The following is a 69,605-nucleotide window of genomic DNA, read 5'->3' as shown; positions in this document are numbered from 1 at the left end:
TTCAAGCCTCACTGCCATATGGCCCACCCTGACCCCTCATATCACATCAAAGTGGTCCTGCCTCTGCCTTTGCTTGGTGGTCAAGCCTCAGCATCTGAGAATGCCCTGGAAAAGACTTCGACCCCGGAGGGAGGCATCAGGCTGACCACACTGGCTTCTGGCTGCCCGTTGGCCATTGAGGAGCTCTGTGCGCCTGGGGAAGCAGGATGATTATTAATTAATTCAACATGCAATTAATGAGATTATACCGAGCGCCTGGCACGATGCATTTCTCATCCCCAGGCCAGGGTGTGTGAGACCTCCTTAGACAAATCGAGATGAATTAGCAGCTTGATAAATATGAATGATCTCAGTTGATGAAAAATGAACCAAATGACTGTTTTCCTTAATGTAATTACTCGGGTGGTCAGTTTGCCTATAGAGCCCTGAGGGTATTAAATCAGCAGTTTTCTGGAGGCTTCAGAACGGGGAAGGTGCCTGCTTTGGTGGCTCCCCTCCCCTTTTCCCCTTTACTGCAGACAAAAAGTTAAAAACAGTGTCCCTGCTTTAAACCACATCTACTCGCAGTGCAGAGTCCCCATCGTTCTGACAGCTGTAGACACTCAGGAAGCTGCCATCACGATTAGGATCCAGAACATTTCCATCACTCCCAAAAGTTTCCTTGTTCTCCGAAAGGCGCTGTCTCTCCTGGATCGTGCCCTGTGTCCTGGCGACCACTGAATCGCCTTCTGACCCTGAATATGAGTTTGCTTTTTCTGGAGCTTCAGATACACGGACCACATATGCTTTTGTCTGGCTTCTTTCCCTGGGCATAATAATTCTGAGATTCTCCCGTTGCCATGTGTCTCACTGGCGTGTCTGTCTTCGTGGCTGAACGGCATTCCACTGTTTGGACATACTACAATTTGTTTCTACACTTGCCTGTTGACGGATACTTGGTCATTTCCAGTTTTGAGCTCCTGTGGATAAAGCTGCTATGAACACGTATGGGCAAGTCTTCATGTTCGTGGGCTTTGTTATTCTTGGTGCCAAGAAATGGCTGGGTCATATGGACAGTGTGTGCTGAGCTCTGCAAGAAACTGTCCAGCCCTTTCCCGCAGGGCTGATAGCGCTGTGCGTTTCCACCAGCCGGGGGGATTTCCAGTTCTGTCCCGTCCTCACCAACTTGGTGTGTTCAGTCTTTTTAATTTTAGCCCCCATCATGGATATGTACTGGCCTTTCATCGGGATTTATTTATTTACTTTTATTTATTTATTTTTCCAAGAGAGAGCAAGAGCATGAGCTGGGCGAGGGGCAGAGAGGGAGGGAGAGAGAGAATCTTAAGCAGATTCCACGCTCAGTGCAGAGCCTGGTGCAGAACTCGATCTCACGACCCTGAGATCATGACCTGAGCCGAAACCAAGAGCTGGATGCTTAACTGATTGAGCCACCCAGGCGCCCCGCTCATTGGGATTTAAATGTGCATTTCCCGTGACCAGTGTGTTGAGTATCTTTTCATGTATTTAGTGGCCATTCATATATTTTGCTTTAAGAGGTGTCTGACCAAATCTTTTACCCGTGTTTAACTAAGTGGTTTGCAGGCTTCTTACTGGGTTATACAAGGTCTGTGTACACTCTGGATGTGGGCAGTTTGTCCGATACATGTATTGTGCATATTTTCTCTCAACCTGTGGCTTGCCTTTTTGTTTTTATAATGGTTTCTTTCAAAAAGCAAAATTTAAAATCTCGATAAAGGACAACTTACCCATTTTTTTCTTTCACCATTCATGCTTTTTAGCTCTTGCCTAAGAAATCAAAGGTGCAAAGACTTCCTCCTGTATTTTCGTTCAGCTGTTTTGTAATTTAGCGTTTATGTTTAGGTCTGTGACTATTCCGATATAATTTTTACATGGCATAAAGTAAGGGTTGATGTTAACTTTTCTCCCCATACGTTTATTTGTGGATTGGGAGGACCATCCCTCCTTCATCGAATTGCCTGGGCATCTGACCATGGATTTGTGGCTCTATTTCTGACCTCTCCGTTCTGTTGTTCTGCAGGTGTGTCCTCGTAGCGATACCACAGGCTGATTACAACTCTATAGTGAGTCTTGAAGTCAGGCTGTAGGGCCTCCAGCTTTGCTCTTTTGCTGTAGAATTGTTTTGGCTGTTCGAGGTCCTGATCTAACATGAACATGTGCTCCCTCATTTAATCCTTACGGCCCCCGAGGCGGGTTTGAATGTTTAGCCCGTTGCATAGCGTGCTGGGGTCTGGCCATCCTCCGCGAGCACCCTGGTCCTGGCATCCATGATGCCGGGCCATGCCGGGTGGGGGCTTGGAAGCTGTGGCGAGGGTCCTGCTGACTGAGACGTGGGGCTTCCAGGCCCCTCCGAGGGCCGTGATGGGGCTGTGTGGGAGGAGTCTCACTTGGAGGCCGAAGGCTGGGACTGAGGCCGGGTTCAGGACCCGTGCAGGCATGGACATGGCGGACTCTGCCCAGGGGCGTGCCAGAGCTGTCTTGTGTCAGGAGTTTGGTGCCCCAGCCCCGGTTGTTACGTTTTTAGGGATTTTGCAGGCCCATTGTTAAACTGTGAGTGGCTTGAAGTCTCAGGCTCAACAGACACACAAGTCAGGGTGTCCACTCTGGTTCCCCCTTACCCCCAAAGAGCCGGAGGTCAGCTGTTTACCAGCACAGCACAGACCCCACCCTTAGGGAGCCTCCGTTTCCCCATCTGTGAGTGGGGGAGAGTCATGCCACCCCAGAAGGCCATCACAGCCATTAGGTAAGGTCATAGGTGCGAAATGCTTACAGTGATCTTGATGCCAAGTTTAAGGGGTAGTCACCACGCTGGCCCCACAGTTGGCACCCACAGAGCAGTTGCTGACTGCAGTGTGCTTGGGCCTGGGTTTACCCGCGTGCAAATGGCAGAATGGCCTGAAGTCCCAGAGCTGGGGTGGGATTAATGTGCCATGTGGGTAAGGCTCCTGGCCCGTGCCCAGCCCATGGTGGCTCTCAGTGAGTGAGCTCCCTGAGGACCCAGGTTCCACCACGGTGTCCGGCGAAACCATGATGGGGACATCTCCTTGCCCACGGCCTTGGTATTCCAAGCAGCACAGCCCAGTCATCCTCGAGGCCGGGAGAGAGGAGCTCCAGGGAAACCGGGACTCCTTCCCACCGGGTAGCAAGGCAGGGAGCCTAGTGGCCCGAGGATGCTCCTTGCCAGTGAACGAGGCCCCATGGAGGACCAGCAGCAGCGGCAAAATCAAGTGGGCTCCACACTAACCTTTGCCTGCAGCACCCCATTTCGTAGGCACAATCGTGCCCATTTTACAGATGAGGAAACCGAGCCTCTGGGTGTTGAGCTGCCAGCGGTCCTCAGCCAGTGCCCAGCTAGAGGGACCCTGCCCTTTCTGCTGCCAAGGCCTTGCCCTCACCCTCGGCCAGCTGCAGGGCACCCCCAGTGACAGGGCTGGAACAGCAGTTGGGGGTGTCTAGGCACTGTCTACACCCCAGGCTACCACTTAGCGGGGATGCACTGTTACCCCACACTGGGCTGTCACCGAGTCTCGGCCACAGGGCCTTCCCAGGAGGAAGGGGAAGGAGAGTGTGTACAATGTGCAGTTTCCTGTGGGCACCGTCCCTGCCGACAGACGCTGGACAGTTGGGAGGGCCTGCTTAGTGCCCATTTGGTGCACTGCTGAGTTCCCGTGGCCTAGCGTGAGGTCTGGCACTTAGTCAGTGCTTACTAAATATTCATTGAATAATTAAATGGTCCCACCTGGGGAGACACAAAGAAGTCCAGGCTGGCTCAGGGGCTGGGGTTGTGTTGGGAGGGAGAGAGAGGTAGGCGAGGGCAGTGGGGAGCCACAGAAGGTTTTAGGGAGGGTCATGATGTAATGGGGTTTCAGCTTCATAAAAGGCCCTCTGGCCTGTGTGGACCGGGCCAGACAAAGGCAGGAAACCCCAATCTTCCAGGAGAGAAGTAGTGATGGCCGGGACCAGGGCAGAGGCAGGAGAGGTGGGCAGAGGGGACGGCTGGCTGTGCCAGCCATGACCTCAGCACCCAGCTCAGTGCCCAGCCCTGGGCCCCAGCCCCGGAGCAGGGCAGACGCAGGCCTGGCAAAGGAACCAGTGGACACACTGATGTGATGAGGCCCGAAGCGTATCCTTGTCATCGGGCCATTTGGCCCTGGTTGCCCATCTGCCAGCAGGGGTCTGAGGGCCTGGCTGCATCCTGAGCCGAGAGGCCGGGGCCTACAGGACCCAGGGGCTGGGAGGGCCCTGGCCAGCTGGCCCAGCCGGACACTGGTGGTCAGTCTGGGGTAGCATCAGGCCTCCATCCTCCCCTCCACAGCAGGCTCATCGACCTGGCCTGTGAAAGCATGTTGTCATTTCCAGAACCCTCCAGCACAGGCAGCTCTTGCCATGACCATTACACAGAGGAGGAAACTGAGACTCAGTGGGGTTCATAGCTGGTCCCCCAACAGCAAATTCACCACATCTCAAACCACCCCCTGCTGTGTATTAATTCTTCCTCTCTGCCCTTTCTCTCAGTATCCAGATGGTTCTGTTGGTTTGTGTGCATAATAACAGCATACTACTGATTACAGCTCTATGTTAAAAAATATTTTATTTATTTACTTGACATAGAGAGAGAGAAAGGGAGAACAAGCAGGGGGAGCAGAGGGAGAGGGAGAAGCAGGCTCTCGGCTGTGCTGGGAGCCCGACGCGGGGCTCAATCCCAGAACCCCGGGACCATGACCTGAGCTGAAGGCAGATGCTTAAGCGACTGAGCCGCCCAGGCGCCCCTGCTTCTCAATTTTTGAGCAGTGTCTTGTTATCAGACACTTTTGTATATGTCTCCTCAAGTCCTCACAACCAACCCTGAGAGATGATAGCGTTGTACCCACTGTAGAGATCAGGAAACTGAGGCTCAGGCAGCCCCAGTGAAGTGAGACTCTCTCACTCCCAAACCTGCCCGCACTTCACCAGCGGCTCGCAAATCTTGGCACCGCACAGAAGAACCTGTCGAAATGCAGATTCCAGGTGCCGGCAAGCAATTCTGATCCACTGGGTCTGGGCAGGGCCCTGGGAATCTTCCTCTTTAGGAGAGAAGCCCACGTGACGGTGCTGTGGGCTTTCCCTGGAGCTTGTGCTGTGAGGAAGCAGGCAGGGAGCAGGTGGTCTTCTCTGGGTCCCTTTCACCTCGCCCTGTCCCCAGACCGGCTGCTGGGCCCAGGCCTCCTGGCCACCTTCCGGGCGCACAGGGGTCTGATTGAGGGGTGATGCCTGGGGGCTCTGCTGGACTCAGATCTGGGGAGTGGCCCCTGCTCTGAGCACAATCTGACCTGGCCCGAATTCAAACGCAGCGGCCTGACCAGGTCCTGCTGACCACAGGCAAATCCACCGCTGTCCCCACACCCCTCTTCGCCAAGCCCATCTGCCTCTGTACTGGCCGGGCCAACGGCTACCCAGCAGGCGCCCATCTGGCCTGGCAGGGAGGAGCTGGCAGCCACAGCCCCTGCCCTGCCTGGATCCCGCCCCTCGGGGAGCAGCCATGGAAGGGGCAGCACTATCCCACCCTCGCTCTGGCTCCCGCAGCAGCCCCCCAGCTGGCAGGGCTGGGTGCACCGTGGGTTGGGGGTCCAAGGGTGCAGGGCCACTCACAAGCTTAGCCACCACTCAAGCTTCTGGGGCCTGAGTTTCTGCTTAAAGGGAATGGGGCCTGTCCTAAAGAGCATCTTGACCACAATGGAGTAATACTCAGCCGAGAAAGGACTGAGCAGCGGCAAACACTGCACGTGGATAAACCTTGAGAACATGCCAGGGCAAAGAAGCCAGACGCAGAAGGCCCCCAACTGTATGACCCCAGTGATAGCAAGTGTCCCGAAGACGCAAAGCCACAGAGACAGAAGGCAGGTGAGTGGCTGGCAGGGAATGAGGAGCGACTGCTAACAGGTATGGGGGCTCTCTTTGGGAGTGAATGGAATGTTCTGGAATTAGGTAGTGGCGATGGTTGCACAACACAGTGAATACACTAAAAACCGCTGAAGTATGCCGTTTGAAATGTGAGTTTTATGTTACATGAATTATACCTCCATTTTTAAAATGTTAAAACCAGCAACAACAAAAACATCGTGATGCCAACACCTGTCCTAACAGCTGAGGAACCAGAGGGAGACACAGAGAACCTACGTAAGGCACGTGGGCAGCGGGGATGGGGCAGGCTCCTGCCATTCCCCGCTACGTAACCCTTTCCTGAGAGCCGCTCAGGTACCTGCGCCGGGGAAGGGAAGGGGCTCTGCCCCCCACCTGAAAGAGCTCATCTCCCTCAGTGAGAGACACGCACGAGGGTAGCAGCAGCCATTCATCCTTGTCAGAGCGGGGAGCCCCAGCCCAAAACGCTCTGCGCTTTCTCCTGTCACTTGGAATCAAATTCCCAGTCCCGCCTTGGCCTGCCCTGCCCAGGGACCTCACCCGCCCACCACTCTGAGCTCAGTCCTGCCCGTCACCTTCACGCACACGCTGCCCTCCTTGCTGACCTGCAGCAGACCAAGCTGACTCCTACGTCTCAGGGCCTTTGCACCTGCTACTCCTCCTGCTATCTGTGTGGCTCCCTCCTTTGCTTCCTCAGGCCTCTGCTGAAATGCCCCTCCTCCAAGAAGTCTTCCCTGACTTCCCCAACTAAAACAGCACCTCCCACCCCCTCCATCCCCTTTACCTTTATTTTTCATCTTTGCTCTTACCCCTCCCCAGAAAAATGATCATATTTATGCAAAAATTTCCTTATTGGTTGTGCCCTTCAGTAGAGAGCGAGCTTCCTGCGGGGAGTGTATACGCAGAGCTCCCCGTGTGTGCAACGGTGCTTGGATACAGTAGGTGCTCAATTACCATTTTTTTAAATTAATTGGCCCCTGGATGGGCCCAAATAAATTAAACTTCTTATTGTAAAATATGCGCAAGATAAACTGTGCCATTTTAACCGTTTTCAAGCGGACATTTCAGTGGCATTAAGTACATGTACAGTGCTGTGCAACCAGCCCCACTGCCCGTTTCTAGACCTTTTTCCTCATCCCAAATAGAAAATCTGTACTTGTTTTTGAGTCTTTTATCCAACAGACTACATTAAAACATCAAACTCTAGCCAGCATTTTCCCTTAACACAATAACTAACTCCTCATTAACTAACATTCTTTTGAGAGGATAAAATGAATGGTGAACGGGTTTACCCAGTGCCTGTCACGTGCCAGGTGATGGCAGGTCAAACTTTCAGCCACCTTGGAAGGTGTGCATGGCCATCTTTGTTTCACAGATGGTCAGGTGGACTCAGAGAGGTGAAGTGCTTTGTCCAAGGTCACACAGCTCGTAAGACTGGGCTGTAACCCACTTGGGGAGGGAACGGGTTGATGGGGACCCTCCCCTCAGCACCTGCTTTCTCCCAGGAAGTGTTTTTACCCACCCCCACTCCCATCTCTGACCCCTTTAAATGTCTGGAGAAGCACCAGGCTGGGGGTCAGGTTCAAGGACCGTGGAGCCAGCTTGCCTAGGAGTAAGTCCCAGCCCCGTACACACCAGGCAGGCAGCTTTCGGCAAGTTACTAATCCTCTCTCTGCCTCGGTTTCTTCATCTGTACACTGGGGACTACGGTATCACTCCAACTTTTGCGAGCTAGGAGGATTTAGTGCTGTCTGTCAAGTGCTAGAACAGCTCCCAGAAAGTACCAGGAGGTTAACTATTACTATGACCTGTCCTGGTCCGATGGGCCAGTGTCCTGGGGCCACACGCAGTCCAGGTTCTCAGAACTCCCACTCTCGCCGTCCTGATCCCTGTCATATCAGGCCCCTTGTGAGTCCAGTGACATTACCCCTGTTTTCCAGGGGAGGGAACTGAGTCTCAGGGGATGGGACTTACTTCAGGTCACACATCAGTGAGCGGGGAAGGCTTGAGCCCAAGTCTGGTTTTGCCTCCCACCCCCAGGGCCGTCACTGTCCACCGTGACCCGAAAGAACCAGGTGTCAGCATGGAGGGCTTGGTGGCTTCTCCAGAGATGGGACATTTGGGCTGAGACCTGGAGAACAGTTGGAGTTGTCCAGGTGAACCGGGAAGGGACAGCACCGTGGTCAGAGCGCAGTGTAGATGAGGCCCCTGGGTGGGGGAAGGAGTGTGCACCTGCCCGAAAACCTAGGCGGTAGTTGAGAGCTTGTTCTCAAGGGGAAGGTCTCCCCTTTTCAATGACTGTCCTACTTCCGAAAACAGGTCATCTCCGGAGCAGAGCTGGATGGGTGGCCACTCTTTGTTTTAAAGACGCTGTGATGGGGGCGGCTGGGTGGCTCAGTTGGTTAAGTGTCTGCCTTCGGCTCGGGTCATGATCCCAGAGTCCTGGGATCAAGCCCCGCATCGGGCTCCTTGCTCAGCGGGGAGCCTGCTTCTCCCTCTGCCTGCCGCTCCCCCTGCTTGTGCGTGCTCTCTCCTCACTCCTCTCTCTGTGTCAAATAAATAAATAAAATCTTACCAAAAAAAGTAAAGACATGGTGATGTGGCTCTGCTGGGCACCCTTCTGTCCCGGTCAGCGCCTGCCCCGTAACAAACCTCCCCAGAGCTCCGTGGCCTCAAATAGTAAGCATTTAGTTTTGCTCCCAAGTCTGTGGGTCATCTGGGTGTTCCTTGCACATTGGCTGTGCTCACTCGTGCATCGGCGGTAGTTGTGCTCAGGAAAGTGTCCCGGCTGCTCTTTGCAGGCTTTCTCTCATGTGTGGGGACTGACTGGCTGTTGGCTGGCCCAGGGTGGCCTCAGCTGCGGTGGCTCGTCCCTGCCTCTCATCCTCCAGCAGGCTGGCCTGGGGTTTCGTGGTGGAGCAGGGGTCCAGGAGAGAGGGCAGCAGCCACAAGGCCTCGTGAGGCCTGGGCTTGGAACCAGCAGCTCTCATGTCCACCCCGGTCTGTTGGCCAAAGCAGGTCACAGGCCCGGGAGGGGTCAGGTGTGGGGAAATGGGGTCCGTCTCCGGACGGGAAGCAGGGTAGTGGCTGTGGATCCAGGAAGCCATCAGTGCTGTCAGTCTGCCCCTCCTCCTTGCTCCTCAAGACCCCACGTGCGCGCTGCCATTTCCCGGAGGCCCTGGCCGATCCCACCCCTCCCCATCCCGAAGTCACCTCCCCCCCAGCCACCTCTTCACCTCCTGCGTGTGGCTCCCTGGACCCAGAGCACCCTGTTAAGGGCAGGCCTGGATTCCCTTGCCGGCGTGGCCCCCTCCTCCCAGGGGTCCCGGAGAAGATGCTGGGGAAGCCCGCTCACCATGCCCTGTCCCCGGCTCGTGCCCGCCGCCGGGGCTCCTTTCTCTTGCTGAACTTCCCTCCACGGCAGGCAGACTCCTCTTCCCTCCTGTTTCTGCCCGCACCTCCCTCCTCATCGGCCTGATGCTTCTGACAACACTAATTAAAGGGAGTGCTCCCATCAGAAGGGTCAGGCTGGGCTTTCCAAAGCCCCCCTTCTGTGGGGTGATGGATCTGATGGATCATTAATAGTGTCGACAGCACTTACAGTGACGGATGGTGATGGACGAGCAGGGAAGAGTCCCCCCGATGAGCGTCTTAATCTCCCCGTCTCATTTGCAGGCTTCTGCCAGAGTTTCTGGGAACTTTCCAGTCCACACATAAACCCTGGAACTGTGGCCAGGCAGGGATGACATTTCCCATCCTACCAATGCAACAGTCAGGGCTCAGAGAGGGTGAGTGATTTGGGTGAGGTCACACAGCAAGCACGTACAGGGCTGCGACTGGCATATGTTCCTCTTGCTGACAGCCACAGTGGGTACTGTGGAGATCCATGGGCTGACCCTCCCCCACATGGCACCAGTAGGAGCCACAGCCCAGGGTGCATGCAGCCGGTGTCCTCCAGGGCTGGTGTGCACATGGTCTCTTGTTGTAGCCCTGTTCTCCCTCTTAAAACAACAGAGATCCCTCCTCTCACTGTCTGGAGGCTGGAAGACAGAAAGCAAGTTGTCGGCAGTGTCGTGCTCTCTCCAAAGCCTGCAGGGAAGCATCTGTTCCAGGCTCTTCCAGCTTCTGGCGGTGGCTCGCTGTCCCTGATGTTCCTCAGCTTGCAGATGCGTCACTCCAGTCTCTGCCCCTGTTGTCACATGCCTTCTCCCTGTGTGTCTGTGTGTCCCCATGTCATCACGTAGCCTTCTTCTTAGGACACCATTGTATTTAGGGCCCGCTGTAAGTCCAGTATGACCCACATCTTAACTTGATCATCTGCAAAGATGATCCAAATAAGGTCACAGTCCCAGGTACTTGGAGTTATGACTTCAACGTATCTTTTTGGGGACACCATTCAACCCACAACACCATCCCTGGCTCCAGATCCCAATCTGGACCTGTCACTTGGCTGGTCGCATCGGACACCACCTTTGACCTTTCCCTAAGCCCACGCTGGACCATGGTGTGGCTTTCTGCCTCCCCGACCAGGTAGCTCTGGGCCTTGCCTGCCAGGGCTGCGTGGTGCCCAGTTCCAGGGAGTTGACTGGTGTCTCTGTGTTCCATGGCCCACGCTGCCTCTTCCAACCCTGCCTTGCCATCCTAGAGCCACAGCAGAAGGCAGAGGGGACCTCCCAAGTGGAAGGGCAGCATGGACTTTCATGGTATTTTTCTGCACCCATGACAGGGTGACTTGGAGCACCCATGACTGGGTGGGCTTGGCAGACCTCACTTGGTGGCTGAGTTGGGACCCCATCTGAGCCTGAGGTTTTAGCGGGTGGCACCATGAGGCTCTATGGTGTGGGTGCAGGAACATGCCAGAAGCACACACTGCAGAGGCCCTGCTGCATGTGTGACTTCGGGCAAGGGCCTTGCCAAGAGCCTCACCTCTTAGTGACCCAGTGTCCTTATCTGTAAAGAGAGAGTGATGAGAGGAGAGTAGAATTGTGCCAAGGTTAGACTTCTGGTCCATGGAAGGCTTTAACTGAGTCTCCATTTGCTTTTCATTCTTGAAGAATATTTGTGCTGGATACAGAATTCTGGGTTCACAGATTTTTAAATTCTCTTTCTGCACTTTGAACATCTTCTGGACTCCCGTATCCTTTTTTTTTTTTTTTTTAAGATTTGTTTATTTATTTTAGAAAGTGAGAGTGCGAGTGGGGGAAAGGGTAGAGGGAGAGGGAGAGAGAGAATCTTAAGCATGCCCAGTCAGCATGGAGCCCAATATGAGCCTGATCCCAGGACCCCAAGGTCATGACCTGAGCCAAAATCAAGAGCCAGCCGCTCAACTGACTGAGCCACCCAGGCGCCCCTGGACTCCAGTATCTCTGACGAGAAATTAGCAGTCATTTGAGGCCTGGTGCCTCTGAATGTAACATGGTTTTATTCTAGCTGCTTATAAAATGTTATCATTATTTTGTTCCTTGGCAGTTTAATGGTTAGGTGTGGTTTTCTTAGTATTTATCCTCTTCGGAGTTAACTAAGCTTCTTAAATGTGTGCATTGATGTCTTTTCCCATATTGGGGATTTTTTTTCAGTAATTATTCCCTGAAGTCTTTCTCCTACTCTATTATCTCTCTCCTCTCCTTCTGGAACTCCAATTACATGTATGTTTGATGTTTGATATTGACCTACAGGTCCTGGAGTTTCTGTTCTTTTCTCTTCAAATTTATTTTCTCTCTATTGTTCACATTGGGTAATTTGTACTGATGTATCTTCAGGTGTACTAAGTCTTTCTTCTGTCATCTCAAATTTTCTGTTAAGCAGTTCAGTGGTTTTCTGTTTCAGATACTGTATTTTTTAGTTATAGGATATCCATTTGGTTATTTTTAAAATAGTTCCTCTTTCTCTGTTGAAATGTCCTTTCTTTTCATTCAGTGGGAGCAAATTTCCCTTTACATCGTTGAACTTGGTTGTAATACCTACTTTAATTTTTTTTCATTTGCTAATTCCAACATCGGGGGCATTTCATGGCCAGTTTCCATCAATTATCCTTATATTAAGTATGGGTGATATGCTCCTATTTCTTTGTGTGTCTTCATATAATTTTGGATTATATCCTGTAGAGATTCTAGATGTTTATTATGTCCCTCCAAAGAGCCTTTTTGTTTTATTTTGTGTTTGTGAGCAGTTAACTCGGTTGAACTCAGCTGCAAACCCCGTCTCTGGGGTTATGGGCAACAGCACAAACCCCAGTTCACTTCTTTTAGCCGTAGCTGGGCTGCTTGGAGTCTGTCATGTGCGTGCATTTTTTGTGGCTAGACAAAGATTTGGGCAGAGTTTATGTGCTGTATTTGGTGACAACCCCCCCCCCCCGCCAGGCATGCCCCTTTCTAGAATTTACTCCCTCACTTTCTGGGAGCTACTAGGGATTCCCCCTCCTGGTTTATTAATCCTTAAGAGTAGGACTTTCTATCTGAGTTTCAGCAACTACATGGCACAGACTGGGGCCTGTCCTCAGACTAAAGGCCGTGAAAATGGCTCAGTGGGTGAGTGATTGCTAATTTTCCTGCGGTTCCACCGGCATTTGGTCCCCTCCAGTGCCTTCAGGTAGTTGTATTTTGTTTTTCTTTTGAGGCTTTATAGTTTCAATTGGTGAGAGTGTTGATCCAACAGGAGCCACCAGGCTATTACCAGAAGCAAAAACTCCCATGGAGAGATTTAGACCAATGCCTGGCAAATGAGCACTTAAGACATGGGAGTTGTTATTATTGAACATGCTGCAGGGTTCCCTTCTGTGGTCAAGACTAGAGGCAATGTGGACATAGACACCCCCATGTAGGAAGGGGTCCACATTCAATGAGGGGCATACAGTGGGCATGAGACTGTAGTTGTCAGAGAGACCACTGAACTGGTGGGCAGCGGTGCTGTCTGGGAGGCTTCCTGGAGGAGGTGGTATTGGGACTGGACATATGTCAAATATTCTAAGATGAGAGAATAGACTTTCTGATTTCAAGGTTTTATTGATAAGGATTTCTAGCTCTCATGGGAGGTAACCTTTCTGAAGGTAAACCCTGGAAGATACTTCCTGTAGCAACAAAGAGATGTGAAACATCCACCAGTCCAAAGGCTTGAGGAAGCAAAGCCCTGGCCTGCTTACTCCATAGATATTTGCAGGATGGGACTAGTGCGGGGCTGGAGGTCAGGATCCCCAGATCTGCACCGTAAGCTTCGGCCACCACTCATCTTGCACGCTTCTGAGCTGGCCACTGCGACGTCTGTGCAGGCCAGAAGCAAGGATGAGAGGGGGCTGTAGTTTTCTGTCCAGGTACTTTTGGTAACCCCTCATTTCTCAGAGTCATGATCCTTTCTCCTGGACCCTCACACCCCATAGTCCCACTGGAGCTCCCAACCCCAGGCAGACTCTATTATAACCATGCTCAGAGAAGTGGTGTGCCCAACCCAAGGCCACACAGCCAAGGTGCCGGAGCCACGATTCCAACCTGGGACTTCCCACTGGCCCACGAGCAGCTCAGGAGGTTGTCCCCGTGCAGGGTCCTCCATCTCTCCAGCTGCCAATGGGAATTATAGTGGTATCCCTATCAGGGGTTGGCGTGAGTTTCAAAGGAGGCAGCGGATGTGAAACTGACACATAAATTGTAAATTGCCTGCAGATGTTAGTGTCTGTTACTGTGGTAACCGCCCAGCATTTATGGACAACACTCGCTCTCGGTACCAGTGGTCACATTGGCGTTTTAATTTAATAGCATTGTTATTCTTCTGTCATAAAAATAATATAAATTATGCATATGTCCAAACTCATCAAATTGTATATATTAAATATGTGCATTTGCATATCAGATATATCCCAAAAGAGCTATTAAAAATTACCTTCATTACAGAAAATTGAGAAAACATAGAAAAGTGGAGAAAGAAACAGAAATATTTTATTGCAGCCACCCCAGAGCACCCTCCGCTAATGGGGTGGGGGGTCCTTTTTTGGCTTTTCTTGCCTCTGCCCAGTGTGTTTGCCATTTAACACGGCTGTGATCACTGGTGTATATAATTAAAAACATTTTATACACAATTTTATATCCTGCTGTTTGTCCCCTTAGGGGGTGTTAATAGGAAGAGCGAGAACTGGCGCCATGCCGTCCGGGACCCTGGCGCCGCTGGGCTCTGGCTCTGGGTCCGGTGTGCATGTGCTCCTGGGTCAGGCCCGGTGGCCCCGTGGAGGGCCTGACCCCTTCCCGGCTCCGTTTACACATTCCCGTCCCCCAGCTCTCCTCGTCTTGTCTTGTTTTTCTAAGTTCAGTGAAATGTGCTTTTATTGTGATCAATGAACATGTCCAGTCCATCCTCCCGCTTCTAAACCACCTCTCTCCTCTTTTCCCTTGCTGTCAAAGCTGGCATTTACTTATGGCTCAGGAGGCCAGTGCAGACCAGGAGTTGCCTCTAACAGGCGCTGATGGGAAAAGCAAAAGGTGTTTATTGAATAGGAAAGTGAAAATCACTCGAGGCCTTGAGATAAGAGGTAGCTGGTACTTTTAAGAAGCAGCAAGGAGCCCAGTCTGAGTGGAAGAGCGAGGTGGGCAAGAAGGGAGATGAGGCTGGCAGGGAGAGAGGTGTTACCTTTTACTGAGTAAAAAACACAAAACTCAGTGGCATTCAACAACAAACATTTTTTCCTCGCGCAACTGCCGATCTCGCTCGTCTTGGGCTGGGCTGGGCTGGGCTGGGTGAGCAGGGGGCAGGGGCCCTGCTTCCTCCCCGTCCTCCTGGGACCCGGGAGCTGGCCTGGGTGGGTCCTTCTGGCAGGGGCAGAGGCTGGATGGTGGCTTGTCTGCTGGTCTCCCATAGGCCAAAGCAAATCACATGGCCAAGCGCAGCATCAGGGAGTGGTGGCAGGGGTGGTGCTGGGGGGTGGGGATTGCCCAGCCCTGGGTGGAACACAGTACCATGCTCTGTGCAGGGGCAGGAGAAGGGTGAAGCTTTGGGCTTCCGATATGGCCTGCCTCTGGGGACCGCAGACTACTCAGGCTTTAGACCACTCTGAGACCTTTGCTTTACTCTGAGGTCAAATGGGGATTTGATCTAGAAGGTTTCGGGCGGGCTCCTTCATGCTCTGCTGGGGTTATCTTAAGCAGGGGGAGGGAGGAAGCAAAGAGATCCTTTAGGGGGCTGTCGGAATCATCCAGGTGAGAGGTGGAGAGCTGTGGGACATTGTGATGGCCTGGCTAGTAGGAGATGGTGTGTGGAGAGGGAGACAGAGAAAGGAGACAGAGACTCCGAGGCTTGGGCCCGAGCCAGGGGAAGATGGAGTGGCCACCATCTGACAGGGGAGGCTGCCCAGGAGGGCTTTGGGAGGAAACAGACTCCAGTTTTGGGAACCAGTGGAGGGTTTGGGGCCAAGTCACGCTGTGACTTTGGTCGCTGTAGGAGAATGGAGTGGGGGCAGCGATCAGAGCTGCGGTTTATTAGAGAGTAGCTCCATTATGCTAAAGCTGGATCAGAGTTTCTGGGGCCTACAGAGTCCAGGCCAGGAATGTGTGAAGATTATGGGGGTCCCACCGATGGGGAACCCATGAGTGGCCCCCAGAGTAGGGCTAGTGTCAGATTTGTGGCCCAGTCACCTGGTCAGCACATGAAACCCCCAAACTGCTTCTGGAAGCAGGAGAAGGAGGAAGGAAGGAAGCAGGACAGAGAGGAAAGCAAGCCTGTGAACAGGTCTGTGTCCCCTGGCCAGGCGGGAGGGACAGGGGGACCATCGGCCCCTTGTTAGTGCTCCTGACCCCTCGGGCCCCTGCTTCTGGGTGGTGGCCCAGCCCAAGGATGCAGGCTCTGGTGGGTAGGGAGCCTGTTCTGTTGAGCTCTGTCGTACTGGGGTCCTAATGAGCCACACCTTCCTGTCTCTCCCCCCACAGCCGATATCATCTCTACTGTTGAGTTCAACCACACCGGAGAGCTGCTGGCCACAGGCGACAAGGGTGGCCGGGTTGTCATCTTCCAGCGGGAGCCGGAGGTGCGGCGGGACCTGGTGGTGGCGGGAGGGGCGCCACGCTTCAGCCGGGCCTTTGCCAGCTCTGTCCTGGACCCCGCGAAGCACTGAGGACAGGCAGGGCCAGCTGTTGCCCTGAGTTAAGCCTCCCACTACTGGGTGAGCCGGCGCCATCCCGGCCAGAGGTGGGGGGACGGGAGGGCTGCGTTTTCTGCAGCCGTGGGGCTGCCTTCAGGTGGCGGTCGGCGACTTGGCTCAGCCCCAGGCCGCACCCTCCCGAAGCTTGTTGTCCAGCAGAATTCCGGGTAAGACAGGAGCGGCCCGCAACAACCCACCCAGGAGTGATGTTTCGGAACCACTACAAGACCCTCATGATAACAAGAACCCCATTTGTTGAGCACCTACTATGTGCGGTCACCTTGCTACATTCTCTACACGTTTTCTCATTTACTCTTCACTGCCCACCTCAGATGTTGGGGACCGACACCCATTTTACAGATGAGGACACCTGGAGAAGTCACCCAGCTAGTGAGCAAAGACCAGGGGCTGAAACCAAGGCCATGCGTTGTCACGTACACGCCACCCTGCCTCAGAGAGGGGGCCGCCCACACACGAGCACGTGCAGGGATTAGAGGCTGAAGACGGGATGGCGAACACCAAGGAGGGGGAGGACGGGGAAGGGAGGAGGGGAGAGAGATGAAGAGAGAGGGAACAGGGGTGAGGAAGAGAAGAGGAGGAGTGGGGATTGAGGAGAGCAGGGAGGAGGGGGTTGGAGGCGGCAGGGGAAGTGTTGCAGGTGCGTCCCTGCCCCGTTCCTCAGGGCATGTGTTCCTCGAGGTCTGGCTGCTCCGTGTTCCCGCCTCTGCCCCGTAACCTCCCTCACGACAGCCCCAGTGGTGCCATTAGGTGCTCTTAGCATCCTCGTGTCACAGATGGGGAGCCCGGAGCTCAGAGAGTGTGACCTAGCTTAGCCAGGACACGTGGCTGGGAAGCAGGCAGCTGAAAATCGAGTCCTATGGCCCGAGCGTGCCAGTTTCCCGAGAAGAGCCCGGGTAGCCCACCGGGGATGGCAAAGCCAAGGGTCCTTTTTGCAGAGAGAAATTAGATGGGTAGATGCACGTTTCTTGACTTTGGAATTTTTCTCCTCTAATTTTTTTCTCTCTTCTGGTCCCAGTGACCTTAGTCATAGACAGTGCTCGTGGCCACTGCAGGGACTTGGAGGCAAACATACAGAAGAACTTGAAAGCTTGTCAGAAGCAGGACAGGTGTAGAAATCTAGCAAGAGGTGATTTAGGAATAATTAGCAGGAAACTTGAAGTTGTCCTTGGTTAGCTGACTCCGTTTGCTCCCTGGCGGGTTATACGGTACCACATGCACTGAACTTGTCCACTGAGAAGGCCGCCCTGTGCCCACAGTGGACTCACTGCCTCACTATTTTGAGGGCTCTGTCACGACGGTCCTTGTTATTATGAGCTCTGCTGCCTAAACCAGGATGGGTCCATGGAGGAAAGTTCGGGGGGAAGATGGCCTAATGTCAGTCTAACATTCTAGAATATTCTGCCTCCGTGTGAAATCTGTTCCAAAATGCATGCATTCCATGAATCAGGACCAAGTTGGACACTCAGACTGGAGGATCAAGCCAGAGCCTTGCCTTGGTGTCAGACCTCAGAGGGTCGAGTGACAGCACTTAGTGGACACCTGGCCTTTGGGGGGAGCAGTCAGTTCACCTCTGAGTCTCCACTTTCTCGTCTGTAAAATGGGGAGAATTGCGGTGCCCACTGCAGTGAATAGAACAAGACTGGGGAGTGAGAAGCACTTCACTCAGCACCCCGCACATAGTAGGTGCTCACTGAATGTGAGCCAGCCTGATTGCTGGACTGAGGAGGAGACAGGGCTTGGCCACAGACACACGCCAAGTCATCGGCCATTTAAAATACAGAGTTTCCTTTGACCCTGGCATTGGATCCCCAGCCCTCCTGGACATGGGCCACCAGGCTGCGTCGGGCTCTCGGAGGGCTTGGCCAGCGTGCCCTTCACCCCTGCCCCTGCCATGCTGGAGCTCAGGCCCCCTTGTCCGCATTTTCTTGCAGAGTAAAAATGCGCCTCACAGCCAGGGCGAGTATGACGTCTACAGCACCTTCCAGAGCCATGAGCCGGAGTTCGATTATCTCAAGAGTCTGGAGATAGAGGAGAAAATCAACAAGATCAAGTGGCTTCCGCAGCAGAATGCCGCCCACTCCCTGCTGTCCACCAATGGTGAGGGGCCCGCATGCGGGGGCGCCGGCACCGCCGGCTCGCACATGCTCTTTTCCAGCTTACTTGGACTGAGCAGTTTTCTAGGTCCTGAGAACTCGAAAACAGTATTTTGAGCAGTGGGCACATTCCACCCAGTGACTGTCCCACAGCTTCCTCAGCCTTGGCCTGTGGTGGGACACGGGGCTTGTTCGCACCATGACAGATGGCTGTGTCGGGGACATCTCTGTCATTACTGTTCTTGGAGGGGGGGCGGTGGAGGGAGTTTGGTATTCCCGACGAAGGAGCCAAACCTAACTCTTCTGGAATCCCCGAACACCCCTGTGGGGTTGTCACTCGAGAGTGCGGGGGGTGGGGGCAGCAGGAGGAGCGCGAGTTTCGGAGCCTGGCCGGCCACTTGACCATTCTGCCCCGGGGAGGACACGTGCGCCCCCAGGCCCCAGGGAGGCTCCTGGCCAGAACCCTGCTTTGCTGTGCCCCACTCAGGGCCTGGCGCCTGGGGCCCGAGGCTCGGCTTCCCCCTGCTGGCCCTCCTGCTTCTCTCGACCCCGTCATCAGTGGTGCCTGAGTGGTAGGAGGACAGGCCTGGACTCTGTCCCAGCCCTGTGACCTTGGGGTGATGGCCTTGCTTCCCTGAGCCTTGGCTCCCTCATCTGTGCAGCGGGGTGGACGCAGCCCCCCTGGGCTGTGGTAAGGGTGACGTGAGATGACACCCCGCCAGCACCCTGAGACCAGCCAGCCCTGCTGTGGAGGGTGTGAGCCTATCACGGTGATGCCACCTGCCTTCCCCGACACAGCCCAGACTCCGTGCAGCTACTAAGGCACCCTCGAAACTGCTTGGACTCAATCCCACCAAACCTTGTGCCCGAAGTCTGCCCTGTCTGCCCCTTACCTGGCCAACCCTTCCGCATCCCTTAGACCTCCAGTGGGTGTCACTTTCCACTGAGCCTCTGTGGACTTCTCAGCTGAGCCTGCTGTCCCTGCAGTCAGTCCTGATACCCCCGACCCCTCCTGAACCCAGGCCTGCCCCCCCTGCTCCCTGCGTTCCTGCTGTTCTCATCCTTCACCCTGCCAAGTGCAGGGTCCAAGAGCCTTAAGGGTGCCTGGCCCAGGGCCACGCTCAGCCAGTGGGGCCCTTCCCCTGCACGGGAGAGGAGGCAGTGAGGGTCTCCGCAGGACAGGAGCCCCTCACATGGTTCACATCCTGACCCTGTCACTTCTGCTTCTGTGGTTGTGTCTTCCTCGTGGGGGTGCTGGGGGGACGAAATGATATGAGGCCATAGCGAGTTAGAACGAGGCCGGTGTCTATGGAGCCACATACACGTGCTGCCTTTCCTTTTACCATGGGAGTGGCACATGTCATTCTCTTCCTGCCCCTCTGGAGAGAAGGTCAGCATCAGGAGCTCCCTACACCCCCACCCTCAAAGCTTCTTGACCCTGGGTTTAAATTCCAGCTGCACCCTTTCTGAACGACATGTCCTTGGGTACCTATCAAGGGTTTAATGATACCAGTTGTCTCCCTCTTCCTTCTCCTGAGCCGGGCTGTGTTTGTTTTGGCTGCAGTAGCAGCCAGGTTCTCCAGGGAAGCAGGACTGATACGATGAGCGTGTGTGTGTGTGTGTGTGTGTGTGTGTGTGTGTAGGCTTGTAGGTAGGGACACACATGTAGACATAGATATATGGAAAGAGACTTATTTTAAATTGTCTCACATGATTGTGGGGCTGGCAAATCCAAAATTTGCAGGACTGGCTGGAAGGCTGGAGATCCAGGGAAGAGCTAATGTTGCAGCTTGAGTCTGAAGGCCACCTGCTGGCAGAATTCCCTCTTCCTCCAGGGGAGGGCCGTCCTTTGAAGGCCTTCAACTGATTAGATGAGGCCCACCCACAGTATGGAGAGCAGTCTGCTTCACTGTACGGATTCTTTTTTCTTTTTTTGTGGCTTAACAACAGTTTATTTCTCATTCCCATAAAGTCCATCACAGGGCTGTGGGACTTTCCAGAACACCTGCTCTCCATGTGGGGGGTTCGCATTCCAAACTACTTTGAGTTTCTGGTCCCTGTTTCTGTATGGGCTTCCACAACGGAGGCAGGAAGAGCAGTAGGGTCTTGCACCCGCAAATAAAGTTTTCAGCCCAGCACTCTATGGATGTAAGATGTAATGCCATCTAAAAAAAAAAAACCTTCACAGTAACATGTATCTATATTTGGCCAAACACCTGGTGGCTGGGCTTTGCCGCACTGACATAGACGCTGAACCATCCCAGCCACTCGGCTCCTCTTCTATGTTCATGGCAGGAGGCCCGAGAAGTGGGGCCACTGGAAGCTGCCCTCTGAACGGGCCGGATGCTGCTCAGGAGAGAGCGGGTCACCCTGCTTTTGTCTGCCCTGCAGGGCTTCAGAGTGGGAAGCTGCATCTGATACGCTCTTTCTGGGAGTGGGTTTGGAGTTTGTGGCTGCCCTCAAAGGTGCCTCCCCTTTGACCCAGTGCTTTCACTGTTGGGATCAGTTGTGAGGAGCCAGAGGAGGAGGACAGGTACCCTGTCCGCAGCCGTGTTCGCGGCGTGGGTGTGCAGAAGGAGCGGGAACCCGCGTGTCCGAGAGCAGGCTCCCGGTCAAGGAGTTCCCGACGTGGCGCACCTGTCTCGTAGGCTGTGCTCTGCGCTGGAGTTAATCATGAGTCTCGTTTCATTTGCTCTGTTTCAAAAGATAAAACTATCAAATTATGGAAGATCACTGAACGAGATAAAAGGCCTGAGGGATATAACCTAAAAGATGAAGAAGGGAAGCTTAAGGACCTGTCCACGGTGACGTCACTGCAGGTAAGATGTGAAACGCGGAAGGTTCCGGCAAGCGGGAAGCAGTGTGGGCTTCTTTTGTGAAACAGTGAGACTTTAGGACTTGAAGGGCCTTTGGGATTTGAGCCAGAGCCGGGTTCGGGTCCTGGCCGGGCTGCTTCCTGGTGGGGTGGCCGCAGGGTTTCCCTGCCTCTAGCCTCGGGCTCCTCGTGAGCAAAGCAGAGATGGTGCTCTTTCTCCTGGAAGTGACATGGGGATGAGGCGGGGTGACGCGTGTCCAGGGGAACCTGTGGGCTGAACTTGTGGACTCCAAGCCCTTCGTCGAGGGGCCAAGAGGCCTGGAACAGGTGATTCTTGCCGCCTGTATGGAGGCGGGGAAGGTTAAGCTGCGGGGCCATGCCAGTGCAAACTCTCGTCCCCATGTGATTGAAAGGCAAAAGCACGCCTCTTTCTTCCAGGGGAGAAGCTGTGAGACATGGCAGAGAGAGTTCTGGAGTCCCAGGATCTGGGTTCCAATCCTGCCTCAGCCACTGGCTGGCGGCGTGCCCCTGGGCAAGGCTCTCAGCCTCCCCAAGCCTCCGCCGACTCCTGATCTAGAATGAGGCACACATGGCCAGCCTGTGTCGTCCTAATACTCTGCCTACAGGACCTCAGTCCTCACCGAAGTCCTGTAAAGGGAGCACACGATTATCAACCGCATTTTATAGATGAAATGAGAGCTGGGATCCAAACCCAGGGAAGTCTGGCTCCAGAGTCGGCGTCCTGTCTCCTCCATGAAGAGGGAGTGAGGTCCCAGCCTCCTGGGAGAGCCGTGGGGATGGTCAGTGGTGTCCTGCTGGAAGACTCCATGAAAGTCAGTCCCTGTCTTTCTCCAGCAGGGCAGGGGGCATAGCAGGGCCACCTTGTGTGTCCCTGGCTTCCAGAAGCCTGGAACATGGCAGGCACTCTGCTCCTGTGTGTTGAAGGGGATGCTGGTGCGCAGCTCATTGGGATAATATTCGTTCATCGCACACTTACTAAGCACCTGCTTTGTGTCCAGCCCTGCTCTGGGCATGGGGAGACCGCAGTGAAACAAAGAGCCTGGGGGCGGGATTGGGTCTGTGTCTCAGTGTCCACTGCTCCTGGGACCGGCCTGGCTCTGAGCAGACGGCCTCAGTCCTATGAGTAAGCTTCAGAGGTGCTGCTCCCTTCAGCTCGTTTCCATGTTTTGGCCAATTTGGAAAAGGCTGGGTCACATTGCATGAACTGCCTGTCCTCCTGGGAGAGGGGGACCAACTCACAGCTCTGAGTGTGTGCCCCTCCAGGGGGGAGGGGGACAGTGACGAGGCCTGGCATGGGGGTGTTAGTGCCTCCCCCGGGTGTCCCGATGGCTCCCAGATCCACTCGCCACTTGTCAGGTGGCTGTAGGCAGGGCCCCGCCCCATGCCTCTGTTTCCTCCCCAGCAAAATGTGGATGAGAACTCACTTTCCCTGAAACAGCTTAACATACGCACTCACTACGTGTCCAGCAAATCGTCGTAAATATGAAACGGTGATCAATGTTGTTCCCGAGATGGAGAAATAAATGTTTAAGCATACTGGCCTCTAAATGACGGGCAAATTGTGCAAATAAATTCTGAGAAAGCCAGGAGGCCAATTAGCTTCCACATTGAGTAATGGGAGTGATGCGCCCCCCCACCCCTGCCCCCCCACCCCAGCCCCCAGGAAGTTTATGAGGCTTTCATCTGGTGGGAAGGATACAATTATCACCTCTTAATGGGCTTGGCGTTTGCGGCAGAGCCCGTGGCCCGCGGGAATCCGTTTATTTCCCTCCCCCCATCTGAGACTTTGCTCTGTATCTCACTCACATCCCAAGATGGCCCTTAACCGTCCGTTGAGGCTGGAGGAGGAGAAAGGGAGAAAGAACGGGAGCATCTGGGTCTTTCCACCTCTTGCCTGTTCCTTATCTCCTTCCATGTCACCCAAGCCACCTAGCCGTGTGCAGCTCTTTACCGAATCTGAGCCGTTCCTGCTGGAGGCTGGGCTGTTACTTGCTGACAAGCTGCTCTACAACGGGCCCCGTGCTGGACCCCAGGTGTCAGAGGTGGGCCCAGGCCCCCAAGGAAACAGACATGGAGTCACTCCACCTCGTTGATTTGGTGAACTCCTATTCATCCTTTAAAACCCTAGTAGCCTTCTCCTCTGTAAAGCCGTTTCTACACAAGCCAGATAAAAACTCTCATCCTGCTTCTGCACCGTCTAGCCTTGTGTATCCCAGAATGTTCTGTCCTTAGTGTTCACATGTCTGCCCTCCTGCCTCTCACCTTGACTAGACAGACTGTGGCATCTAGAAGTGTTGGGGGAGGCAAAATGTTTTATTCATGAGACACGCAAACCTTCAGGGCATATTTATTTTCACTCCTCCTCTCCTTTGTTCTTTTAATGGCTTTGAAATATGGTTTGGGGATGGCAGTGAATGGCTGGAGCCCTCGGTGGAGGGCAAGGCTGCCGGGAGGGGAAGCGATGTTGCCAGAAGGAGGGGAGGCAGATCAAGGCTTTGCAAGGCCAGTGATGCTCTGACCTTCTCCAGGAACAGGTGTGACTTGAGAGAATCCAGAGGACCCTGGGCGGCTGTGCCTTGAGGAAAGGGAAGGAAAGATTAGGAGCTGACCTAGAATATCTGACACAGGGGGACATGGGCAGGGCGGGGCACAGAGCCGGCGGCACAGGAACGGCCCAGAGCCAGGTAGGCATGCACACAACGTTGCACACGCCCGCACTCATGCTCACACACGTGCACACTCACACCCATATTCATGCATGCAGATACCCCCACGCACATCCACACCCATGCATCCACCCGCACATATGCACCCCCCAACACTGGTGCACACACATGCACACTCAGGCGTGCACACGCAGGCACACACATTGGCACATGCTCACACTGGGTCCCCTGGTGCTGTGCGTGAGAAGGAACACTGCAGCACCAAAGTGGTCACCTCCTGTCTCAGCTGTCCCTGGGGAGCTTGAGGGACACAGCCCATTCATGTATTCACTCACCCACTCACTCCTTCCCCTGCGGGCCTTTCTGTGTGGGGTCCTGGGCTGAGTGCCAGCCACACAGAGACGAACACGAGAAGACACGGTGTGCCCCTAACCGTTCCCAGGCCACTGCAGGAACAAGACAGCTGCCTTGTCGTGTGGCCAGGGCTGTGACAGACTGTGGCCACTCCAGGGAGCCCTGGGCCTAGCCTAAGAGTGAGGTGGAATCAGAAGAGGTCCTCTGGGAGAAGGAGATTCTCAGGTCCCACATCAGCCCAAGTCTGACCCGCACGGCCCGCATCAGCCCTGCTCCTGCGTCCCCTCCTGGTTGCCCGTCCTACCCGGCACCACCCCTGCCGCCCTGTCACCCTGACCCTGCACCTGTTTTATTTTTCCAAACAGCACCTGTGCTCTATGAACTCTCACACACATGCACACACACACACACACACACACACACACACACACACGCTCACTTGTGTATTGGTTATTGTCTTTCTCTCCCATCTGAGGGCAAGCAGCCCGTCTGCCACAGCGCGTCCTCACCCAGTTCTGCTTGGATTCCCCTGACTCTACTTGGTAACTGCCGCCCCAGGCCCAGGAGCCCTGCAGTTGGCTGACAAAGTTGCACAGCCCAACACCGGGACCCTGAGCTCTTCCTCACTCGGAGCCCGGCCGAGCTGCCTCTCTCTCAGACGCAGTTCCCGTGGCCCCTGGAGCAGGGTCCCCCCAGGCCCACGCTAGAACCCGTGTGGCTGTGTGAGGCCTGTCCACCCTCCCATCACCCGCTAGGGAGGAGGTCGGGCACTAGCACTGAGAACTTACCATGTGCGGGGCGCCATTCTGAGTGCACTTGACCTGCATGAACTCGTGGGATCCTCACATACCCCTCTTCACAGATAAGGAAACTGAGGTCCAGAGAGGTGAAGTCCCCGGTAAGGGTAACCCTAGTGGGTGTCCAGGCAGTAGGGTTTCAGGGGTCTGCCTTTCCGCCAACATGCCCTGGCGGGGCAGTCACCCCGGGCTCTGCATTTCCTGACTCTGGGACTTCGACATGTCAGGGACATCTTGGCATCCAGTCTTCCCACCCAGGACGGGATGGCCATGCCAATCCCCATTTCCTGAGCATCGAGTCTGGGCCAGGCCTGGGGGGAGATGGATGAAGCCGTGTCTGTCTGTCTGTCTGCCCATCCCTGTAGCTTCAAAGACCTCACGGTTTCCTGGGGTGGGGCCTTGTGCCCGACACACAGCGCAGCGTATGCTAAGAGCCTTGATACAGATGTGTGCAGTCTGCTGGGGGTGAGCAGGCCCGGAACCCCGCTCCCGGAGCAGGTGCACATCTGAGGGGCTGTCGCTTCTAGGCCTTGCAGGAGGAGTCCGCGTAACTAGGTGTTCAAAGGGGGTGAACGTTCCAGGCAGAGGGCACGGAGGGAAGCAAAGGTGTGGGATCTGATGCTGTCCCAGGGACTCCTCACACCAACCCTCTCAGGGGGGAGTTTCTATGAGTTAGGCTAACACCAGCAGCCGTAGCAAATAACCCTGGCATTGCGGGGCCGAACACACAGAAATGAATTCCTTACTCATGGAAAGGTCCAGGGTCAGTGTTCCTGGTGGACACATAACTCTCCTGCAGGGACGCAGCCTCCTTCCATCCCACGGGCCTTCATTCCTAAAGCTCGGGTCCTCACCTTCCTGCAGTGGAAGGGAAAAGCGGGTAGAGAAGGCACACCTGCCTCTTAACCGGCTTGACTTGTAAGTGCCAGGTGTCACTGTGCTCACATCCTATTGGTCAGAACCAGTTACATGGCCACCCAACTGCAAGGGCAGCTGGGAAATGTAGTTCTTGCCTGGGCAGCCACTTCCTTGTGACAAGGGAATAAAAATGGTGGATAGTTGGCAGGTGCTGCCATGGTATCTTCTCATTCCGTTTTAGAGGTGAGGAAATTGGGGCGCAGAGGGGTTCAGCCACTTATTCAATTCACACAACAGGCTCAGAACCAATCCCAGGAGGCGAAGCTTTCCTGCAGGGCTGGCGGTGATGGATGTTGGCCACGTGGCGCTGCTTGTTTCCAACACGTGCAGGATGGACGCCCACTGGCACATTCCCGGCCTCCGGTTTTGATCGTGCGGCCCTGGCATGCCGTTTCCTGCCTTGGGCACCTGTCCCCCTGCAGTCCCCCTCCATCACCTCATCACCCTGCTTACCGTCCCCTTCTCCGCAGGTGCCCGTGCTGAAGCCCATGGATCTGATGGTGGAGGTGAGCCCACGGAGGGTCTTCGCCAATGGCCACACCTACCACATCAACTCCATCTCCGTCAACAGCGACTGCGAGACGTACATGTCGGCAGACGACCTGCGCATCAACCTCTGGCACCTGGCCATCACTGACCGGAGCTTCAGTATTGTGAGCGAGCCAATGCGGGAGCTTCTGCTTTTGTTCAGCTTCTCCAGTGAGTGAGGCCCAGTTTGGAATTCTGATGAGCTGGTTTGAAAATTTAAAGCCATGGCTGCCTAGGGTTATATTCGACCCCTTGCTTTCTCCAGGCGGATGTGTTCCCTGTCATTCTGAGACCGCATCAGGGACCTCAGAGGAGCTAGAGTCCTGGGGTCTGCCCTCCTGGAGGAAGGATGGTTGACCCACTAGAGAGTCAGGGACCCTCCTCCCTGTGGCCCAAGGCAGGGGCCTCAGCGTGTGATGAACAGCCTTGGGGGCCCACCCAGGGCTTAGAGTGACAGTCGAGGTGTCAGAAGCCCAGTTGCCTGGCAGTCCCGTATGTCTAGGCAAGCTAGGGGCAGTAGGATGGACTCCAGACCCCTCTGACTGGTCAAGAAAGAACTTGGCACCCAAGCACGAGCCTGGGAGGGGCCGCAGTGGACAAAGCAGCCAGGTTGCTACCACGTCACTCTGTGCTGACCTCAGCAAGCGTCCGTGTTAACTCATATCAGCCTTATGGCAACCCAGGAGACAGGTGCTCACACCTAGCAAGTGTCCAACCCAGGCCCCCCTCCAGCCCCCGACTCCCCATTTCCAACCTCTTTGTCCAACTGCGCTTTGTAAAGTTTGCCTCGAAGATGTGCAGTGGAACTGGATAGGAGCCCCCCCACCCCGAGCTCTCGTGCAAGCTGACAGTCTCCCAATGTCCCCTCTGTGCTGGATACCAGGCAGCTCCTGCTGCGAGAAGCTCCCCACTCGGGGTGTCGGACCTGCTATTGCTGCCTTACCCTCAGAGCAGAAGCCAGGGCTGGCTGGGAGGGCGTGTGGGAGCAGGAAGGAGCAGTCTGGAGGGTTGGAAGGAGAGACAGAGGGTAGCAAATGGCTTCTGAGGGCCGAGAGCCAGGGACTGGCCAGGGTCCACTGGGCAGAGAGACCTTGGGAATGGGGAGAAAGGGGGCTCGGAGGAGCAGAGAGCAAGCACATGCTGTTGGTCCTTGAGCCCAGCAGGAGGGTGTGGGGCAGACGCGGGGCTTTGGGGTCAGTGGGGGCCTCTGTGGGAGTCCCACTGTGTCCCCTAAGCTTGCTGACCTTGGTGAGGAACCAGATCCCTGGGAGCCTCCCTGACCCTTCCCCGCTAGGACTGCAGCACGCACATTCAGTGAGCCCCTCCCAGATGCACCCAGCATGCAGCCGGTGCTCTGCGTGTCAGGGAGCGTGAGCCTGTCTCCTTCCTGCCCCGAAGGAGCAGAGCGCTCTGAGCCGGGGTGAGGGGGACGTGGATGGGGGTGGTCACAAAGGTTCAAGGATGGGCTGAGGCTGGAGCTGCTCAGATTTTGGAAGCTCAGATTTGGCTTGGTGGAGAGGGTGGGCTGGGCATCTGCCTGACCCTCCATTCGGGCTGGAAGCCCAGTGGGCCCTGCCCTTGTCCCTGGCGCTCAGAGCTTCAGTTGGTCAGGACTCCTTTGGTTGCAAGGCTTCGAACACCTCATCCCTGCTGGCTCAATCAAAACATGGGCATTTACTGACTTATGGACCATGAGAAGCCTGCAGGCACAGCTGGATTCAGGGGCTGAAACGACATCATTAGATGGTTCTCTCTGCTTCTTGCCTCTGCTCTCTGCTCTGGCTTGTCTCAGGTGCCCTGTGGTAGCATATTGGGGCCAGCAGCACATGCCCTGCCCTCCCAGAATAAAGTCCAAGAGAAAAAAGACCAGTTTTCTGTGACCCGTCTCACCAAGCCCCCAGATGGCACCCCATGGGCTCTGATGGGGCCTCAGGGGCACCTCTGAACCCATGACTATGGGAGGGGGGAGCAGTGCTCTGATTGGCCAGGCCTGAGTCAAGGGTGCTGGAGGGGGTTACTGGGAGGGGGGCGTCACCTTGGGAAAGGAAGGCGCTGCCCCAGCATTTGGAGGCCGCCGTAGTGGACCGCACAGCCAGATGTCCACTGCCAAGTTTGAGGTGTCGACCAGCTTCCTAGCGGAACAAAATGGGTCACATGGGAGCCCCAGGTCTGCAAACGGGGTGGGCACAGGACTTGTGAGACTGCCGCGGGCTGTCCTCAGTGGTTCCTCACAGCACTCTACAGTGCACAGTGTGCCATTCGCCATCTGACTTGGCCTTCATGTTGGCACGAAAGCTGGATACAATGGCACATTCTCACCCCATTTCGCAGTTGCAGAAATAGAGGCTCGGGGAGATTGGGGGCTGGGCTGATGGGGACAGAGCTGGGACTCGCGCTCAGGCCTCCGTGGCCTGGCCCCAGGCTGTTTGCTCTGCCCTCAGGCTGCCCGCTGCAGCTACCGTCCTGGAACCCAGGCTTCCTTGTCGCAGGACCAGGCTGGGGACGCGTCCCCTGCCGGACTGACGCTGTTGGGCTGCTGTAAGGACTCAGTAACACTGTGAATGCCCACGCCCTTTACAAACTGTGAAGCCCGCAGCTGTGTAGGGAATAGTGTTCCCTGATATTCAGCCATTAATTCCTGGTGCTTCTTCTGACCCGGGTCCATGCTGAGCCCCGGGACACAGGGACAATGAAAGAAACTCGGCCCTGCCAGTAGGGGCCTCCAGGCAGTGTCAGGGACATCACTCTTGCTGTGAGCAGGGCAGCACCTGCACAAGCTGCAGTGGGCATGGTTGGACATGGTGGGTGAGGACAGTGGGAGGGCCGTGTATGTGTGTCCTGGATGGATTAGATTCCAGTAGGCAATCCTGGAGGCCAGGAGCCCAGTGAGGAGATCCAGTGATGGGCAGGCAGGGGGTTGGCTGTGGACAGGAGGCAGTGGAGTAGTGGGGCAGTGGGCTATATCATAACTGTCCTTTGGACTGTGGTGGCCACAGGACATTGGAACAGGTTAGTCAGGAATAAGAAAAGAGGATTGGTCCACTGCATGACTGCAGGCATAGTCCTCCTGAGTCCTTACTATCAGCTGTGCCTCCTTTGCCCCATTTATACACAAGAATTGTGCCTCTCTGCGTGCTGTGGGAGCTGCCATTCACTGCTGTATTTATTGAGTACCTCCTGTGTGCCAGGCTCTATGCCTGACTTTGAATTAGATAAAGACCCCTGCCCTCTTGGAGCCAACAAACAGCAAACCATTAGTATAATAAACAAGTACCATACCCAGCCTGCAAGCAGCTGACAAGGCAGTGAGACCACCAAACACAGTGGTGTGCATTTTTTCCAGCCCTGTTTGTCTACAGGGCTGCAGGTGTGGGCTAGGCGGAGCGGGAGCCAGGGTGGGGGTTTTGCCCAGTGAATAAGAAGACATGAGGCTGATGGTGCCTGAATCTAGGCTAGGTGAGGAGGAGATGGCTCACGATGAGAGAGGAACATCAGTCATGGGGGGGTGTCCCCCTGGAAACACCTAACTCCGTGTTGAACGTGTATGCTGCCTCTTAATTTTGTGCAGGTGGCTTGGTAGTTGATAGACTATAAAGACGACCTGTCTCTTGAGGTCGAGGTGTGTGGGTGCCGCAGAACGCTGACGGTTGCTGAGCTGGGCTCCAGGCAGCCCCTGCCTGTGGAAAGTGAGTACCCAGTAGGCAGACAGAAGGAGCAGAGGGGAGTCTCCAGGGGCATGTGGTGGTTGTGGAAACCTCCCTGCTGAGACCAGCTCGTCAGGGAACCGTGTTGCACGCAGCACTCGCCCGGGCCCGCTGCTGCTTGGCCACCAGAGTGATGAGACCCAGGGGCTCCGTGCAGAGACCGGCACCCGCCCTGCGGAGGCCAGTCTCCTGGCAGGGAAGGCGTCAGGACTGCAGGCTGCGGCTGTGATGCCGGGTCCTGTGCAGCCCTGTGACTAGAAAAGGTGTTTCATTTCCAGCGTGGGAGGAGGCCGGAGAGGCCTGCCGAGCTGGAGAATTGCTCCGAATTGGGAGACCCCTTTTGTGCAAGCACTTGATGGGGGGTTCTGGGCCTGGGGTTTCATCTTCCTTTAACTCTCTCCCTCCGGTGTCTCGACTTGTCTCGGTGGGTGCTGCTGTTCAGTCTCTGAGCCACTGGAAGTTTCCTGGGGGCAGAACTACCTTCTTGTAACACTTTCCACCTAAGCAGAATTGATCTCTAGCAAAGGTTTTGAGAGAAAGAAAAGCCTTCTTAGTAAAGGAGAGAAGGTGAGTGTTGTTTTGACAGTGCAAATAGATAGAAAGCTGACTCAGAGGACCTTTGTGCTGCTAATTTGAGACTTGGCTGCTCTGCATGGAGAGGCAGGGAGCCCGGTGCTCATGGAGTCTCTGTGTGTGCCCGGGCACCTCCTTCCTCTCCCTCACCCCCAAGATGGAAGGAGGTGCCAAGCCCTTTCTTTCCAATCCCTGGATGGCTATGGAATTGTGCCTTCTTCTCTATCCCTGCCAAAGGCGTCCCTGGAGCCAGACCATTCCTGCCTGGCCTGCTGCCAGCGTCCGACACTGCCCAGCCAGTGGCCCTGCCCCCCCCCCCCCCCCCCGGTCAGCTTCTGGAGAAAGTCCGAATCCCTCAGCAATGCCCAGAGGCTCATGGTGACCGGCCCCTGCCCACCTCCCCAGGCTCCTGTACACCTTCAGTAAGCGTCACTCACAGCCCCCTTCAGCCGGTCACCTCTGCTCTGTCCACTCCGCGTGCCTCCTGGGCCATCAGAACCCTCTGAGCCCACACTCCCTGGTCACACTGGGCTTTCCTCCTCTCTTAGTATGACTGCCTCCCCTGTTTTCTGCTGAAACCCTTGCGATGAGGTACGTCCCGTCTGAGCCCTCTCTATCCCCATACATAATGCAGGACCCAGCACATAGCAGGTGCTTACGAATGGTTGTACATGACGACTTCGGGTGGAGGAATTCCGGTCTCCGTGTGGTCTTAGGATGTAGGCACCTCCCTGTAAATCTGGGCTTTGGGGGCTTAGAGAACCCAGGCACAAATGAGTGACGGTCTGGGCTCTGGGGTCCGGCAGACCTGTGCCCAGATTCATTGTGTAACCTCCCTGGCCACCAACTTCCAGCAGTGTCAAATGGGCCAAATTCCTCGTCCTAAGGATATTTGTAAGGAATAAAGCAATCATGCTCGTAAAAGGCCTGACAGTAATCGGGCCTGGCAGGTGGCCAGTGTTTCCCTCCCAACCAGCAGCTCCTCAGGTCTTTGAGGCTGGCTCTCAAAATCGCTGCTTCGTCTCTGATTCTTGAAGCCCCTCTTTCTCCCCCGCGCCGTGTCCACATCTGTTTAAACAGCCTCTCATGTCCTGCAATACCAACACTGGAGACAGGCAGCTCTGAGTGATTTTTCTGGAGCTCGACGCCTCTTAAAGGTAACAGATTTGCACAGAGCATCTCAGCTGATGGGCCTCTGCTTTATTTTTAGCACTCGGAGAATTGTGAGGGTGGTTCAATTGATTTTTCTCCCCCTGAGCGATTTCTCATGGTGGAAGCTGGCATCGCACCAAGCCTCGGTCTGGAGCAAATTTCTAATTGCGTTTTACAGAGCAGGTCCTGAAGCGAGGTGGGATGGTGCAGCAGTTAGGGGCAGAGGCTCCAAACCTTGGTCTGCACATGGCCGCCTGGGGGCTGGGCATGTTCCCTATGCAGGGAGAAAAGGAGGGGACGGGCCAAGGACTGTGCTGGGGGCTGGGAGGGTGGAAGGGCTGGGGAGCACAGGGCCTGATGGGCTGTAGACACAAGCCACACTGGCCCTGACCTGCTTTCAGGTATCCTGCAGGCTGCCTTGTTCCATCATCCCGTAGTACCACTCTACAGAGAAGGAACAGGAACATCTACTTGGAAACGCCCTGAGTCTGAATCCCCAAAATCAGTTTCCACCCAGAAAGCATGTGGTGAAGTTCTTGCCGGCGCACCCCTGCTTTGGGGGGCTCAGCAAGCCTGGGCTTCTAGCGGGGCTGAGTGCTCGTGTAGCTGTCCGTGGTGCTGACTGCGTGGGCAGCCAGCGCTGGGAGTCCTCTTCCCCACCACCTCGCACACCACTGTCACCGTGACCGTCACCCCTTACTGAGCACTTACTGTGCCCAGCAGAGCTCTAAGCATGTACTAATTCTCTTTAATCCTCCTGACAACGCTGTGGAGTAAGCATTATCAACATCCCTCTTTTATAGATGAGGAAACGAAGCTACAGGAAGGGCAAGTAATTACCCAGAGTTACCTAGCTGGGAAGTGGCAGAGCCGAGGATTCAGACTCGGGGCCTCTGGGTGCAGAACGCATGTGCTTCCCCACACCGCCTCTCAGGAGGAGAGCGACAGCCCCCGCAGCAGCCACTGTGATTCTACCTCCGGCCCTTATGCGGCTCGCCCTGTGCTGCTGTCATTCCCTCTGTTTTGTGGGTGGTGTGGTGATGAGCTCTGAGAAGTAGGTGCAGTTGCCCATGGCCCGTCTAGCCCCATCAGTACAATGATGTTTCTTGGCTCTACTTTTAGACCCTAATGGAGAGTGGGTGCTTTTCTCCCCACTGCAGGACAGAGTGGGGATCGTTTGGTGACATAGGTGACAGGTGACACAGGCGCTGAGTGCACGGGTGATGGCAGCTCTATGTTCCTAACATGTCCTCTAATGATGGGAACATTTGCCTCTCCTGTGCTTCTGATCCCTCCTGACAGGCCTCCGTTTCATTTCTGAGACATGCTCCTGATTAAACCCTCTGCCCTTGACCCCAGTCTGGAGGCTCATCTCCCACCCTTTCCCCATCGGGGCTCCAGCTGGCTGCCCTGTGGCAGCTCCTCAGCCTTACCTCCCCTTCGCATGGAACATGCCCCCCCCCCAAAAACCTACGTTTCTCAGTCCTCTGCTTAATGCCTCAGCCTCCCGGACTCTCCAGACCAGCTCCGGGCCTCCCCAAAAATCCTATCGCGGGCACCCTGTGTGTCTCTCTCAGAGCAGCATTGTGGGCCTCTCTGGTTTCACTGCTGGGCTGGAAGCCCTGGGAGGGGAGGTCAGGACGGGCTCAGTGACCATGAGAAGGCAGCCACTTGGGTGTGCGTCCCAGCTCTGTCCTGTCTGGGGTTTCTGCCCCAGCTCTTAGGAGCCAAGGAAGGCATGCAATTCAGCGCAGACCCCCAAGTCCTTGTTTTCTTGGGGAGAAGGGGCATACATTGCACCTTTGGCAATCTGCTTAATCTCCTGTTTTTCCAGAGGAAGGGAAAGACTCTGATTCAATTTAGTGAACTTTAATTATTGCCAAAAGTACTAACCATGCACTAGGGACTTGTAAAAAATTATATGTCTAAATCATTTTATTTACTTTAATTGCTAGGACCTTTGACTTAATGTCATCTCATTAAATCCTCATCATAGCCCTGCAAAGCGGATGTTATCAGTCCATTCTATAGATGAGAAAAGCAGGTGCAGGGAGATGGAGAAGTTGTCCAGGGGGTCACACAGCTGTGTACGGTGGGGCTGAACTATCAAGCCCTGGTCTTTGTGACTCCAAACTGAGTGCTCTCTTCCCTGGCTCGGTACTTGGGAATCACATAAGCTGGTTTGTGGAAGAGCTGTGAAGACTGGCTCGCCACATGGAGAGGATATGCAAGGGCTTCAGTGGGCTTGTGCTGTGAGCAGTCACACGGAATAGCCCCTCTCCATGGCCCCCCATGACCCCAGTGACCCGGCTTTTCTCTCCAAGCAGGATTGCACCATCATAATTAGTAAGGTTCTGAGCAGAGAAGGGAAGGAGGCTGTTATGGGCCAAATTGGGTCCCATAAAAACACGTATGTTGGACTCCTAACCCCAGGACCTCAAATATGACTGTATTTGGTCTTTCAAGAGGTGATTAAGGTAAAAGGAATCCATTTGGATGGGTCCTAATCCAATATGACTAATGTCCTTACAAGAGGAGGAGGTTAGGACAGCATAGAGGGAAGATTATATGAGGACATGGGGAGAAGAGCGCCATCTACACCCTGCAGAGAGAAGCCTCAAAGAAATCAACCTTCTGACACCTTGATCTTGAACTTGCAGCCTCCAGGACTGGGAGAGAATAATTTATGGTTTGAGCCACCCATGCTGTGGCAGCCGTAGCAAATTCACACAGAGGCAGAGGCTGCCCGGAACCTCTTACAGGATCTGACGTGGTTTGGCCAGAGTGCTTCTAGCATATCTTTGTAGCCAGCTCACCTTTGGAGAAAACTGGCTGAAAAAAGCAGCTTTGCTGGCTGTTCCCCAACAAGACTGCCTCCATGTGCAGGAGGCCTTCTCCAGTGTCCCTGGAGAGCCCGTGGGGGAGGCTTCTCGTGGCGTGGTCCTAGGTAGAGCTGCCTCCATCCTCACGCGGTGGCTGCTCGGTCACCATGGTAACCGCCTCCCCCATCCTGAGAGTGTTTTTCCTGCAGAGACATCGAGATAAACCACACTTTGCTCAGTTAAATCAATGGAGCCCAAGGCTGCATCCTTCTCCTCATTGAACTCCCCTCACCCAAGCTGTTAGTACCTCCCTTGCAGGGTCACCAGCCAGTCCAGTGTACCCCAGCAACATTGCCCATGGGGTTGCATACTGTGGGGAGATGCACTCCCTCCAGAACAGGACGGGCGTAGGGAGGAGCACCGGCTGGGAGTTAGGAAGCCAGGACTCTATCCTTGTTCAGTGGTGTCCCACATGTGGCCCTGCGCATGTCTCTTGCCGCCCCTGGCCTCCCTCTCCTCCTTCGTGGGCGTGGAGGTTGGGTGGTCCTTCCTGCAGGGATGCGAGATGCCTGGCCTGCAGGTGCAGGGTCAGGGACTGCCCACAACAGCTCTCTGAGGGTTTGACGCAGTTGCTGCATCTTAATAGAGTCCTTTGTCATGCTGCTGCCCCTGAAGCCTGCCGTGATGTTAGTTAATATTTCTGTACTACTTTGATGTTTATGGGGTGGTTTCCATTCCCATTTCTCACTTGAGCTCCTTCCCGAACAAACCAGTGATGTTTGTTCATTTCATGTACAGGACTCATCTTACGGCGGAGGGGAGATTTGGCCGTGGACGAGTGATGGCCCTTTGCACCTGTGCCCATCCCCCGTTCACGTAGGGGAGATGAGCCTCAGAGGTGAAGTTCAGAGGAACGAGGGCCCCTGGAGGTGCAGTGACCTTCTCCCTGACATGTCAGGGGCCCTCCAAGTGGGGCATTGTGGTGATGTGGCCCAGGGAGCGACGTGACCCTGGCTGGCTTCCGGCCATCAGGCCATGCCTTTGGCAGCGGATGATGAAGGAGCTTCTATAAAAATCTTGCAGACCTGATGACTCTGCAGACGGCCTGCCTGGAGTGCCCTGCGGTGTCCTTGACAGCGGGAGCTGCAGGCTTCGCTGCAGGGTGGGACATGCGCTTGCTTCTGAGCTTCGCTGACTCCCCCAGGCAAGGGCCGGGATCACGGGAACAGCTGGACGGGAGGACAGCCTCGTGCTGGGGGAGGAGCCGGGCCAGTGGGGCTGATTCACTCGCTGGCCCTGCGCGGGGTCAAGAAGGGAGGTTACTGTTACAAAAGCAAGATTGCAGTCCTTCTTCTCGGCCTGGGGCCCCCACCGTACAGCCCGGGGGGCGAGAGGCACCTGTTCGTACTTCATGGGCGCTCAGCCGCTCCCATTCACGTCCATGTCGTCTGCACCAGCCTTGAAGAGCAGCAGAGTTGAAGTCGAGGTCAGATCTTCCAGCCAGCTAAGCCTAAAATGTTTACTCTCGGTCCTTTACAGACCTTTGCCTGCCCTGGGCCTAGAGCAATACACCATTCACACTGGGCCCTGAAGGAAAAGGGATTCGTTGTATGATATGGGGCAGGAGCCAAAAGCTGCGAGGGACCAGAGACCCACCCCTAGGCCCTGGCGCTCCAGGAGGCCGCACCCCTCCCGGCACGAAGTTGGTGCTTCTCAGCCCTGCTCGGCTTTGCCCCCGTCATGGTGGGTGTATTGCCGACTCTGGAAACCAACTTGGTCAGTCCTGGGCTGGGCCCCCTCTGCTGGGTCCTGGGAGGACAGCTCGTCCTGGCGGAGCTTCCGTGTCCTCAGCCACGGATGGGGTACACATCACTCATGGGCGGAGAGGTTTGAACGGGGCACAGCTGGGAAGCAGTGTGCCCGTGGCCCGCCCACGGGGCAGATCGGGGGCGTGCAGGTGCGTGCAGGGGCCAGGTGCTTGGCTGGAGCTAGGTGTACAGACAGGAACATGACCTTGCGCGCACTCAGAGGAGCGAAGCAGACAGGTCAGCCAGTGGTCGCCGCCTGAAAAGCTGAGTGCTAGCGGGTCTCTGAGCAGAATGCAGTGGGGACTGAAGGACGGCGCTGTGGGGAATGCGACCTTCCCGTGAACCTCGCAGAAACCAATGCACAGCGTGTTTCCGGTTTCCGCGGCGCCCTTGAGCACTTTCGTGGCTGCTGCAAGGCTTGCTATGCGCTGCAGGGGGGTGGCTCTTTTAATGAACCTTGTCAGTGCTGGTCCCCTCCTCGAGGACCCCCTCCCCCACCCCCCTGGTCTGGCGTCTCCCTGAGCCTGTGCTTCGCCACCACTTTAAGGGCTTCTTCCCCTTGAGATGGGGGGACACTCCCTGTGCTGCCCCGGCGCGGGTCCCAGGGGCCCCCGACACGCTGGGGGGTTCACCGACTTCAGCAGCTGTTCCGCAAAGCACCTGCCATGTGCCGGGCGCTGCTCCAGACACGGAATGTGCAGCAGCGACGCAGAAGGACAGGTCCCTGCCCTCACTGGGGAGGTGGGCAGCCAACCAGTAAGCACTGTGGCAGTAGTGCCACGGCCAGGCCACTGCTGCCCAGCTCCCATAGGCAAGCCAGTGTCAGTTTCCCGTGCATGCTGGAACAAATGTCCGCAAACTGGGTGGCTTACAACAGAAATCTCCTCCAGTTCCGGGAGCCAGAAGTTTACAGTTAATGCTGGCAGAGCCGTGCTCCCTCTGGAGGCTCCCGGGGAGGCTCCGTCCTGCCTTTCCCAGCTTTTGGGGGCCCCAGGCCTTCCTGGCAGCCGCCTGACTCTGGCCTGCCTCCGTGGTCCTGTGCCCTCTGGGGGTCTCTTAGAAGGACACTTGTCACTGGTTTAGGGCCACTCCGGGAATCCCGGATGGCCTCCTCTTAAGATCCTTCATTGTATCTACAAGGACTCTTTTTCTCATTGAGGCCACATTCACAGTTTCTGGGGGTGAGGTTGTGGACGTGGGCTAGGGAGCGACCAATTCAACGTGCTGCTCTGGAGAAAGACCCCCTGCGCTCAGTCGAACTGAGTGAGTTCACCTTCTCCCTTCCTCCTCCTCCTCCCTGTGTGACCTGCACCTCTCTCCACCTTCCTGTCGGCAAACTTAGTTGCCAAGATGTGACCAGAGGTTAAACGAAAGCCCATCAGACCTGGGGGGGGCGGGGTGGGCACAATGAGATGGAAAACAGCGCATGAATAATTCTACGGCTTTGCAGGGGAGGGATGGAGGGCTTGTAGCTGAGTCTAACTACGCCCGTTCCCCAGGGAGGCCAGCTTGCCTGGAACTTTGTGAGCGCCGTGTACAAGGGGAATTGATGCATCTGACCATGAAATGGGGGAGAGGCCACCTGGGGGGGTCAGTGCTCCAGGGTCATGCCCAACCCCCCATTTTGCAAATGGGGAATACTGAGGCTTGAGGAACGGGAATGACGTTTGCACACGGCACTGAGCTTTCCAGAGAGCTAAGACCACAGGCTGAGTCCCGGGCCCCTAGCTTCCCACCCAGCGTAGGTCGTGCCAAAGTCAAAGCCACCACATACGGTCACAGTTGGACCAGATGCCTCCTGGTCCACGTGCACAAGGCCACACAGGTGTGAGTCCAGGAGAAGTGTTTGCAGCATCCATGTGGGGTGCAATTATCACGCTATGGAGTCTTCTTCCAAACCTGCCTCCCTTGTGAGGAGTCTGCCTTCAGGCCCGGCTTTATGATCAGATGAAGGGAATTTGACAGGGACAGCCCCCCTCAGTACCCAGCTGCACCCGCGAGGAGCCAGGCAGCAGGTGAAGGACAGGTCCTGTGGTGAGCTGAGCAGGAGGTCTTGGAGAGACCGCCCTGGGATCAGGCTGGGTGGCCGTGCCCTGAAGGATGCGGTGCTGTCCCGGGAGATGCAGGCATGACTCTGGGCCCTGGGATTCAGAGGCGCGAGATTGCCTGCCCTGCCTTAGGGAGCCCTTGCCCTGCGGGGGCCCCAGCACGTTAGCCGTGACTGTGGTTTTGTCTTCCTCCACCGGGGTCACGTGGAAATATTTCCCATCCATCTTTCCCCAGCACCCCCTGTATCCAGAGTCCTTTGTTTGAGGCAGCAAGAGATTTCCTAGTGATGCTTGGGCTGTAAGAGCTGTGGTCCTGGGCTGTCAGCAGGACCCCGGCATCGGAGGCTCTGTCTCCCGAGCCCACACACAAGACCCTCGGTCCCTGTGCCTCGCCTCTGTGCTGCCTGGTTCGGGCCTGTTCACTGCGGAGGGCTGCAGACGTCATTGAGCCCCATGTACTTCTAAAAGCTGTCATGCCTCGTACCTGTTTCTAACGAGTGTTGTCAGGAGGCTGTCAGGAGTGGTTAAGCATGATGGGGCCGCAGGATGCATGCGCTCGGGAATCCAGCAAAGAAGCCACACCCATTCGCTTGACCTTGGGCCCCTTATGGGTCTGGGAGCAGCATGTGGGGGCTGGGAGAGGAGGCTTCTGAGCCCCCCCGCCCCGCGCTCCCTTCCCGGGCCCCGTGTGCACAGCTTCCCAGTCTTCCCATCTTGGCGGAGAGATTTTCATGAGCATCAGCCTCCGTCTCCCCGAGCCAGACGCTGGGGACTGAGCTCCTGCCTGTGACTCATGATGAGCGACGGTCTTAAACAGTCATCGTCGTTGAATGTGCGCGAGTTTTGGTCTTGGTGCAGGCAGAGCGATTGGGTTCAGACGTCACACCTCTGATGCTTCTCCGTTGAACTGCGTCCTAGAACACCCCGAGGTGGGAAAGTGAAGAGGTTTGGATGCTGAGTGGGTCGGGAGGGGAGGTTCTGTGCAGAAACAGATGACTGGAAAGTCTCGGAGGCTTGAAACAGCCCAGGGGTATCTCGTAGCAGGCCCCCTGAGGCACAGGTCCCACAGCAGAGGGGGAAGTGTCCCGGCCTGCTGGCACTCAAAGCTTCAGCCCGGGAGTGACACCTGGCATCTGTCACTCTGCCCTCCATTCTTTGAGAAAAGCAACAAGGGCGCGGCTACCCTGAGTTCCATGGGGCGCACGGACAGGTGTCCCCCCACCCTGGAAGAGAAGCTGGAGTGGTGGGCAAGGCATTTCCCTCTTACCCACGAAGTCCTGCTCCCCCAGAAGTCGTAGCCTGATGAAACACGGTGTAAACACGTGTCCCCTAATACGTGACACCCTGGGTCGCCAAGCCGACCTGCGTTCCCTGAGGCCTGGGCACTTCTGTGTCCCCCAAGCTTCCTTGAACTTTTGTGGCCCGAGTTCTGCGGAAAGAATTTAGTTCCCCTGGTGCTCAAACAGGTGCTGTGCTCGTGTTTCATTTCAAAACGGCCGCATGGGCACCAGTTTAAGGTTGGGGGAGAAATGGAAGCCGTTCCTGAGCAGGCATCTGTAGGCCCTTAGCCCCTGAAGGACGGGGATGGAATTAGCAGCACGGAAGTCTTGGCTTTTTCTCTCTTACTGTTCAGTCTCATTTTTCACGATTTGATCTCTGCTTCTTATCATCCCAGAAAACCACAGTTTCCTGGGAAACCAGGCCAGGCTCCTTCCTCCTCCTCTCTGTATTTTTATGTGATTCTAAGTTTCTGGTTAACAAGGTGCTTCCAGAAGCAATATTTAAGTCTGAGCACACACACCGTCCTCGGTGCCTCTGGTCACAGATTCAACAGTTTTTTGTGATGTTTTATAAACTCTCGTATTTACAAAAGTCACAGAATGTCCCTTTATTGAGGCTGCAGTGGGAGAGGAGGGAGGGCTGACGGCAGGCGAATCTCAGTGTTTCAGTCAGTATTTTCCAGGTAATAAAAAGCAGTAATGTCCCTGATACTCACTGAGCTCTGTGATGTGTCAAGCAGCGAGCGAGGGGCTTGGCCTCTTCTAATTTTCACAGCAAGACTCTGTGGGAACTGTTGGCCCATTTTACAGATGAGGAAACAGACGCATGAAGACCTGGGAACTCCCCCTCAATTGCACGGGCAGGAGGGGCAGAGCTAGGATTCGAAGCCCAGACTCTGATTCCAGGACCCACACACAGATGCAGAAGGAGGAGAGGGCATTTCAGCCAGGGAGGACTGGCTGGAGAGCCCCACACAGGGCTGGGGAGACCAGAGACCAGGGTTTCCCTGTCAGAGAGAAAAGCGCCTGTAGGGCCCAGTGACTAGTTGCATCCGAAGCTGGGGAGGTAGAGAGGGGCTCTGCCAGGCCTTGAGTGGTACAGCAAGGGATCGGATTTGCTGCTTTAGGCAACAAGCGATGTACAGGAACATAGACTTACTCCTTGCTGCTGAGCCATCCTGGGCAAGCTGCTTACCCTCTCTGGGCTCTAGAGTATCTGTCAGGGATACTTATTTTGCAAACAACAGAATTCTTGATCCTAAACAGAAAATGAATTTATTGGCTCCCACGCATAATGGTCCAAGGCTCATGGCTTCCAGTGCAGCCTGATTCAGGATTCAAATGGCATTGCTGGTCTTTGCCTCCACTGTCTTTGGGCCGGTCTGCCCCACCCAAAGGCTCCAGGTTTCCCTTGTCCCAGCACGTACAGGCCCCTCCTCTGCACACCACCCAGCCCAGCAGAGACGACAGAGCTGCTCCCAGCATGCCCTGCATCTCAAGTCTGGAGTCCCTGTGTTGGCACCTCTGAGGCCACGTGCTCATCCCTCGTGGAGATTGTCTGTGGAGTGGAAGGCACAGATGAGAGTGAGAACGCAGAAAGGCAGAGAACCTTTTCCCCAAGGAGAATCTTGATGCTGTGGACAGAAGGGGTGGGAGTGCTGGAGGTGGGGCTGCCCGCACACTCCGCTCCAGGCCACAATTCACAGAGTGACGGCGAGAACTCGAAGTTGCTCACCGAGAGCCCAGCACGTGTGTACTAGGCGCTCAGACGCTCCTTGCCTTCTGCTTGGCACCTGGTGTGTGGGGTGGACGGAGGCTGGGCAGCTGGTGGGTGCTGGCTGGGGAGAGGGCACAGGTCAGGGGGAGAGGGAGGCGGCGGGTCCAGCCTTGCAGGGACAGTGGACGGCACCCAGACGGGGCAGCCAGCAGGCGGTTGGACATGCCGGTCTGCAGCTCAGAGACTGTCTGGGGCTTTGTCCAGGGGTCTCGGGGATGGAGACGTGGCTCAGACGCAGGGTAGATGGGATGGCAGAGCAGCGAGGGTGCGCTCCCGTCTCCGCCCCTTCCTTGACGGGGCCAGACATCGTGGACATCAAGCCGGCCAACATGGAGGACCTGACGGAGGTGATCACGGCGTCGGAGTTCCACCCCCACCACTGCAACCTGTTCGTCTATAGCAGCAGCAAGGGCTCCCTGCGTCTCTGCGACATGCGTGCAGCCGCCCTGTGTGACAAGCACTCTAAACGTAAGCGTCCGTGCCAGCTGGGACCCAGTACAGAGTGGGGGCGGCAGGGCAGCGCCCTTCCTGAGGCTGGTGCCCCGGGATGGATGGGAGTGGCGTAGGTATGTTCTGCATTGGCTGGGGCAGGGGGATCCTGGTCTTGCCACCCCTGCCCCCTGAGTCCACGGACAGATGCTGCCCAGCTTCCAGGGGCCAGGCAGCTAAAACAAAGGTCAAGGAGTAAGCTAGGAACCAGAAGCTAAGGAGGGACCATACTCAGCAGTCACCTCCTCCAGGAAGCCTTCCCTGACCCCCACATTAGTTCAGGCCCCTTCTCCATGCCCCTAGAGTCCGTAGAGCTCCCTTCTCTCAGACTAGCCACACCCTGAAGAACTTTCTGTGGGCTGGGGTGTCTTCCCCAGCAGCCTGTGAGCTCTGCGAGGTCGCTTCCTCTTGCTGGAGCCCACCGCAAGGCCAGCTGGGGGTGGGCAGGAGTGCCGTAGGGACCCCCATTCCAGCCATGGGGGTCTGGGCTGAGCGAGGCCCAGGGAACGTGATAGGACAACCTCCGTGACCACACGACGGCTCACACTCACTGGATGTGCTGGGCCAGGCACCCAGACAGCTGTCACCCACATCTCATCCTCACACGAGCTCTGATGGAGTCCTGAACGTGACAGGAAACTGAGGCTCCAGGGATGGGTCCAAGGTCACCCAAAGTGACGAGTGGGGAGGCAGGACTTGAACCCAGGACTCTGAGATGCCCTGAGTGGGGCTCTCACCTCCAGGCTGAGCTGCTTGGTGCTGGGTTCCCCAGAGGCCCCCGAAGGGAGAAAACCAGGGGTTCAGGCCATGGTGTCCTCTCTGGGCGACTGTGCAGTGGCAGCAGGGGAACAGGGACAGACGGGACCCTGTCAGGAGGGCGGGGACTTTGGTTCATCTCTGTATCTACCCCAGTGCCTACAACAGTGTCTGGAAGTAAGCACTTGAATGAATGAATGAATGACGTGCAGGCCCCTGGAAGCGGTTTTATCAAGGTCTGTTGGGAGGGACTGGGTCACTCTCTTCCCCTTGGGAGCCTGGTTTCCTTGGGCAGCCCAAGAGGGTGGCTCTCAGCTGCTCGCAGGGACTCACGCTCAGGACTCTCTGTGGCTGCCAGCCTGTCCCCACTCCTTGGCCGAGTCCTGTCCCCCCACATCTCACCGCACTGCTCTTCTCTGGGCAAGCCCACGCTCTGCAGTCGCTCTCCGGGGCTTCCTCGCTGGCTTTGTCACAGGGTAGGACATCCCTTTTCTGGGTTTGCACTTGCAAATTCCAAGGGCTGAGTGGCCAGCACTGAGGGTGGGAAGAGCAGGTCTCCCTCTGAGCAGAGCTGGGGTCACCACCTGCTGTGCTCCGGACACTTCCTGCCATGGTGGTGCAGCAGGAACCAGCGGACAATGATGAACTCGTCACTGGGTCGTGTGATGTCAGGAGGTGGTGACAGATGTCAACAACAGCCCCCAAGGAGCGGAGCTCAGGGAGGGCCCTCTCACTGGAGAAGTTACAATGGAACAGACACCCCGAGGTGTTGAGGGATGAGCCATGCAATCTCTGGGGGAAGAATGTTCTAGAAGGGGGACACCACAGGCTCTGAGATGGGGGTGCGCCAGCATTGCCAGAGTGCAGTGACCAAGGGGAAGGGTGTCGGGAGCTGAGGTCAGAGAGACATACAAGGTGGCTGACTTAGGACACCTGTAGGTCACAGGAAGAATCTGGTTTTATTTTAAGTGAGGTGAGAAACCAGCAGGGGGTTGAGGACGGGGCAGGATCTTACGAGACACCTGTTTGGAAAGAAGAAACTGCAAGAGGGGTCAACATGGAAGCCGGGGTGGGAGGAGCCCCTGCCAGGTTTCGTTGAGAAGAAACAGTGCACCCTGGGTGGGATGGCCAAGCTGGGGAGACAGGCCCCATTCTGGGTGTTCTTTGGACGCTGAACTGGCCAGGCTTTGCCAAGTGGGGTGTGGACCATGATGACTCCATCTGAGGTTTGGTTTGTGGGGCGGGTGAAGGTGGGGTCCTGTCTTGAGACAGACAACGGGCATGCTGGGAGCGGGGCAGCCAGGAGCAGAGATGGGACCAACGGGCCGATGTCGGACACGGTACGTGTGAGGTCGTGCTGTGCTCCAGGGAGGGCTGTCAAGAAGGCAACCAGGTGACTGGAGTAGGGGCGGGGTCCCGGCTGGAGATAACGGTGTAGAGTTGTCAGTGTTTGGATGGACAGGAAGCCCAGGTGTGCGTGTGGATGACGCCCAGCCCCCTAGGAGCAGCCCAGCACTCTATCGGGGTCCTGGGGCCGCCCAAACAAACGACCACAGACTTAGTACTTTTTCTCTTACAGTTCTGCGGTTCAGAAGTCTGACATGGGTCTTACCCGAGAAAAATCAGGCTGTCAGCAGAGCTGGTTCCTGCTGGAGGCTGTGGGGGGTGGGGGAATCCATACCTCCCCTTCTCCAGCCTCTGGGGGCTCCTGCGGTGCGTGGCTCCCCGTCCCTTCCTCCATCTGCACAGCCAGCCCTGGCTGTAGGCTTTCTCATGCTGCGTCACCCTCACTCTGCCTCTCCTGCCTCCACTGCCCCGTTTAAGGACCCTGGGGATTCCTTTGGGCCCATCTGGATAATTTAGCTGATCAGCCACCTTAGTTTCCCCTTTGCCACGTGACATCACATATTCCCAGGTGCTGTGGATTAGGGCACAGACCGCTCTGGGGGCCATGATTCTGTGGCTCAGGCCACAGGTGGCCCGTTTATCTGTCCATGTGCAGCTCTGGGTCAGTCTGGCACGGAACGAGGTTGGGGAAGAGTCTGGGCTTCACTCCTGGGCCCAGCCTGAGCCTGTGCGAGCCCCATGGGAAGGAAGTAGGATGAGACTTCATGGTCCAACCTTTTATATAGGGGCCAAATTCAGAAACACTGTAGACGTCCAACAGAGCAAATGACAAGTGAATGATGATGCCATCTGTATACTGCTATGTTGTTCAGTCATTTAGAATATTGATTTAGAAGATTTTTAATGACATGAGGAAATGATTATGTTAAAATATCTGATGGGGGTAGGAAAGCAAGGCGATGACTATTTTCCCCCAAAAATGGAAACAGAAAATAGGGGAGAGAACTACGCCAAGAAGTAGTCCCTGAGAAGTAGGCTCTGGAAAGTGATATCGTGTTCTTCTCTACATCTGTCTGTGTATTTGCATTTTAGCTCGGATTTCACCCCTGAATCAGGAAACAGGTGTGTGTGCAGGGAGGCTGGTGGTATCCGGGGGTAGAGAGACACCTTCATGCACCCCACGCTGTTTGAATGACGTTTCTCCGTGGGCTGGAGGTGGAAGTCAGTCCCCCTTGGCTTTTGTCATCTGGTTCCCCAGGGGTCTGAGCGAGCAGGTACTCACGCGGATTCCAGGGCCGCAGTTGTCACACGCCCGGGGCGGGGGGGCGGGGTATGTCTGCGCTGCGTGTGAATCAGCCCACAAACTTCAGAGTGCAAGAACTCGAACTTCATTTTGGATGACTCAACTCCATTTGTGTTTCTCGCCTCCTCTCCCAGGGCCTCTGGGAGCATAACAACTTCAGAGTTGCTCAGAGATCACACGGAGGTTCCAGAAGGCTTTTTTGCAGGGCCCAGGCATGAAGTGAGGGTCACCGTGGCTTCTGCCCACCGTGATCTCGTGCTGTGCCTGGGTGGCCCTGGGGGCAGGGCTCTTGCTGAGATGTTTTTGAATAAATGCAAAAGTTCTGCTTTTTGCATAAATATTCATAGGTGAAGTGGAAGTCAGTCTTCAGCTGTCTTTTTTGTACACTCTCTTTGCCCAGTTTTATTAGGATTCTTCTACTCTTGTAAAACGAGCTGGGCCACTCTCTCTCTGCCCAGAACAGTTAGTTTAATCTCTAATTTGCAGTCTTAGTGCAACTGGTGCGTAGATCTGTTTTGATGGTTGGTTTACACAGGTTTGCTCATTGGAATAGATGCTGTATTTTAATTTTTTTTCTCTAGAATTTTTTTCGTTCTCAAACTCACTATCCCACGCAGGAACCTCCCCTTTAATGCCCGTAAAGGGATCGTTCACAGTCTTTTCCGCCAAGTGTGCTTTGCGCCTGTGTTCGTGCTCTCTGTACTGGTGTTGGTAGTGAGCGGATGGACCGTCTGCTTCACCGGATCGGACCGTGCTACTCTCAGCCCTCCCGAGTGGTCAGGCGGGCAGCCGGCAGCCAGTTCGCAGGATGCCGGTGCGGCTGTTTCAAATCAGAGCACAAATGGTTGTCGTTCCGGCCTTCTGTCCGTTGATCCGGGGGCTGCTCCAGACTCAGCAGTGGCTGGCAGTGGCACCCGGAGATGCGTGGTCATGACGTCATCCTCCCAACAGGTGAAACAGGGACCCTCCCTTCACTGGACGAACAGCGTCCTGGATCACAAGTGGATGTTTGCTTCTGCCCTGGGACAGCCAAGGAAACCGAGGCACGAAGTGGTGCAGTGGCTTCCCGGGGCCTCCGTCGGGGCAGAGCTGGGGTGCTTGGGCCTCGCTGCTGCCCAGCCCACAGCCTCACATCTTCCTCCGAAGCAGTGGAAATTCGAGTCTTTTGTCTGCTAGTCATTAAGACAGGGTAACCATGGAAACACCCTCCGTGATGCCTCAAAATAGACAGTTATTTCTCCTTTTGACAGCACAGAGCGTGTGCTGGGCCGGGGCCCGGGGGTCCCCAGAATAGGGGACCATGTTAGTCGCTGCCCCTCGTGGGAGCCCTGCGACGTGCTGGCCCGGAGCTGGGGCAGAAACAGCCCGGCTGACATTTGTTGCATGCTTGCTACACGTGGTGCTGCTGTTCGGAGCTGAGGTCTTGATAAATCCTCTCCCCGCCCTGCGATGGGGGCGTGCAGCTGTCCGTCCGCAGACGAGCACGCGGCACGTGCGGGTTTCCCGTGCTGCTGTAACACGTCGCCACAAATTTCGTGGAGTAAACAGCACAAAAAAACAGCCGTATTTTTACGGCTCTGGAGGGCGGAGGTCTAGAAGTCAGGCAGGGCTGCATTTCTTCCCGAGGCCTCAGGGGAGACTGTTCCCGAGACTTTTCGGCTTCTAGAGGCCACTGTGTCCCTCAGCTCGAGGCCCTTCCTCCATCCCCAGAGTGCGGTACTCCCACCTCTGCTCCATCATCCCATCAACAATTTCACAGGAATGTTTGAACAATAAAAAAGAACTTCTAGGTATGATTTTCTCACGCCTGTCGGTGTCCCTTCCCGGTCATTCTGTGCAGCCCTCGTCCCTTTTGTGCTTAGAAAGCCCTTGGAAATGCCCGTGTACACCCAGAGCGGAGGTGACAGAGGCCGTCTGATCCTTCTGTCCTCCGCTATGGATTAGGGCATCCTCCCGGCCTTTGACCTTTGCTGTGTCTTGCTCCTCGAAGCTGGCAGGAGACACAGCCCGTGGCTCTGGGAATCCAGAGCAGACGCTCCTCTGCGATTCTGGTCCCACCGACCTACCCTGCAAGACCTGCCAGATGGTCTGCATGGTGCAGGGGCGAAGTGAGCCGGGCGGGCCCTGGGGCTTAGGTGGAGGCTGGCCAGAGGAAACCGGCAGGGCGGGCCCGGGGTGCAAAGTTGGGGTGCAAGAGACAGACCATGTTTTATGTCTCTAACTCATCTTTTGTTCTGACCCCTAGTGGCAGGAACCACATCTACCTGGGACTGGAGGGAGATGGGGGGGTTCCCAAGTGGGGGGATCCAGGGCTGGGACAGAGCTGGAAGTAGGATGAGGGACTTGGGGACCGGGAGGGGCTGGCAGGCAGGGCACACTTGTGAGCCTCTCGGGACATGTGATCGGCTCTCTGCTTCCCTATTTCAGATCTGGGGGCTCGGGGGCCAGCAGGCGGAGCGGCCACTCAGCCGGTTTCCATGGGGACCGCTAGAAAGGTTGTCAAATGTTTAAGTCGTTCCAGACTGGCTGGGAAATAGCTGGCAGCCCACCGCTCCACCCTCGTCCCTGCCCCCCAGGCCAACCCCAGCCCGGCTCCTACGGAGCTCATGCTGGCTTAGCTGGGTTGGCTCCAGCGATGCTTGGGTCGTGTTTGGTCCCCACCCTGCACCGGGGCCACTGTGGGAACTGATTAGCCAGTGAGAGTGTTGGTGGGCAGCCTGATGAGACGGCCAGCAACAGATGGAGCCCAGAAGAGCCGGTCCTGCTGTGTGGGGACCTCCGTGTGTCGGGAAGGCTTGGTTCTTGGGGGCAGCAGGGAGGGGATACGCTCACTGTGCACTCTGTCCCCAAGTGGGATCGCTGGGTAGGGGCAGCAAACGGTCAGCTTCAGGAGCCATGTAAGCAACTTCCTGTGTGGAGCTCCTGGTCTGAGAAAACAGGAGGTGGCGGGCAGGTGGCACTTGGGACTCGGGCTCCATGTGTGGCGAGATTTGATTTTGCCACAATCCCCGTGGCAGCCGAACCAAACGTGCTTGCCAGCAGGGCTCGGCCACGAGTGTCCAGTGCGGCATGAGCAGAGGCCCGGGGCCCCAAGCAGTGCCTGGCCTCGTCCAGGACGCTGCCCAGCAGGTGAGAAGGTTAAACCCCTCGCGGGCCTGGCATTCAGCATCACGGGTAGGCGACAGTTAGAGTGCAGCACAGCGAGCGCCGCTCTGGGTTCAAACCCCACTCCGCCACTTCCTTCTAGCTCAGCACCTTGGGCATGCCTTCTAGCCATCGAGGCCTCAGTCTTCCCAGCTAAAAAATGGGAATGACAGTGGTACTGACCAGAGGTTTTTATCAGGCGGTTAGACGAGGTAGTGCGCCGGTAGGGCTCCGCACAGAATCCGGCCGAGAGATGAGTGCTCGATAAGCATTGGTCCAAAAGCTGCTCCTTCCCTCCTCGGAGGGTCCGTTCAGGCCTCCTGCCTGACAGCTGTTTAGCTATGGGTTTGATGAATGAACGAAGGAAGGACCATCCAGCGAGAGTCCAGGATGGAAACAGAGTCATCTGCTATTGTGGCCCGTGGGGGCAAGTAGCTCGGCGATGGCCATCCATTCTCTGTCCCACAGTGTTCGAAGAGCCCGAGGACCCCAGTAACCGCTCCTTCTTCTCGGAGATCATCTCCTCCGTGTCAGACGTGAAGTTCAGCCACAGCGGCAGGTACATGCTGACCCGCGATTATCTCACGGTCAAAGTCTGGGACCTGAACATGGAGGCGAGGCCCATTGAGACCTACCAGGTAGGTGCCACAGCCCAGACACACCAGAGCCCCTCCCGGTCTCCATTCCCCGGGCCCAGAATCCCCCCCCCCCCGGGGGCGTCCCTGGCCGCAGAGGTGGCTTTCATACGCCCGTATCGGAGGCGAAGACACTAAGGCTCAGAAAGTCAGGCAGTCGGTCCCCAGCCCCCCAGCTCGGCCGAGAGCTGAAGCGCCTGCTCGGTCCTGCCCGCTCTCTGGCCTCTGCGCTCTGGGGCCCAGGGGAATGAGGATGAGCCTCAGGCCTGGCCCCCTTGGAGGATTCAGGTGACTCAGGGTGCGGACGCGGTCCCTCCTCGGAGCTGGGGTCTGTGGCCCCAGGTTAAGGCAGGAGAAGCCCTGCCCTCCCCCCGGGGAGCACCCCTCCTGAGCATGTGCAGTGGGGCTGGGGGGGCATGCTATGTTTCTAGATCCTCAGCCACAGGCCTTGGAAACCAGGCACTTAGGCTGAAGCTGGGGACCCCTCCCAGGAAAGGTATTACTTACAGTTTTCTGTTACGATCCACTAAGGTCTATTAGGGGTAGAAAACAAAATTCATGGGATGTTAGAGTAAGACCCCATCAGAAGCCCCAGGCAAGCCTTCACAGTGTCACCAAGTATTAGGTGCCCACAGGGCGTCACCTACATTTGTCACCTCTGTCCCTTACTGTCCCCACGAAGGGGGTGCCATCAGCTCCACGTGGTGAGAAGGGAACCTGGGTGACAAGAGGCCAGGACAAGTGGGACCTGCCTCGCAGCTGGGCAGTGACGGACGCAGAGCCTCCGGGGCCTTCTAGCCCCTTCCCTGTCCTCCGTCCCTGCCAGGGCCTGGGGTCAGGGGTGTCCTGGGAGTCAGGGGGCCCTCACTGGGAAGGGTGCAGACCCAAGGGGAGAGACCGGGAGCTCAGTCTGGAGGCCATACACCCACAAGGATGTCTGATCCCTTCAGACCCTTCTCTGAGCTTCTACTCCTTCCTGGGGAGGGCTCATGGAAGGGCCGCCATGGCTCCTGGTGGCATCCCGTTGCTAGCCACGTGTTTACTGGATGTCCTGCCCAGTCCCCCAGTTGTCACCTAGGCCCCTCGTCACACTGCCCACCCCAGGGAGGGATCAGCCCCTCCTCTGACCTCAGGCGATGGCAGAGGCTGGAGATTGGGGCAGACATGACACAGCCCGGCTCAGGTGTGGAGTGACCAGCCCCTCCTGGCGCCAGCCCGGGAAATGACTGTCTCCAAGTTCACGGGGCCCCTCAGCCTTCCGAGGCCCTGGAGTCAGTAAAGGCCCACAGACCCTGAAACTAGTGCAGTGTTTAATACGGGCATTTTGCAGGGGGAGCGTCCCTTGCCTCCAGAGATCCTGAGAGCATGTGAGGGCCCAGTGAAGGGGAAGGAGACTGTTCTGGAGACAAGGCTGAGAGCTGGGTGCTTGGCTTCTGGCCCGCTGGCCTATTGATTCTAAAATAACAATAGTTACATAAAACCAACACAGTAACTAACATTTTTGGGTATTATGCTCTAGAACTGTGCTCAGTAGGGTTGTGGTTGGCTGACTTGCAGTGCTGAACACATAGGGACTTCTCTCCCCTCAGAAGAAGTCTGGAAGGGGGCATCCAGAAACAGCGAGTGGCTCTAGCACCTCCTTGGTATCCCAACAGCTCCTTCTGTGATCTAGTCCACCATCATTTGTATATAAGTTCCCGGCCTTCCTGTGCAACACCTCATGGTGGCAAAATGGCTGCCACGCCTCCAGGAACTATGCCTGTATTCCGGGAAGGAAATAGGAGGAAATGTGAAAGTCTGTGCTGGTTGGATCTATTGGATGTTTTCTTGGGAGCACAAAAGCTTTTCCAAAACACTCCTCAGAAGAATTCTTGCAAGTTGTTGGCTGGAATGAGTCTGTGACCAGGCTGAGGAACGAGTAGTTTTACAGCCTCTCTGAGGAAGGTAGGGGAGAGGGGGTGGAGATGGGTGTTGAGTGAGCCAGCCCTCGGCATGCGCTGCCTTGAGCTGAGTCCTTGGCACACTTTTCCTCTTCTAAAGCCTCACAGCTGCTCTGGGAAGTGGGGCCAGTGTTCTGTCGATCCCATGTTATTTGGAGAAAATGGAATTAAATGGTATATCTGGGGGAGTGGAGCTGGCAAACCGCACACCCGAGATTGCTTTCCCCGGAGCCCACGCTCTTCCTTGCCCTGCCACCAGAGGAGGGCAGGGTGCGCTCACCTCGCAGGAGAGGGAGAGGGAGAGCAGTGCACGCGTATGTGCTGGGACAAGTGCATCAGTGAGGCTGCTGTGATCACACAGGGAGTGGAGTGCACACAGCAGTGCAGACCTGGAGGGGTTGAACACGAACCCCTGAGAGTCTGTCTGTGGCCGGCAGTGAAGCCAGGCACCATTTATCCCTGTTCATCTGAGTTGTTACACGTATTTGGCAAGTGTGTTCTGTGCCTGGCTAGACCCCGGGCTCAGAGAGAAGTAGGAGCCGCAGCCTCACCCTCCAGGGTCCTGGATGACAGGCACACAGTGAGCCTCGGCCTGGTGTGACCGCGGGCCAGCGGGTTCAGTGGGAGGGGGAGGCTCTGCGAGGCGGGCACCTGTCTGAAAGAAATAGCAGTGCCCTCCTGCATCTGTTTCCCCTTTTTCTCGGGGACTCGGAAGCAGGCCAGTGTCCCATCAGAGGCAGCCTGGGGCCGTAATGTGCACCTGGCATGATTCCTCCTGCCAGGCTCTATGCAGCCTTTCCCCTGGCCATGCCGGCTCCCGTGGAAGCCGGTGCTACTCCCCACCCCCCACGCTCACCATGGGAGGAAGGCGGGAGTCCCTGACCCAGTGGCTCCAGCCCAGGTTTGGGCTGTTCCCAGGTGTCACTGAGCCCTGCCCTCTGCTTCCCTCCCTCCGGGTCTTGGAGATGCACAAGACCCCCACCCCCACCCCAGCCTCCTCCCTTGGGTCCCCTAGCACAGCCCCCTGGGCCCTCCCCTTTCTGCCTCTCAGCCCCCTTCCCAGTCCACAGCAAGGCTCACCCTTCTCCTTCTAGCCTCTGGCTGGGTGCAGGCCCATCCTCTTCCCACTGCATGCCCTCCCCCCGACCCAGAGCCTTGTGGCACCTGGAGGGCCATGAGTCAAGTCTCTAACCCCACTCATTCATTCTAAAAAGCACGTTGAGCTCCTGTGATGTACCAGGCCCTGTGCACCCCACTGGCAAACTCTGAGGAACAAAACAGATCCTGCCTCGAGAGGCGTCTGTTCCTACAGGAAATATGGCTGGAAACCAAGCAGATAGGCAAAATAATCACAGGCTGAAAAAAGTGTGACAAATAGAGCAAACCAGGGGTAGAGGCAAAGAAAGTAGAGGTGCTGGAGTCTGAGGGAGGTGAGGGCATCGGCCATCTGGGAGAAGGTGCTCCCGGAGGCATGAACAGTAAGTGCAAAGGCCCTGAGGCAGGCACATGGTTAGTGTGGTCAAGGAATAACAGGGAGCCAGCTGGAGCAGCGTGAGCAGGAGGGAGAGAAGAAGAGTCTGAGGTCAGAGAAGTGATTGGGGGCAGGGCCCAGGGGGTTTGCGAGCCCTGGAGGGTCTTGAGCGGTGGTGTGACATGATCCAAGTTGGTTTCTTAGGGGACTGCTTGGCTGCCTCTGGAGCGAGACTGGGGTGGGGGGCGCAGGCAGACAGGGACAGCAGTCAGGAGGCGTTTGCCACGAGCTGGGAGGTGGCGCTTGGAGAGGTACCAGCACAGGACGTGGTGAGAAGCGGCGGCTCTGGGTCACTTTGGATTCTGGACCAGCTGCCTGTGGGGTGTGGCCGACAAGGGGCTTGGGGAGGGATGCTGTTGTAGTGGCCTTTGTACCGGGAAGGATGGGGGACTGTGGAGGGACCAGGGGCTCAGCAGTGGGCAGCCTCGACGGGCCTCTTGCCCATCCTCTTGGCAGCTGGTTGGTCCTCTGTGTGCTTGGTCGTCAAAGCATGGAGAGGATCGCACAGGCGTGCAGGCAGGAGTGGGGATAGAGGGGCCGTGGAGCCCCCTTCGTGGGTGGGTGGGCAGGGGGGGAAGTCACTGCGTGAGACCGGGGCGAACCTTCGGAGGGATGGGGGTCCCCACGAACACAGAAAGTCAGGCAGGAGCCACAGAGGCCTGTGACACTCGGGGGAGATGAGGCAGCTCAGTCTGGGGACCCGTGGAGGCGGCCGGTGGGGACCCCTCCTTTTAAAGATGAATAAGAGGTTCCCAGACAGAAAAGGATGAACACTTCCTTTTTCTTTCCTCTCCCGTCCCCTTCTCTCCTCTCCTCTCCCCCCCGCCCCTGCACTTGACCCTGGCTTGTGGCCCGAGCCACTGCCCAACAGGAGTTGAGCGTGTATTTCTGTCCCTCCAGAGTTAATCAGGGTCCCAAATACCTATGGGCGCTTTGCCCCTCATTTGTCTGCTTGGAGGGGTCTCATGACCCCCTTTCTAGGTGGGAAACTTAGGCTCACAGAGGTTAAGTGACTCTCTGGGTCACACAGTGAGGGGTAGAGCCAGGCGTTCGGGCTTTGGTTACCACTGTACCCCTCTCCTTCCCCTACCCAGAGGGCAGGACCACATCCGCGGCAGGGAGCGGGCCCCCACGAGGCCCTCTGGGTGTAGAGCTTGTCGGTCAGGTTGCTGCGAGAAGGACGCGGGCCACAGAGGCATCGCCGTCTCTCCCGTGGTGTCAGGTGACTCTGGAAGAGGGTCCTGGTCTTCCACTTACAAGCTGTGTGACTTTGGGCCAGTTACTCACCCTCTCTGAGGGTCAGTGCCTCATCCACAAAACAGGACAGGTGATGCCTAACCGAGAGCGTGTTCAAGAGGCCCGTGTGCATTCCCCTCCCCTTTCCTCCATGATTTGTGCTCATGGTGACCGTGACTTTCCTCAGAGGGCAGGACCCCATACCAGGCAGTCTTCTCTGGTTGATCCCACAGCAGTCCGTGAGGTATGTGCTCTTACCGCTCAAAGGAGGAAGAAACAAAAGCTCAGAGAGGGGAAGTCACTTGTCCAGGATCACACAGCAGGGGGAGGGGCGGAGCTGGGATTTGGTTCCTACAGTGTGGATCCCTTTGTCGCTGTGACTGTCCCCTCTCTGGCCACAGCTCAGGGGTCAGCCGTGACAGGCAGCGGGCCCTTCTCAATGAGCAGGGCTGAGTCGGGAGGGTCATCCGGACCCCCCACACACACCCCAGCTCACCCTGCGTCTTCTCTCACTAGGTCCACGATTACCTTCGGAGCAAGCTCTGTTCCCTCTATGAGAACGACTGCATTTTCGACAAGTTTGAATGTGCCTGGAACGGGAGTGACAGGTAACCCGCAGACCTGGGACGGAGGCCCCGTCGCTGGGCAGGGCCTTGGCTGCTGACCTAGCATCGTGCGGAATGTGCTGTTCTGTTTGTGAGACGCGGTGAATGAAGGTGTCGGAGGGGGCCCACGGCTCTGGCAGCACCCAGAGTGCTCAGCCCTCCCATGTGGGGCGGGATAGGACGTGACGCCACCGGCCTCCACTCCAAGCCCCCGGTCTCCGGTCTCGGTAGTGGAAACAGTCTGTTCCGGGTCCCTAGTCCCCTAGCTGCACGGCCACTTCCCTGGGCTGCTCCCGGTGCCTGGGCCTCCATGGGGCAGAGAGCTTCAGCCCCCGGTGTGCTGCGTGCGCCCTACCCCCACTCCGCATCATGGCTGCACCCGCCTCTTTCTGGCGGCTCCCCTACATCAAGCCCCCTGGTCTCCCCCACATCGGCCACATCTCACAGCCCCACCCACCAGGGAAATGGCCTGATAAGAGCTCCTGATAGCCCAGTGCTGGCCCAGCCCAGAGTGCGGACAGGAAGGCCTACGCTGAGACCATAGGGTGGGGGTGGGGAGGAGGGCCCAGAAACCGCAGGGCTGGGGCCGGGAGGGAGCCACTTGTACACAGGCTGGCCCCACGTGGGGCTGGGCCGCCGTGTCTGGGGGTAGGGATCCCTTAGAGCTGCTGCTGATATCCTGGGGCTCCTCTGGCCCACAGGGGTCTCCGAGCAGGGCAGTGCTGCCCAGCAGGGCCCAGCACGCTGGTCACAGGGGGTCTGTCGATAACACTTAGAAAACCAGGGTGGAGGCCTTGGCTTGAGACCAGGCTGACGCAGAGGGTCAGAGGGGACACACGGCACTCCCTTCGGGTGCCTGCACTCAGGCCAACCCCAGACACCCCAGTGAGGACACGGCTTCTCAGATGCCCCTGAGCGGCGGACTCTGACACATTGGGGGTTCCCCAGTGAGCACTGGCAGTGGGGCTTGGAGTGGGGCCCATTAGAATCTCAGGAGAGGGACCTATTGCCGGCTAAAGGGGATTCCAGCACTACTCTGTGTGTGTGTGTGTGTCTGTGTGTGTCTGTGTGTCTGTGTGTCTGTGTGTTGGGGGGGGTCTCCACGCTCTGTGATCGCTGCACGCCCTTCCTTCGCATTACCACCAGGGGGCACTCAAGAACAGGCGATGCCTGCCTCCCAAGCGACAGGAGCCACCAAGCTCGTCCTGGTTGGTGCCCGGCCTGGAGCTCAGCGGCCCTGCCTCTCACGCCACTTCCTGCCATGCACTTCACATGGCAGCCACCTCCATCCCTGGGATTCCTGCCACTCCCCTTAGTGGTTCCCCCAACACAACCAGCTCTGCTCCTGTACCCTGAAATCCTGACCTCAGGGCATCTAGCTCACTCCTGCTGTCACCTCAGATTATGGACTTAACTGAAGGCCACCTCCTCCAGGAAGCCTTCAGGGCCCTCTTCTTCTTGCCCCCCCCCCCCCGCCCTGCCACCGTCCAGCCTCCTGCATTTTCCATCTGTGTCTTGGCATTTATCACGTTTTCTCCTTGCCTCCGTTTGTCTTCCCTGTTGGATAGGGTGCCCTTGGGGTTGTGACTGGGGCTCAGCCCATCCTGAGCTGCTCCCTCGGGCCCGCAGGAGTGTCTGGTCAGTGGCTGTTAATGCTCCAGAAGGCATAGGGTGGACCACCTCCTTCCACTTCATCCAGGACACCTCCTCCAGGAAGTTCTCCTTGATCTGTTCTGCCTAGGACAAAGGGATTTGTGTCAACCAGACATCATCTGCAACCAGTTGCAGAAGTCAGACAAGCCTAAGCTTGTTCTGGGCAGGTACAGGCAAGGCTACCCCAGGGCTCAGGTGTACCCTGGGGCCATTGCTTTCTCTCTCTGTTCCCATCTCTGTGCCTCCCAGCTTCTCCTACACTAGCCTCATCCTGTCCTGCAGCTCCCGTCGCCGCTGGGGATGACGCTCCCAAACAGTTCCCCTGGCACTGACCTCACCGCCCACAACCCTCCCCGTGTCTATGGGAAGTTCTCACGGAGGGTCCAGCTGGCTTCCGGTTACACGCTTACTTTCTGAGCTGGTCAGCACGGACAGGATTAGTGCATGCCCCGCTTGGCCAGCAGGGGGCGCGTAGAGCCCTGAGCTTGGCAGCCCCTCAGCTGTCCCCAGTGGAAAGAGCAGTGACTGATGTCCCCAAGTGCAGATGAAGAAAATGAGGCGAGCAGAGGGGAAGCAACCTGCCTAGACACAGTCCAGGGGCAGGGGCTTTTCTCTGTTACGGGAACCTTCTGGAATGAAAGCAGTGGGTCATTCTCTCCTGGTGTGGTTTGCAGGGTACTGGGACCTGGTGTTCTGAGATGAAGGAGACCCTTCTCCTTGCAGGTGGGGAGGGGGCTCCCTCTTCTGCCCAATTGTTTGGATTGCCAGTGACCTCATTCAGCCTTCCCGTTGGTGGATCAGAAGCTGGGGTAGGGGACCCTGGGGTGGGGGGTGCTGCCTGAAAGCACTCACTGGCTAAGCGAGGAAAGGGGGGCTTCCTTCCCCTCTTCTCTGCCCTCCTGGCCGGGGGGGGGCTCCAGCAGTGCCCTTTCCTGAGAATCATTCCTCATCCACTCTTTCTTTCTGCTCCCCTAGTTGGGGCGTCCTGTCTCCAATTAGTCTCCGGGGCTTCAGGCCAGGAGGATGATTAGAATCAAGAAATGCCTGTTGGCATGGTGGTGTAACAGGGCAGGAGGTTTCCCAGACCCCACACTGCCCTGTTTTACCGAGAATCCCATGCCGTGCTCACCAGGAGCTGGGGGTCCTCGTTACCCCCATTTCATTGATGGAAAAACCTGCACGGAGAGGTGGGGAGCATGTTAGGGACAGAGCTAGAATTTGAACCCAGGTAGGCTGGCCTGAGCACCTGCCCACAATACCTGGGTGGGGGGCGTGCCTTTGCCTTTTAGGCCCTAGTACAGCAGATGGGGAGAAAAAGGCCTCTGACCCCATTTTTTTACAGCGAGGCCAGTTACCAGCCCCAGATCGCCCAGCGCCTGGGGCTGCCCCACTGCCTTCCTGACCTCAGTCTGAGCTCCACAGCAGCTACTCTGGGCCCAGGGAGGGGAGGTCTTGGCCCCATGGGGATCTCAGACTCACCGTCCTGCGTGGGTTTTGGAAACCACCGCCGTGCCCTGGCCCCAGGCTCCCGAGTCCAACCCGAGCAGGGCTGGTGTGGATTTTATGAGCTCCCTGGCTGGGTCTGCGGCCAACAGGTGGCCCCTTTCCTCTGTGGGCTCTGGGAGCGACCACCGAATAGGGCAGCCCAGTGCAGGTGACAGGGTGAAGCCAGATGAGGGAGGGGGTGCTGCAGCTGCTCACCCTGGGGGAGAGGGAGAGTCCCCCTTCTCTTGCTGGCATCTCAGCAGTGTCCCCTGCGTCCTAGGTCCAGGCACAGTGGGTGACAAGGAGGGAGCAAAAGCAGGAATCACCTTCTAAGAAAGCTTGGGGCCAAGGGCACCTGGGCTTATCAGCGCCTCCTACCCGTGCATCTGCTGCGGGCTCCTGGCAGGTGGGGACCTTCCCTGTGACCCAGCCTGACACAGCAGCGGACGCCAGGGGGACACGCTGTGCGAGTGAAGGGGGCATCTGGACGGCGCCACAGATGGGTCCCCCCGCCCTGCCCTTATCTGCTGAGCCAGGCAGGCCTGATGGGTTGCTGTCCTGGGTCGGGAGGTCAGAGTTCATCCCAGCGGGCGGCCCCCAAGGTCTGAGCATCCCCCGCTGCAGGGCGCGTGGCAGACTTGGCCCTGACGGACTTCTTGTCTGGCAGGCATGAGCCTGGGATCTGCACATTCCAGTCTTGGCACCCCCGAGAGCACAGGGCACCAGGGGCACAGCAGAGATGGGACCCTGTGCCTACGTGGCAGGACCGTGTGGTTTGCGGGGCATAGACTGGAGCAAAGCTCAGAGGGAAGCCTTGGGCAGGAGGGAGCGGTGGGGGCCATCAGGGGAGGGGGCTGGGGATGGTGTCCTGGATGAGGTGCCCTCAAGTCTCAGGACAGAGGGTGGAAAAGCATTGGGGTCGAGGGAACAGCATGGCAGAAGCCTCAGGAAAGGAAGTGGCAGTACCTGCTGTTGAGGGCAGAGGTTAGGTCTCAGAGTGAGTAAGTGCTCTTGGGCCTCCCTGGGGTGGTGCCCCGAGAGAGGCCAGCCTGGGGGATAAGGTCTCGGGGCTGGGCTGGGGGTCAGAAGCAGGGGGACCGGTGAGCGGGCTGTTACAGCCGTTGCTCTGGCCAGAGACGAGGGCGATGTGGGCCGTGAAGGTAGAGGGGAGGGCTGGAGTCAAACCACCTTCAGGGGATCTGAGAATGGACAGGAGCTGGGTCGCATACACCTTCGGGGTGGCCCCAGGGGCCACAGGGACCTGGATGGAGCCTTAGAGAAAACATACCCCCTTTTCTGGAAAGCAAGAGATGTGTGCAGAAACTCCCCAGTGGGGCCATCACCTCCCAGGCTGCGTGAGGATCTGAAAACGAACAGGCCACCTTGTCCCTGAATGTCCACTTGTTATTGCAAGTGTTAGCCAGCGAGCCCCCTGTAGTCCCCCACCCCCCGCCCATCAGCCTTGGGACTCTGACACTGGGCTGCAGGGTGGCCCCTCTTGCCCCCCAGCCTCAGTGGTCCCAGATCCCCAGCTCTGTCCTCTAGCCTGGGCCTTCTAAAGCCCCGTACACGGGTGTTCCGCGGGCTGAGCCTCCAGAAGCCCCCTGGACTGACTGACCTCCCTAGGTCTCCGGTTGGTCTCTAGGGCCTAGGTTCCTAGGGCCTAATGTTGGGGGCATGTCTTTCCCCAGGAGAACAGCTCTGGGTCTCTGATTTTGTTGCCCACTCTCCTTCTCATGGCCACAGCTCAAGGAGGGCCTGGGGTGATGACCTGGCCTGGCCGAGGGTCCTGTCGGTTGTAGTGGCCAGACGCCTGGACCCCGAGGGGCTGCCGGCATGCCAGCTCTGAGGACCAGCCCTGTGACATCTGGGCTTGGGTTCCAATGACGAAGTCACCATCCCAGTCCCCGTTCTTACGCTGGGGGATCCGTGCTACACGGGAGAGGTCTCCCAGGTCATAACCTGGGGGGATGTTTGAGCCAACCTGGCCTTCTCCAGGATGAGCTCATGTGCGAGGAGAGAAGAGGAGCTTACTTCTGGAAGGTGGGAGCAGGAGTGCCTCTCCCCACCCGCCCCCACACAACGGCGCCCTTCACCTCCTCACCGGCTACTTCTTCGTCTCTACAAGCAACGGGTTTGTTCCATGGATTAAGGTGTTAGAGGAAGAGAGTAGAGCCAGAGACTATGTTGGCATGCTCTGCCTACCTGCCGTCTCCTCCAGAGACGCCGCAGAGCCCCAGAAAGGGCACAGCTGCAGGGAAGCCCCTCGCCCGCCCTCCCGGGTCAGGTGCAGAGGGGGGATGGGCGAGGCGGCCTCCTGCATTCCTAGGACTCCCAGGGTCTGCTGCATTCACTCGCATTCACTCGTTCCTGCAGATACTCTCCTCCAGAGCACCCACGGGGGAGGGGGGTACTTCTGAACTTGCAGGTGCGGCAGGGGACGAGAGAAGCCCTTTCTTCCCTTCGGTTTACAGAGCATTTGCTGCCTTCTCCCCGAGCAGCAGGCCAGGGCTCTCCGCTTGGTCTGGGTCTGTTTGGCTGCCACTGACTGTCAGCATTTGCTCCCCCGATGAGGCCAAGCCCGGCCTTGGGGCTCAGACAAGACACGCCTGCCCCAGGAGCCCCCACCCAGTGGTAGAGACAGAGGCACCCGCAGACGCTTGCCCACGGTGGTTAGCGCCCTGAGGTGTCCCCCGCCTGCCCCTCTGGCTCCCAGACCCGGTGCCGTGAGGCCGGCCACGGTGCTCTCTGGCTCCTGGCCAGCTTTAACCAGTGCGAACCCTGGAAGGAGGTCTGAGGGCAGGAGAGAGAGACAGGGTATTTGCCCCACCTCCCTCCCTGTCCTCTGTGCCGACTGTGCCCCTTTGGGCGCATCTCCCGGCAGCCAGTCTCTTCACACAGTTCTGTCTCCTGTCTCTGTCTGTGTCAGCTTTTCTTCCCTCACCCCTCAGGCCTGGGAGGTGGTAACAAAATCTCCAAATGTTCCAGCCCTAGGGCTTGGCACATTCCCTGTGGTTCCCTTAGAACCTTCCAGAACATTTGTGCATAACCTCTTTATGGAGCTCTTCTCCAATCCCCACTTGGCCTGTGCCCTCTGCCCTCTGCTGGGGTCCAGGTGACCCCGCCTGAGTCTGCCTGGACACCCCAGGAACATCGCAGAAGAACCTTTATGGAGGAGGTTTTCCATCCCCACTGCCCCCAAGCACCTCCCCCCCCACTGATCTCCCCACACAGGTCTGACAAGGCATTTGGGTGTCAGGGGGAGGGAACACCAGGTGCTGGCACTGCCGACTGTGGACTCCGGCGGAAAGCCTCTCCTTGTGGGTGCAGGCCGTCCCCAGGAACCACACGTGCAGGGTGTGCAGCAGAGGCCCCGAAGCCGCTCGGGGGTGGGAACCCAAAGCCTCTACTTCCCTCCAAGGGACTGTTGGCCCAGACTCGCCAAGCTCTGAGAGCACGAGGTCCTTCCTGGGAAGGATCAGAACTCCGAGGGGCCGCCTTCTCAGGGAGAAAGGAGACAGATGGTTGTCAGTCCAGCCCCTGCCGTCTGTGGCGGAGGTTGGGGGGGGAGACGGCTCCCTCGGGCAGGTCCAAGAGCCAGGCAGTTTCAAGGCCTCCCCACCGCACACCCGGCCCGCCATCTAGAAGGGGCTGACATTGAGAGATGGCCCACAGGCGAGGGGACAGTGTGACTCGCGATCACACCTGTCTGTTCCCGTGCAGGCCCGGGAGGCCGGCTTCCCGGTTTGGGTAGAGATGCCGCGGGGAGGGCCCCGGGTCTACTCTCCCGGTGTCTGTTTACCAGCCCACGTTCTCCCATGGAAGGGAACACGTTACAAGGAGACGTATCACTTTCAGCCTGTGACTCAACGTAATCCAGGGCCCCCAAACCCCTCCGTGGGCGCCTGGCCTCCCCCAGCCCATGTGCCTGATGGGAGAACGTCTCCTGGTCTGTCCAGGGGGACATCTGCCTCCAGCATCGCCTGCTCCTGTGCCTTGTGCCCCTGACTTGGGCGATCTTGCAGACCTGGCATATGTGCGTAACCCTTGTTAACTAGGGTCCGCGGGGCTCTGTCTCGGAGCAGTGACACCCCCAAGAAACACGTTCAGCTTCCAAAGGGAAGAAAGGAATTCCGATCTGTACACACACCCCTGGAGAATGTTGAAGGGGACCTCATTTCCTGGAATCCCCTCCCTCCCTCCCTCCCTCCTGAGTTATTTTGCCCCCCTCTCCCTGCCTGGCTGCTCTAGGGCCTGTCCTGGGCCAAACCCCAAAACCCCTTCTCTAGACCCAGGCCCCATGGCTGGCATTCCGGCTGTCCCAGCTCTTACATGCAGACTGACACGGCCTTTCTCCCATGCCCCAGGAACCCCTTCTCCTTAGGGGAGGTGGGGGGAGGAGAAACGCAGTGGATCACGAATGTCGGATTCTCTTCTGCAGGACAGGGAAGTGTGTGAGCACCTGCACAGCACCGTGTGCAAAGAGCATTTAGTGACTCAGCTGCTCAGAACAGGGGGTGCTGGATCCCCGCCATGGGGGGCATTGTGGGTGGGGTCGGGTGGCCCTGGGTTGGCCTTGGAGTCTGCAGTTGGGCCAGCGGCTTCTGGGTTGATTTGCCCTCGGCTTTCTGTCTGCTGCTGCTTAGTCTCTCTGGGAGGCGGGGCCTCTCCTGGAGGAAAGGGAGAGTGCAGGAGAACTTTCTCCGGGGTGTCTGGGGCAGAGCTCCTGGCCACGGAACCCGCCAGCAGATGGCAGCTGAGTTGTGAGAGGACCAGAGCCGGAGAGGAAGAAGGGTGGGGACCACCGGGACCCATCTCTTCCCCCCGGGGTGGGAGTGGCCTGCAGCCCCGGGTTTGTCCCCCGAAGGGTGGTGCGTTTCCTCCCACGTCCTCCCTGCCTGACGCCTCTCCTCCTCCCGCCAGCGTCATCATGACCGGGGCCTACAACAACTTCTTCCGCATGTTTGACCGGAACACCAAGCGCGACGTGACCCTGGAGGCGTCGAGGGAGAGCAGCAAGCCCCGGGCTGTGCTCAAGCCGCGGCGCGTGTGTGTGGGCGGCAAGCGCAGGCGGGACGACATCAGCGTGGACAGCCTGGACTTCACCAAGAAGATCCTGCACACGGCCTGGCACCCGGCCGAGAACATCATCGCCATCGCGGCCACCAACAACCTGTATATCTTCCAGGACAAGGTGAACTCCGAGATGCACTAGGTGGGCGCGGAGCCCCGTTCCCGACACGACCGCCGAGTGGCGCGGCCCAGAGCGCCCCGTCCCTCCCGGCCTCCCTGGCCAGGCCGCCTCTGCTGGCCACGCTCTCTGTCTGAAAACAGGAGTCAGGAGGATTCATAGCCACAGACCATGAAACGGACGTGATGGTCGCCTTGGGTCCAGGCCTTTCGTTCCCGTACTTAACCTTGTGCTGCCTGTTCCACGATTAGGACTTGGACATCTCCGGGTTCCCGCTTCACTTCTTCCAGCAGCAACTTTCAGGGGTAGGGGGCACCCTGGGACCCATCCCCCGGCCCCCAGATCAGGGCTCTGGGGACAGAGGACGGACTCAAACAAGCCAGCCAGGGATTCTTTTGATTACCAATGGAGCAATTCCCACTGTCTCAGAGCCAAGGGTCTTCCCCTGGCTTTTTGAATCGTGAATTCATGCTGAGAATTGGCAGGTGCAAGCTCCTCTTTTAGGTTCTTTCAGTGTCTTTCAATACCCCAGGTCTGGCGTTTCCTGAGAGGAAGGGGGGCAGTGAAACCCACCCGTGTGTGTGCGTGCCTCTTCTTCTCACCATGTACCCAGCCTTTGCTGAGCGTGGCCCGGGGGCTAGGCACGGTGCTCGGCCCGTTAAGCACGTGGATTCAGTCCCCACTCCGGGGGGACTCTGCTGTCCTGCTTCATGGTCACTGGGCACCTCGTGGGAGCTCACACGGGCTCTGTCCGTGACCCTGTAAGGTGGGTGTCCATTCACTTACTCCATAAACACCAGCCCCTCACGGAGTGCCAGGCTCTGTGGCAGGTGCCAGGGACGGAAGGTGAGTAATTATCATCTCCCCTGTATGCACGAGGCGACGGGCCCCGCCAGCATGAACAGTTTGTCCAAGGCACGCGGCGACCAAGTGGTGGAGTCAGGAATCCTGAGTAGGTCTTCCCGTGCGCTGGGCACTTTCCAACCCACCACGTTGGCAGCTCATGTTAAAGCAACGTTCTCCCCTGGAAGGTTCTGGAAATACCTCTTTCATCTTGGGAGGGGGGACAGAGCAGATGAGCGATGACAAGGGTCCGGCGGGGCGACCCAAGCTGTAGCACGGAGAATGGAGAAGACCCCGGTGATGCCAAGCGCTGTGTGTGGTGACTTCAGACCCCCACCCTCTCTGGGGCACCTCGCTGCACCCACATCTGTACCCCAGCCCTTTGTTCAGGTGCACTGAGCTGCCTCCAAGAGGAAATTGCATGTTACGACCCTTTCAAGATACATTTTCTTTAATGACCCAGCCTCGGAGGGCTCTTTCCTGAGGGCCACGGAGAATGCCGTGTTTCCACAGCACCTGCTCCTGCCGCGTGGACGTGGAGACTGGCTCTGCCCACCCCGCCCCCTCGTCCCTCTGCGTGCAATTACAGCAAAGCGCTGGCTGTGCGTGGGATTCGGAGAACAGAGCCCGGAGGCCGTAGCCAACATTTTTTTTACAAGACGTAACCCAACCCAGGAAACAGACCCACCCGAGATTTTTCTCCGTGGATGACGGTATACTTTCGTGTGGTCAAAGCACAAGACGCGTGTGCATTCACTTCTGACCGTATGCTATTTACGTGAGGAAATGGGTCCATGGTTTCGTTTTGGGTTTTTTTGTTTTTTAAATCAACATGAATGAAGAATGTTTGTTTATATATCACTGTAAAATCCAGGTGACCTGGACAGTATTATATGTACATATCTATTCTAATTAAAATTAACAATCGCAGGATTGGATTCCTTTTTCCCCCCTTTGTAAAGAGGTTCAAGAATGTGGTACCTTGTATAGAAATCTTGTTGAAGCCAAAATCCAGCTCTGAGGGCCTTACACAATTACGCGGATATTTGGCACAATCCATTTCCCTTTGTGATTCAGACGCGAAGAGGAGACTTGGCATTTGCAGCTGGAGGTGAGTGTCAGCTCGTAGATTTCACACTGACCGTCTACAGAGTGCGACTCTTAACACTGCATTCGAAGGGAGGTCTGAATACAGTTCCTGGTTCTTTACTCCTGTTTTAAACTTTGGATACCAAACCAAAAAGGAAAAGAAAGAAAGAAAACGATCTTAGAGGAAAAGCATGTCTTCAGATCCCTGGAAAATCATGATGTCCAAAGCAAGTTGTGAATAATGACATATGCTGGGGGGGGGAGGGGCAAGATTAGACACGGCAGACAGGCCAGTAAAATAGCCACAAACTCTGCTTCTTACTCTGTTTAAATTTTCTGCTCTTCTTGAATGTATGAGCATTCACATAGTCATTGTGAAGTTGTTGGGTCGTTTGTTTTTATTCTAATACTCTGAGGACTGAGCTCTTGGTGGCGTTGGGTATGTGGTGGTAGGGTAGACAGACCGGATCACTTTGGATTCCGTAGCTCATGGGTGAATTCTGGTTTTCTTCGGTATCTCAGATTATCCAACTGTTGAATAAAATTATAAATATGTTAATACCAGCTTTTTCCAATAAAATAACAAATGTTACATCGAACATGAGACTCTGCCATTTGTTTTTAACGAGGCCAACCCCAGGGTGGTGGGTGCCGTCAGGAGGCCATATGGGGAGGGCTGGCTCACCTCAAGGCTCTGCGACTTTATCTCTCAATGAAGTTTTTAACCTTTCTGAGTTCTGATTTCATCACTGGAGAAATGGAGCTAACCTCACGAATCGGATGGTGCTTGCAAAGTACAGTGTCTGGCACATAACCTCTCAATAAACGATCATTAAGTTTTGCCCTTTTTTTGTTTTGTTTTGAAGCAGGTGCTCATAGCCCACCATGATTTCCAGTATTCTCACACTCTGTCATGATCTTTTTCACCCCCACATCAATGTAAGAGTACAGATGAGGTCCAGAGAGGTTAAGGAGTTAGCTCGAGATCACACAGCACGTGTTGGAGCGGGTGTCAAGCTTGGCCTGCATAACTCCTGGAGTGTCCCCCCGCCTAGCAGCACCACCCCACAAGTGCCTCAGGGTCCCAGGGAACAGGAGCCTGGGAGGAGAGAGACGACAGGGCATCTGATTGGTTCTAGATGCCAGAGGGGCCCGGCCCGGCCTGCTACAGTGGCTGAGATAAGCCAGAGGATGTGTGGGGAAGTGCTTTGTGCCCCCCGTGCTGGGGTTTTCCAGCACCCCTCCTGGGAGCCCCAGGCCTCCCCTGTCCACTTTGCAGAGGGCACTTTCTGCTTCCGATGCACTGGGAGGAAGGCAGGCACTGCTCGGGTGGGTGTATCTTGAATCAAGCGACCTGGGACTGGGCTGACCTCTCTGAACCACACGTGTAGCTGGGGGGCAATGCCGCTCCTCCGTGTTGTTGGGACAGCTGACGCAATAGTGAAAGCTCCATCACTGAGCCGCGTGGGACTGTCCCCGGGCTGCACACATACAGTCTCGTTCACATGATTACCGTGTCTGACCTACACACTTGTCTGGGCTTCATGTTATCCCTTGTGCAGCGGAAGAGGGGAGTCCTGCTGTTACATCCACTTTACAGATGGAGAAACTGGGGCTCAGAGAGGTGAAGTGATTTAACCTGCACCCAAATACATAGAACCAAGGAGTGGTGGAGTCTGGATTCAAATTCAGATGTAAACACGCCAGCCACGCGGTTGGTGTTCAGAGGATGGTCAGGGACGTCGTGGTCTCAGCCCCACCAAATCCAGCTACAACCAGCACGGACTAAGCACCAGCTTGGGACTGTGCATGCGTGACCTTGACATGAGAGGTGATCCTGGGTCATCAGGCGGGACCCATCTGTCACATGAGTCCTTGTCAGCAGAGAACCTCGGAGGGAGAGGAGACAAGAGATGGAGGGTCAAATGTGGCAGGAGGGTCCCATCTGCCATTGTTGGCTCTGAAGATGGGGGAGGGGGCAGTCCACGGGCCCGGGAGCACGGGCGCCCACAGGCTGGGAAGGGCGTGAGTAGATTCCTCCCTGGAGCCTCGACAGGACACTGCCCGGCTGACACCTTGCTGATGGTATGAGGGGCGATGTAGTCCCCACTGACTCCCATAACAACTCTGGAATGCTGCTCCTTACAGTCTTGATTTCCCAGAGGAGTTATCTGAAGCCCAGGACATTTAGGACACCTGCCCAGGGCCCGCTGCCCACATGGTAACGACGACGCTAGTGACCACCGATGGCCACCAGCTCCGGGCCAGGCACTGCGCTCAGCCCTTTGCAGTCATTGTTTCATATCACGGTCGACCCACGTGGTAGGTGCTATTACTGCTCCTGTTCTAGAGATAAAAACTCGAGGCTCAGAGAGGTTAGGGAACTTGCCCAGGACCACACAGTAAAGGCAGAGCTAGAACCCAGGTGTCTGAGGCTTTTGTCCTGTGCAGTCGTAGGTTCTGGAGCTGGGGTCTGACCTCAATCCTGTTTTGACCTCAGAGCCCGGTTCTTCCGGCACTGACACTCCTGGGCCAAGGGTGGCCGACTGCATGCAGCCTGCGAAATCGAGAGAAAGCTTTATGATTCCTCCGGTACTGGATTCCTTATTTATGTGCCCCCCAAAGTTGCCGCCTGGGAACTTTGGCTACTTTTCGCTGAAAAGGGGGCCCTTTTACCAAAATTCACACAGCTTCCTTGTTTTAACCTAAATGTAAAGTCCTCCAGGTCGGAAAGTGCCCGGGGAACGCATGTCCGGGGGGTCAGAGCAGCTGTAAGAGCCGGATGGGGGGGTCAGGGTGGGGAACCCCGCTGTGGTCTGGGGCCTGCTGTACGCTTCCTTGTTCATCTTCCCCAATCCTGAGAGGGACTGATGAGGAAGTGAGGTTCGGGCGTCTGCCAAACCCCAAGTCACGTAACCCGTGGCTGGTGGGATGGGGATTTGGGTGGTGCCCTCCTCAAGCAGGACAACAGGGAGTCTCTGACCAAGAAGACAGATGATTTTGGCAGGAGCGTGGCATTGACAAGAGGGGATCGGGAGTCAGTGTAGGTGACCCCACAGCATCTTTTCAATCTGTCTTAGCTCTGGGCTGACTTGGAACATCGCTGCGGCCCCGTGGGCAGAGAAACTGCGCTTGCCATAAGCTTCATTAAAGTAAACTGAGGCAGGAGTGATCAAAACATCTAGAAAAATACAACTGATTCAAGTAAGGAAAGAGTGTGGGGCCACCCTCTCGGCCGGCAAATCCAACAGCCTAGTAGACTCCATGACAACATTCGAAGGCACCTGGGGACTTTTAAGGGGCTTGGGGGCAAGATTCTGGAAGAGTCAGGGCTGCTGGCCTGGGGGTGGGCTGGGGGCGCAGCCACAGGAGACCCGGGTTTCATCCTGGGTTTAATCGCAGCCTTGTCACTGGCCAGCATATAGGTTGTATCTGTTATCCGCTGCCACGTAACAAATGGCCCCCCAGTGTAGCAGTTTGAAGCAATGGCATTTATGGTCTCACATGGTTTCTGAGAGTTGGGAATCGGGGGTCGCTGAGCTGGGTGTTTCTGGCTCAGGGCTTCCTCTGTGGCTGTCATCTTCGAATAAGTGGCTGGGGTGGACGTTCTGTTTCCAGGCTCACGTACGAGGCTCGAGGCCTGGGTTTCTTGCCATGTGGGTGTCTCCCCAGGGCTGTTCCCAGCACGGCCTACTCACCAGGGTGACGGATCTAGGAGAGAGAGCGCCCAAGCTGAAAGCCACGGTCTTTCTATAAACTAATCTCCCAGGTGCCACCTTTGATCACATAGCCCGATCCTGGAGCCACGGGGCAAGAAGGAGGTGCTGGCGGTCACTGGCGGCCATCNNNAGGCTGGCTGCCACAGGGGTCCCAGCCAGCCACCGCACTTCTCTGAACCAGGGTTCATGTACAAAGCAGTGACAGTGACATCGACCACACGACGGGTTTTCGAGAGACTCAGGGTGCTGATGTCCACAAAGCCACCGTCACTGCCTCTCCACGTGGGAGGTGCCGTGTCTCTGTAGAGACCTAGTCGGCCGTCCCCCCTTGCTCTGGGCCCAAGTGCCCTCCTCTGGACGACTGACATTCCAGGGGCTCTTCCAGCTCTGTGGAGATTGGGAGGCGGAGGTGAGCTGACCCCCTCACCGCTGGTCTCCCGGTGGCTCTCGGGGTCAGGTGTCCCTCAGCCTCACCAGGGAGCTCTCCCAAACCTCGAGGCCCAGCCATCAGCATCTCGGGCTGGATTCATTCAGCATAGGAACTTTTTTAAGCTCATCAGAGGTGGGGTGCCTGGGTCCCTCAGTCGGTTGAGCGGCCTACTCTGGATTTCGGGTTGGTTGTCATCTCGGCGTCCTGGGATTGAGCCCTGGGTCAGAGTCCACGCTGCGCGTCTGTTTGTCCCTCTCCTTCTGCTCCCGTCGCTCTCTCTCTCGCACTCATTCAGTCTCTCTCGATAGAATAAATTAACAAAATCTTAAAAAAAAAAAATAAAGCTCATCAGAGGACTCCGCCATCCTCAAAAGACAGGTTATTCTGTTAATTAAATAGGAAAACAGTGCCTTTCTGGAGAGCAGGAAAAGCAAAACCTGTGTGTGGAGCAATTGACTTTCGCCCCTTCTCACTTCCTTCTGGAAGGAAAGATCTGGCACCCCAGTCTTCTGTTTCTCCCAGATTACTTTTCAGGGCCACCTGCAGAAGTTAGCCATGTGAGAAAAACTTGAACAAAGGCTTATCAGCTCTGGGGTGGTTTCCTAGCAACAAAAAAGCTTTTCGTGCTCGAAATAATTGCCCAGGTCGTGAGTGATTCATTTCAAACAGCCGTGTCCTTTTTTTAAAAAACAAAGTCCCATTATCTCTACCTGGAGACTGTTCACATTTCCACGGGGCCCACGCAGTCAGATGACATGATGAGTTTCAGGGAGGGGCTGAAAGCTGCAAAAGGCAGCGGCAG

At 56.5% G+C, this 69,605-nt stretch overlaps 1 protein-coding gene across 1 annotated transcript; it reads left to right on the top strand.

Moving 5' to 3' along the window:
* The first annotated feature begins 14,042 nt into the window (after positions 1 to 14,042).
* On the top strand, positions 14,043 to 65,478 carry PPP2R2C (protein phosphatase 2 regulatory subunit Bgamma). The gene is made up of 9 exons (XM_008685817.2): positions 14,043 to 14,088; positions 15,765 to 15,916; positions 17,983 to 18,148; positions 20,851 to 20,963; positions 26,186 to 26,363; positions 41,711 to 41,875; positions 48,915 to 49,084; positions 54,305 to 54,396; positions 62,455 to 65,478. The coding sequence occupies exons 1-9, from the start codon at positions 14,043 to 14,045 to the stop codon at positions 62,744 to 62,746; spliced, it is 1,374 nt and encodes a 457-aa protein (XP_008684039.1). The 3' UTR covers positions 62,747 to 65,478.
* The last annotated feature ends 4,127 nt before the right edge of the window (positions 65,479 to 69,605 follow it).

Source organism: Ursus maritimus, unplaced genomic scaffold (genome assembly GCF_017311325.1).
Source record: "Ursus maritimus isolate PB19 unplaced genomic scaffold, ASM1731132v1 scaffold_8, whole genome shotgun sequence".
In the NCBI taxonomy this organism is placed as follows: Eukaryota; Metazoa; Chordata; class Mammalia; order Carnivora; family Ursidae; genus Ursus; species Ursus maritimus.
Note: the sequence above shows the minus strand (reverse complement) of the source record. Positions and strands in the feature narration are given on the sequence as shown.

What these genes read in the sequence shown, in the direction of transcription:
- PPP2R2C (XM_008685817.2), top strand. Translation starts at nt 14,043, where the DNA reads ATGCCGTCCGGGACCCTGGCGCCGCTGGGCTCTGGCTCTGGGTCCG. An exon ending in CCACGGTGACGTCACTGCAG is followed by an intron (nt 20,964 to 26,185) that starts GTAAGATGTGAA and finishes CCTTCTCCGCAG; the next exon opens with GTGCCCGTGCTGAAGCCCAT. An exon ending in GCCTGGAACGGGAGTGACAG is followed by an intron (nt 54,397 to 62,454) that starts GTAACCCGCAGA and finishes TCCTCCCGCCAG; the next exon opens with CGTCATCATGACCGGGGCCT.